Here is a 60,948-nt window from a genome sequence, read left to right on the forward strand (position 1 = left end):
ATTGGTGTTTCTCGAGTCTGAAAAAATATACAGAGTTTTGCTCTCCTTCTTCAAGCCACTTTTTGCGAGACCTAACAAATGCTCCTTCAGCTTTGCGCTTATAAATCTCATCCAACCTATGCTGCAAGTCAATTAGTTCTGCCTTATCATAGTCGTTGAGAGCCTCTTTTGGTTTGGATGTTAAAGATGTAATCTTATGTATTGTTTCATTCTCGTCAGCCCTTCTTTTCTTTGCCAAACAAATGCTATATTTACGAAAAAATTTGCCAAGTTCATATTTCAAAAGCTCCCAGTTGTTACAAAACATATTTTCAGCCCGAGCTTTGCTCCAGTGAAGCCTTATTAAACTATGAACTTCAGTAACTACTTCCTTATGCTCAAGGATAGTATTGTTAAGCTTCCAATATGACGCTTTAGCATCAGAAGCCATACCATGGACTCGCTGGCTACATAGTTTTGAAAATTACATCATCGCCTCAGGGCTCGACGACGTGAGCCAGGCTAGGAAGACGGCTCTGTTGCTACACTGCTTGGGAGCAGAGGGTCATCGTGTGCTCGGGACTCTGGGGAACGTCACAAACTTTGATGAAGCTGTGGGACTTATGAGCACCCATTTCGCTGCTCCACAGAGTGCCCTCCTTCGGCGAGTTATATTCCGTCAGCGACACCAACTGCCTGGTGAGTCTGTGCGGCAGTACGTAGCTAATTTGCAAGGGCTAGCTAGCTCATGCAAGTTTGGCGCGCTTCAGGACGAGATGGTTCGCGACCAGCTAATCGAACACACCAACAACGCAAAGGTGCGTGAGACTCTCCTGCTGGAAAAAGACGATCTGCTGCTGTCCAGAGCAATTACCATCGCACTACAGGTTGAGGGAGCAGCTGAGTGTGCTGCTATGCTAAATACACAGCAAGTGGCCACCTCCAGTCACGCTGCCAACGACTCCTCCCTCTACTCACGGCTGCCCCTCGGGACGCAACCCAGCCAGAGCGAGGCGGCGCCGACTCCACTGGGGACCTCTTGCAACTGCAACGACGGCGTTCTCGGCCCCGCCCTCAACAGTCCTGTGGTAACTGTGGGTCTCGGTCTCATGTTTCAAGCGCTCAGAACTGTCCTGCCCGTGGCCAGACATGCCGTAGCTGCGGTAAGCAAAATCACTTTGCCAACGTCTGTCGATCTTCCCCGGCTGGGTCAGAGGGCCACACCCCCCAGTCTTCAACCGCCGTCATTCACAAGGTGAGCTCTGGGCCAGTGTCATTCAAATCATGCACAGTCAACATTAATGATGTGTGCATCCCCCTGCTGTTGGACACCGGTGCAGGTGTGTCTCTCCTGAATGTTGATACCTACAGTCAATTTTTCGGTTTACTGCCACTGTCCGCACCCTCAGCTGTCCTCTGTGGGTATGGTGACTCCAAAATCGATCTGGTTGGCTCTCTCCAAGTGACTGTCCGCTATGGAACCAAGCTGGTGCCCAATGTAGTTTTTCATGTGGCACGCCGTGGGGCCAACCTGATGGGCCTGGACTCCGCTGGACTCCGCTCTGGGGTTCTCCCACTTAGACACAAGGGGGGCAGCAATCCTGATTGTTGCCACACCTTGGCAGCAGAAGTGGCCATCGCTGTTTATGGGGCTGGGCTGCCTCTCCGCCTTCGCCCATCAACCTCTCCTCAACCCTGCTGTGAAATCTGTCATCCAACCACTGCGGCGCATCCCGTTGGCTCTCCGTGATGGGGTCTCCGCCGAGCTGCAACAACTGCTGGAAGCTGGCATCATTGAACCGGTGGACGCGTCACCTTGGGTCTCAAACCTCGTGGTGGCTAAGAAGAAGTCGGGGGGCCTGCGTGTCTGCGTCGATCTACGTGCAGTAAATAAGGCAGTGGTCCCTGATAAGTATCCACTGCCCACCTCAGAAGAACTCACTGCTCAGTTCTATGGCTCTGAGGTGTTCTCCAAGCTCGACCTCAGACAGGGGTACTTACAGGTGCCCCTCCACCCCAGCAGCCGAAACCTCACAGCCTTTGTGACACATGCAGGAGTGTTTCGCTACACCAGGATGCCTTTCGGTCTCAGCTCCGCCCCTAGCTGCTTCCAGAAAATCATGGTCTCCGTGCTGGCTGGCATACTGGGCGTGGCCATTTATCTGGACGATATAGTGGTACACGGGCCCACCAGTGAAATCCACGATAAGCGCCTCAAAATGGTCTTCGCAGCCCTGTCCAAGCACAAGCTAACTCTCAATGCTGAGAAATGTGTCCTCTCTGTGCCAGCCATCGACTTCGTGGGGTTCCGGCTTTCAGCGAGTGGTGTAACTCCACTACAATCCAACGTGGACGCCATTCAGGCCATCCCTGAGCCCAGCTCGGCCGCCCAGGTCGCCTCCTTCCTGGGTATGACAAGTTACTACCTGAGGTTTCTTCCCCAGTACTCTGCGACCACAGCCCCCCTGCGCCAGCTGCTGCGTAAGGACGAGCCACGGGTGTGGTCAAAGGCATGCAGTGACGCTGTGCGTGATCTCAAGACTCAACTGACTTCACCACCAGTGTTGGCTCACTTCGACATCTCCAGCTCCACCTTTGTGACCTGTGACGCATCAGCCACAGCGATAGGGGCTGTGCTGTCTCAAACCCAGAACCGTGTGGAGAAGCCCATCGCCTTCGCCTCCCGTGCCCTCAACCTGACTGAGCAGCGGTACTCCGTGGGTGAGCGTGAGGCGTTAGCCTGTATCTGGGCTTGTGAAAGGTGGCACCTCTACCTCTATGGCCGCTCCTTCGACCTCAGGACAGATCACCAGGCCCTGACAGTGCTGCTGTCCACATCTGGGACAGGCCACAAACCCCTGAGGCTGCACCGCTGGTCTGACCGCCTCCGCCAGTACAACTTCAGCCTGCAGTTCACCCCAGGCAGAGACAATGTTGTCGCCGACCTGCTCTCTCGCTCTGTCTCCACCCCAGCTCCACAGACGGACACTGACTGTGTGGAAAAGGACATTGTCCAAATGCTACACACACCCCTCCAGGCCACTGTCTCTCTGCAGGAGCTGAGGGCAGCCTCCGAACAGGACCCTGTCCTCTCCCAGCTCCGCACCTACATCCAGAACGGCGGGCCTCACAAGGTCCCAGAGGAGCTGGCTGCGTTCGCCCGAGTCAGACAGGAGCTCTCCTGCTGGAACGACACCTGCGTGGCACGTGGGTTTTGCACAGTGGTCCCAGCTGCTCTCCGTGCATGTGTTTTGAATACGGCGCATGAAGGCCACCTGGGCATTGTGAAACTGAAACAGCGCTGCCGAGACCTGGTGTGGTGGCCGGGGATAGACAGAGATATTGAGGCTCTGGTGAAGGACTGTTCTGCCTGCCTTGTGAGTGGCAAGACTGGCCACCAGGCTCCCCCACCCCTGCAACCTCTCGCCTGGCCCTCTCAGCCCTGGGAACACCTGCAGTTGGACATTTGTGGTGAGATCCATGGAGTTCCCCACCACCAACGCTTCATGATGGTCGCCTACGATCTACACTCAAAATGGCCTGAACTCACCACTTCCGGCACTGTGACCTCACAGATCATCATCGACTTCCTGGACTCTCTTTTCTCTCGCTGGGGCCTCCCAAAGACAATCACCACTGACAACGGCCCTCAGCTGGTCTCTGCTGAGTTCACTGCTTATCTCGAAAGCAAGGGCATCCGTCATATATGCACTGCGTACTACCACCCCCAGGCCAATGGCGGCGTTGAACGTTTTCACCAGTCACTGAAGAACGGCCTCAGAGCACACATGGCCCAAGGGTGCTCTTTCACGCAGGCCATCCGTCACACTCTGCTGCACTATCGGGCCACACAGCACTCGACCACAGGCATCTCCCCAGCCTCTCTCATGCTAGGCCGGGAACTGTGCATGCCCCTTGACAGGCTCCGCCCCTCCACACCTCAGGCACCTCCCTCTGGGGTCAGAGCCTCAGTCACTCGTCAGCAGACGCAGATGAAGCAACGGTTTGACCAGTCAAAACGAACCAGGGTGCCAGACATCAATGTGTCAGATTGGGTCAGGGTCCGCAGGCCCGACAGGGACAATAAAATGGCTTCATACTGGTCCTCTCCTCTCCAAGTCACCCGTCAGCTGGGCCCAGCCACTTACCTCCTCAGCGATGGCACTCCAGTCGTCTACGGAAGGTGTCAGCTCCGCCACACACAGCTGGTGACACAACCTTAGCCATTCCCTCAGCATGGCGAGACGCCCCGGGGCTTCATGCAGCTCCTACACGGGCCCCAGACATTCCTGGGCCTCAGCTTCCCCTGCCTTCTCCCTCCCCACCTCGGCCTGCCCAGCCTCAGGCCGCCCCGCGACCTGTTTGCACACGTTTACGCCCTGGCCACCTAGAGGACTTTGTCTCAACCTTTCATGTTTGAAATCCTGCCGGGGGGGGGGGGATGTTATGTCTGCACACATCGACAGTGCTGCATTTGATTTGGTGCTGTTCTATTGTGCTGGGATCGATTGGTGATGCCTGCGGGCTCTGGGTTGTTTGATCGGGTCTGCCTTTGATGCTGTGTCAGTCTAAATAAAGAATGCCACGGAGAGGTTGTGTCGAGCGACAGCGCTGTGTCCTGACGTGATTTCTAAATACAATACGTATAGTTTCAAATTCCAACGGCGTGAATAGCGCCCCCTCCAGGTGAGAGATCCGCTTCTCCTGTGTTTCAGTGTATGCCTTGTATTTTTCAAGCTGTGATTCAACGTTGACAACTCTGTCCTTCATATCATTTATCTCAGCACATACAGCATCAAATGACTCTTTCACGGCTGTGATTTGTTTAGTGTTCTCTTGAACCGCCATTTTCACCTCGGAGATCACTGTGGCGTTGCCACTGACCATTTTTTCCAGCGTATCCGACCTGGAGTTAATCCGGCTAGTAAGAGACGTGAGCTGGGAGAGAACAGTAGTTGTCTCCGCGTCCCCAACTTTTCTTAGCTTACCGGCAGGAGAGCAACATGGCGTGAGAGGAAGCGAAGGAAAGTCTTCTTCCATCAGGGCAAGTTGTGGTGGTTCGGGTACCGCTTCGAGATAGTCATGAGTGGAGAAAAGTATGTTTACCGTCAGCAGGCTTATCAGGTGTCCAAGTTGGCTTCTTGGGTTGGCTAACGTTAGCAGGCTTGCTAGCGGGGCTGATGTTAGCTGTAGACTTCCTAGGTTCGTTCTTTCTTTTCTCAAGTTTGCTCATTTTGGTTTGTTGGCGTCAGCAAAAGTTGCGGGTGAGTAGTACTTGTCCAATAGGCGCAAATAAAGTCCTTGTTCACCGTATTTAGTTAAAAAAACAAAACAATTAGGTTGGCAGAGCTCACGAAAACGTCACCGCTCAGAGCGCCATCTTGGCCATCTTTTTCAAATCAGTGCGTCGACCCGGGTGTCGCGTGGCCGCGTTTACGTCAGGACCCGGGTGCACGCGCTAATTTGCGCGATGACGTAGCGCCACTGTCCGCCCATGCAGACTGGCAGTTCCGACAGCCATCCTGGCTGCTTCTCCTGGACAGTGACTTTTTTTATTATTATTTTTTCTAGTTTAGATATATGTGTTAGTTTGGATATATGTGTTAGTTTGGATATATGTGTTCTTGTAGTTTTTGGATATGTGTTTTTGTCTTTGTGTTGCACTGCTGTGGGCCGGGGGAAACCATGTTTCGTTTCATTTCATGTGCACAAGTGCACGAAATGAAAGGACAAAGTGTTTCCGATTCTGATTAGTGCCTTTATTTATTTATTTATTTATTTACTTATTTTATATTGAAGGCATGCTTAAAGAGACTTGAATGGTTCTTTTAGCACTGCAATATCTTTGGGGTGCAACGCCTTCCTTGTGAGAGCTCCAAAAAGACTAGTTAACTGAGAAGTTAATACCATTCTTAATAATGCAGGGACAGTTCAACCAGCTAAAACCATATATTTAGTCATCTAATTATCCAATTTTCAGATTTACAGATCCACTTGCCTGTTCTGATGATATGGATCTTGCATTTTGAGGTAAGGATAAAATGATTAATCTTCTTTGTTTTTACAAAAACACGGGTGCGCAACCCATTTTCTCAAAGCATAAACATCACTGGTCTCACCGCTACACAGGCCCGACACCATAAAACATGTTGCTAACCGTACATCCCCATTTAAACACACCGCTTCCTCTTAGCAGGTGGTAAAAATGGTATAGAAACACATCTCTAAGAGGGGGTGGGTGGGTTTACAAAACAAATCTTATTTTGCTTTCTTACTATTTTCCTAATTACTTTGATTTTAAGTCTCACTATCTCTGATTCCAGATGTGCTCATCACAGGAAAATGTCACCTCCACGGAGAACTACAGCGATTTTTTTGATTCTAGTATAGATTATGATCAATACACACAACCGTGTGTAAAAGAGCCCAATCGCCAGTTTCGCTCCTGGTTCATTCCTATGTTTTATTCCATCATCTGCTTCCTGGGACTGGCAGGGAACCTTCTGGTTATCATAACGTTTTTCAGCTTCAAGCGTCTGATGACCATGACCGATATCTACTTGCTCAACCTGTCATTTGCTGACCTGCTCTTTGCTCTGTCACTCCCCTTTTGGGCAGCCAACTCCATGAAAGAATGGTTGCTGGGGCTGTTTATGTGCAAGGCCATGCACACCATCTACAAGGTTAGCTTCTATAGCAGCATGCTCCTCCTCTCCTGCATCAGCGTGGACCGGTATTTCTCCATCACCAAGGCCATCTCAACTCATCGCTACCGCTCCAAAACAGTATGGTACAGCAAGGTCTCATCAGTCATGATTTGGCTCATAGCACTGCTGTTCTCTGTACCAGAGATGATATACTCCACCGTCAAAAACAACACTTGTACGCCGTACTCCAACAGCTCTGATCCGAGGCGGATCAGCATCCAGACAAGCCAGATCGTCTTGGGTTTCGCTGTGCCACTGGTGATCATGGGCTTCTGTTACAGTGCCATTGTGGAGACCCTGTGCCTGTCCCGCAGCTTTGAGCGGAACAAGGCTATTAGAGTCATCCTTGTTGTGGTGGCTGCCTTCTTATTATTCCAAGTGCCTTACAATGTTGTCCTGTTTTTGACCACGCTGGACACAGCCAGCGGTAACAGCACCAACTGCGCCTATGACAGAACCCTCATCTACGCCTCTGACATCACTCAGTGTTTGGCCTTCCTGAGGTGCTGCCTAAACCCATTTGTGTACGCTTTTATTGGGGTGAAGTTTCGCAATGACTTGCTCAAGCTACTTGATGACTTTGGCTGCATGAGCCAGGAGAGGTTCTTCTTGTACACTTTTGGCCGAAGGAGCTCTGCAGCCACTGATACCGACACCACCACCACGTTTTCTCCGTAAGAACTACCAGTGAGACCTCTCTACCTAGTGTTTCCCAGTGGATAATACCTTATTCCCGACTCTCAACCACAAAAAGGAGTGTGGAACATTATGGTAAGTCAACAACCCACAGAAAATGTCAGTCAGTGGCACAAACTTATATACTTAAATACAATAAATACAATTCTCCAGCATCTGACATGTACATACAGTAATGGAAATAATGATGTGGCGTGAATCCTCCCATTCAGAAATATCAACAATATTAAGCTGTCCTTGGGTGTTGGTGCTAGCTGAGGAAACACAATTCTGCTTAGCTGTTTTGTATTTCAAGCAGTTCACTCGCTATATTGCTATTTTCTTTATGGTGTAAAATGGTGAATGCTATAAAGTACATTTTTTAAGTCTCTACAGTCCAGTTGTGTTGTTTGATCTTGTCTTGCATTCATATTTAAGATTAAACTTTGTTCATCAGCCAATGAGTTGTCGCATTCATATCTCCGGCCTATAGAAATCCATCACTTGTATCCCTCTGTCATTTGTACTGTTTTGAACGTGATGTTTGCCATTCTGTCCCAGCTCCATGATTAATTCAGCCCAGATGAGGCAAATTATGAACACAGAAAACAACATTGATATTGATCCAAACATAAAATTGGGGTGGGCGGCGTGGTGGCGCAGTGGTTAGTGGGGTCGCCTCATAGCAAGATGGTCCTGGGTTCGAGCCCCGGGGTAGTCCAACCTTGGTGGATCGTCCCGGGTCGTGCTCTGTGTGGAGTTTGCATGTTCTCCCCGTGTCTGCGTGGGTTTCCTCCGGATTCTCCGGTTTCCTCCCACAGTCCAAAGACATGTAGGTCAGGTGAATCGGCCGTACTAAATTGTCCCTAGGTGTGAATGTGTGTGTGTGTGTGTGGGCCCTGTGATGGCCTGGCGGCCTGTCCAGGGCGTCTCCCCACCTGCCGCCTAATGACTGCTGGCATACGCTCCAGCATCTTCGCGACCCTGAAAGCAGGATAAGTGGTTTGGATAATGGATGGATGGATGGATAAAATTGGGGTTTGAAGGACAAAATAACTACAAAGGGATTGTCGAAAAGTCCCAGACAACTGTAATGCATGTATTCTGTCTAAACATTTGATGGGATCGCTATTGAAGGACCCTTAGATTAAAAAGGGAGGGTTTGCTTACACGGACCTAATGAAATCAGTGAGCAAACAGATAAAATTTTGAGTTTAAGCAACCAATGACAAAAACACAAACACATACTTCTGTGTTAGATACTATATAAGAAACTACAGTCGAGTATTGCGGTTATGTGTTTTATTCATGTCACAAATTATCCCATTCAAATGTTCAGAGCGTTTTAATCAGGTTTGAACAAGTGACTCATTCGATGCCTTCATGATGCCAATGTCATCCATTACTACTGCTGAAAAAAAAAGATGACACCATTCCAGCCACAAACGAGCAGAGATGACATCATCAGGGAAAGTCAGAATGATAGAAGCCTATAGGGATATGTGAGGCTTGCTGCTGATTGGCTGGACGTTGGACGGGCTGGGCTCTATAATAAAAGCATTCAGCACGTGAAATGTCAGACTAGAACAAGTGAACGCTGCAGGACTTACACGAAAACAGGACCAGGACCAGAACGAAACAAGGTAAGGACATCTTTCACACCTTATCTTAACCAGAGCTATTTTATCTACCATATGAGGCATTAAGAGCGATATAGTTCTGTCATGTTGGTATGAGTTGTATTTTATGTTTGAACGAGAGTCTGCAGGAGCCTAGAGTTAAAAAAATGTGAGATGATTACACTCTCTAGCTACGTGTGCCTTTTCACCACAAAACTACCTTCCCTAAAATATCAAAACATGCGCAAAATGTTGCTTACAATGGTAATGAATCGTTGTCGAGTCATAAGCAGGCTGCATGAAAGTAATGTGGATTCGGTCCGAGGCAGCAGTGCTTACTGTACTTCTTCACATACATTTATTCTTGAATACACGCACCGCTTTTCAAGCTTCCAAGTGTTCTAGAGCGAAAAACTGAATGTTGTCAGGAGCCCATCGACTCACACAAACGTTTCCCCTGCAAACGCCAGTGTACAGCGAGGGCCATGTTGTAGGAAAACACAGGCGTCGCCATGGTAACCACCGGGCTAGGTGTGACTCACGGAGAGGCACACCTATCCTGAGCGGAGGAGTTTGGGCCTGGGTGTGTTGGCTGGTCCTCCCACGGTCTGCCGCTCCTCTGGCATGACTGGGACGGACGGGGCCATGTGCACAGCCTGTGTCCTAATCCCTACACGTGGAAGAGCCTGATGTGCTCTGCTGGCGAGAATGACATCAGAGCAACAACCAGGCCCAGTAAGGCCACCAGCAGCCATATACTACAGCACCCTGTGACGTGGCTCCAGACTGAGTTTCTATTTCTAGTCTTTTTATTTAACTATATTCTTTTATTCTATGTATTTATTCTATTATTTATTTAATTTAATCTATTTCAGTCCATTATTTATTTTATTACGTTTTATTTAAACGACAGTCTATAGAGACAACCTCATCGAACAACTTACAACTGACTTCATAATTTCCAAAAATCTATGGTCAGTGCCAATTAAGATGTCCGAGCAACTGTGCTCCCCAAACTTGTCGCTTTGTGGCTGAAAGCCATGGGAGAAGTTTCAGTCTGCATTTTCAATTACATATATATATATATATATAAATTATTATACTGAAAAATACATCCAAACTAAAGATCTTACGTGTTTCATGAATACATGAGCATCTGAGAAAGCAAAACTAAAGTGGCGCCATTTTAGTTTTGCTTTCTCAGATGCTCATGCTTTAAATGACACTAAAATGGCACCATATGCCTCTTTATCCACAGGGAAAATGAGGCATATTTATCCAACTGATGTAAGGCTGCACTAAAAAACAAAACAAAAAAAACAAGCATATTTTATTTCATTTCATCTGGTTTCATAATATTGCTTGCATTTTTTTTTTACCCCGCTGACATTATGTATGCTTCAAGAAAGTGCACTTGTTTCATGATAATAGGGCTTGTTTCAAGGTGTTTACACTAAAAATTGATGATTAAATCAAGCTTCTTGTTTTAAATTTTTTCCCCTGTTGGATACAAATTCTTTATAGCAAGTCTTGTAATTATGAAACAAATACGCTTTCTTGAAACAAGCCAACACTATCTGCCAATCGGGTGAGTAAATTTTACTGGCAACCTCTTGAAATTAGCATCATGAGACTTCAAATGAAATACCTTGATGAGGTTGTCTTTTTTTGCAGTGTAAATGAAACCGATCTCTCTCCAGTTTATCACATGATTGCGTCCGTCTGTCTGGTCTTCCCAGCAGACTGCAACCTCTCCAAACATGATGCCTAGAGCTGAAACCATGTCTCGCATGATACCCAGTCATGTTCTGAGAGTAGGTCAAAGCATCCACCTGGATTCTACTCAGCGGACGGTGGAACAAAGCACCTGTCCCACCGAGCCCAGCGATGACCCCGACCTCGACATCTCCCTGGATAACTTAAATCAACTCATCCTGGAACTGGATCCGACATTTGAGCCCATTCAGGTCAACAAAAGTCCTCCAAGCCTCAGCCCACATACAGGTACAGTGAGGCGGGGAACACCCATTTAATCGTTGTACTGGTTTCATTGACCCCGTGTAGCTCAGTGGGACGAGCGAGGCCTTAAAAGTAGCAGGGCCAGGCGATTGTACCCCTTCTCTTGACCAAGCTAGACTTGCACTCATTGCACTTTGAGGTACTATGCCCTACAGCTGTCCCCATGTGGCATGGCTCTATTCAAACCTTTCATGGCTACATCATATGGGACAACAAAGTTTAAACGTGTATTTAATTCATAACCATTTTCTGGATAAAATTACATTCTAAATCACCTTTGCTTCTAAAATAGGCCAAAAGACCGAAACGGGGGCTGATCAACTTCAACATTTAAATCTCCACAGGTGTGGCTAATAGTAAAATAAAACCTCTATCGACCCAGTCAGAACGAACTGTGCTTGTAGCCCGAGGCTTTGGAAAATTCACCCATTATATCGCATTGGTTTACTTTTACAGCAAGGGATAATTACACCACTCTGGCTGCTCTGGGATTACTGCCCAGGCTAAGTACCACGCCCTGAGCCTCTAGAGCTCAGCCAGACAAGAGTTCACCACGAAGTTGGCCACCATGATTAGACAATCACTGCTGCTCTGAACAGCCAGTGTGCACAATGAGTCAATGGACTCCATTATGCCTATGCAGTATATTCTACAGCCTGTGCTGAGAAATCTCTAGGTTGAATTTTGGTTCAGGGTAAATCAACGTGGCAACATTTATCTGCAGTAAAACCACTTACACAATCAGACAATGCTCTGTGTACGTCACCATGTATCACACGTCATACAGCAGACAAGTGTTTAGATTAGCAGCAAAAAGAGAACAAATTTTGTGATGCAGGAGACATTTTGAGGCAATTAAACTGGTCATCATTTCTCAAACTGACGAGACGTGGATGTGCAATAGACCAAAATGTTATTTTCCACGGCACACAGTATTTACGTCAACCTCTGGACGATTACCTAATCTCGGCGTCAGTACTAGTCATGATTTTGTAACACATGTTGCAATTTTCCCAAGTCAAACCTCTGGCTAATGCACCTACGAGAGGCTACATTTTGTTGTCCTCAAGGCATAAATTCATTCAGTAATAGCTGTCGATACAAACACATGGCCACAAGAACAGCAACAGATCAGTTGGGCGAGTTGACACTTCTCCAGGTGAAGTTGTGCGATTGCAGAAATAGCAACATTGCATTTGAGGCACTTGGGTGGGAAGGAACAGCTCTGGCTGGGATTCAAAATAAGTAAGCACATGAAGAGATTTATCAGATGTTCTATAGTCGGTGTGTTTACATACTGAGGCCAAGCCCATGTTACTAACACAGAGCCAGGACATGGCGTGGGTCTTTATGATTCTATTTCCTGATGTCGAAATAAAAGTCAGCTCATTTCATTTTCTCACACAAATGGCCGGGTGGTTTCTTGCACATATACCAAACTTCCCAGCATGTGAAAGACCAATGTCGCTCATAAGATGTGGAGGTTTCACTTCCTCTCAAAGTGACTAGACAACAGCCCAGTCATTTCAATCACACATCGTTTCAATCTTCTGACATTTCCCCCTTCCTCCCTCGTCAGATGACTCCTCCCCAGACGACGACGTCACTAACTGCGTGCTGGTCCCCAGAGGGTGCTCTCCTTGCATCTCTATCAGCCCTTCCCCATCACACAGTATTCCCATTCCCACATATGCCGGGCCAAGCTGCAGCCCCCATGGCTCCGTCGTCTTCTCCAGCTCGCCTTCCTCCTCCCGGCCCCCGTTGCCGTGTGGTAGTGTACATCGGCAAAATCTCCCCCAGAAGAATGAGATATTCTCCTCCCAAGGATCTCTGCGTATGTCCTACTCCAACAGAAACAGTGGCACCTCACTCCTCTCCACGTCACCGGGCTCAGACACCAGCTATACCCTTGGCAGGTAGAACTCACCAACAAATAATTAAAGCTTTTTTAAGACTCTTTGAAGGGATATATCTTGGGTGTGCAGCATATAAGTAGCCAGCAAGTTTAGAGTTCAGCTGCCTGGGCCGGCACGGTGGCGCAGTGGTTAGCGCGGTTGCCTCACGGCAAGAAGGTCCTGGGTTCGAGCCCCGGGGTAGCCCAACCTTGGGGGTCGTCTGTGTGGAGATTGCATGTTCTCCTCGTGTCTGTGTGGGTTTCCTCCAGGGGCTCCGGTTTCCTCCCACAGTCCAAAGACATGTAGGTCAGGTGAATCAGCCATACTAAATTGTCCCTAGGTGTGTGTGTGTGTGGGCCCTGTGTGATGGTCTGGCGGCCTGTCCAGGGTGTCTCCCCGCCTGCTGCCCAGTGACTGCTGGGATAGGCTCCAGCATCCCCGTGACCCTGGGAGCAGGATAAGCGGTTCGAATAATGGATGGATGGATGGATGAGATGATGAGTGATGAAACGTTTGTCCCACTAAACGTTGTGTCCAGATGAACCGATTCAACTTTCTTGGATTCCACTTAATAGCCTGTCAAATACTTATTGTGTCCCTGTTGTTTTTCAGTAACAGTATGGCCCAAAATGAACAGATTGATAAATATGATGTTGCATAAGCCCAATTATTTTGCCGTGAGCTCATGATTTCACTGGGTGACTCTCACAGAACTGTACAAATGCTGACATATTCAAAGGCCAGTCATAATGGGACAAATTCAGCACAACTGAAAGTGATGATGGGGATGATAATGCCGATGACTAAAATCAACCCGAGAATAAACGATCACATCTGTGATTTAGTTGGTGATAGCAAAGATATTAACTGCATCCAGTGAACTCTTTGCTCTTGACCTTTAACATTTTAGTAGCGGGCTCACTGGCAGAAACACACATCTGGCAACAGCTCCTGTTTTCATGAGTTTCTTGCCATATACGTCACAAAGTCATTCTTTCCAGTGATCTTTTTCAATTGATTCATCAAATAGGTTGTGAAAGAGGCTGAGAAAAACAGTTTTTAGCTGACGATGACACAAATTAATGTTAATCCAATTTCAAGACAACATGAATCAGGGTTCCGAGCATATCCTGCTTCGGTAATGTGCCGTATTTCCAAGCTGTACATGACTGGGGAAATTACCTGACAAGGTAAAAATGTCAGGTTTGATTTCACATTCTCTTTAACGGTCCAAGTGATAGGAGAAAAACATGTATAAATGCCTTCTTTATTTATTATTGTAGTAGTAGTAGTACTTTATTATAAATGCATTTGGCCCGGAGCTGCGCCCGAGGAGGAAACGCCGAGGGCGGTCTGACAGGACGCGGAAGCGGGGCAGGCTAAGCTAACTGCTAGCCCATGCAGACCGGCGGTTCCAACATCCATCCTGGCTGGCTTTCATCCCTTGCACAGTGATGCGATATATGCGTTAGCTTGGATATGTGTGTTCTCGTAGTTTCTGGATGTGTTTTTGTCGTTGTGTTGTACTGCTGTGGGCTGGGGGAAACGGCATGTCGTTTCATTTCTTGTACGCAAGTGCACGAAGTGAAACGACAAAGGGTTCCCGATTCCTGATGAAGACAACAATGGGCAAATGGTATTTTAAACTGCTATTGATTACTATAACATATTCCCTTCTGCCTTGCACAGCTGCCTTTCTTTGGCCAGTGAGGACCACGACGGCTCAGAGTGCCTCATTACTCGCACTTCAGGCTCCTTCACAGAGGGCTTCAAAACAAGGCCTTCACTTGGCGGGGAAAGTCCAGAAAAGCCCTCATCAACAAAGCCCTTGCCCCTTGAGCATTTCCGGGATCTTCAGAACAAGGGAACAACACACAGTAGCCCTGCATCACTGTCCGGGTCCTTGACAGATATCCCCCTGGTGCTCATCAATGGGACACCAGGACCACAGCTTAGCCACCTGTCTCCGCAACCAGAGATGCCCTTAGTGCACACCGTACTCACGTCCAACTCCAAACCCCCTCACAGTGAGTCTCGATTCTCTGTTAATGACAGTTGACGGTTTCCAAAATGCTTATTTCATTCGTTCCTGCAACTAGTAAGGAGACATTGCACTTAACTGCCGTTTATGTGACTGACCTCTTTTCACACTGCTTGTTGGTTTAGGTTTACAAGCTCATTTCCATGGCAGTCAGCCGTCAATGAAGTTTGTCATGGACACCTCCAAGTTGTGGTTCCGCCCACATATCAACCGGGCAGAAGGTGTGGCCCTCATAACGTCACATTCCAAACATCTAATCTATGACAACACCATATCAGCAAACAGCTATACCAAAGCTGTAAATAAAACTGAAACTAGCATGTTAAAATTTAGCCCTTACATCAGAATAATAAAAAAACTTCCAATTTTCCACTGGCTAGTGTTATTTTGTGTAAAAGACTGAAAACACCAGGACTAGGTTGAAGAACAGGTTTACTCGCTGTGATTAATATGCAACTTTCTCTGAAATCTTATGCTTAATTCAACCCAGCTGAAGCCCTGGTGAGGGACAAAGAGCCAGGAACCTTTGTGGTGAGAGACAGCACATCCTTCCGGGGCAGCTTCGGACTGGCTATGAAGGTGGATCAGGTACCGACCCACTCTCCTACAAGCCAACCAGGTAAATAATACACAGCTCGGTACCAGTTTGGAGACATATTATGAACAGCTGCGTCAGAACAGATGTACACACTGGTTACCACAACTACCACGCAAATACCACATTTTCAGACATGAACTTGATGTGGCACAGTCCTGCTGTCTTAATCTCTGAAAGACTTGCTTTAACTTGAGAGCTACATACCCAGCTCTGCCGACTTGAACGGGCTTGTCTGTGGGCATCTAGGCATCTGTGGCATGGCAGTAGATCACGCTGAAAATTTTTTTAAACCACAAGTTGGCTGTGTAGTGTGAATGGCTGAAGAAGAAAAATAGTGTGCAATCAAAACAATGTTGATGCATATCTTCACATTCATTTTTTTCACCGTAGATAGCAAAATGCATACATATCGCAGACAACTGAGGCCCCGTCAGTGTGCAGGATCAGAATAGTGGTGAAAAGCATCTTCCGAACGACCACCGCTAAGGCTAAATGTTGATGTTTTGTGTGAGAGTTGCTACCAACCAACAACGTTTATTGTAATTTTTCAAGGCAAATCCTACATTTAAACTAACGTCACAGGCCAAACTCCATTTCCTGATTTGAGGCATTTTTTGTTTTGTTTTTTGTTACAGGGAATAGCAGTTCAGAGATAGTCAGGCACTTTCTTATTGAATCGTCAGCCAAGGGGGTCCGCATCAAAGGCTCCTCCATAGAGCCGTACTTTGGTAAGTATTTTTTTATGATTAATATTTTATTGGTTTGGGGCGTCCAGGTGGCGTGGCGGTCTATTCCGTTGCCTACCAACACGGGGATCGCCGGTTCGAATCCTTGTGTTACCTCCGGCTTGGTCGGGCGTCCCTACAGACACAATGCGGGTGGGAAGCCAGATGTGGGTATGTGTCCTGGTTGCTGCACTAGCGCCTCCTCTGGTCAGTTGGGGCACCTGTTCGGGGGGGGGGGGGACTGGGGGGAATAGTGTGATGGTCCCAGCCCTCCCCGGATTGGTAGAGGGGGTGTAGTGGCGACCGGGATGGCTCGGAAGAGTGGTGCAATTGGCCAGATACAATTGGGGAGAAAAAGGGGGGAACCCCCCCCCAAATAAACAGTATTGAATCAGCAAAATCATTTGTGAGAGTAGTACAGCTTCTCTATGTATTATAGATATAAAACATATTTTCTCTATTTTGACACATAATTTTGTTATCCAGTCTATACAATACCTACTCTTAAGCAGCTACTTCACCCAGTTCTGGGAACCATTCCTTAACAGAAAGAAGCTCCTGGTGCCTTCCACTCCTTAGTATTATCTGCCTCCAAAAAAATAGGACACCCCTTAGGATCTCCCAATATGCTTAGCCTAGTGCACAAAACAAAACCATTATCTGTAATTTTCCCAATACAATCACGTACCCTCTGGTTAAGTATACGATTACAGCAAGGGCTTAATCACACCTTTAGTTATACTTTATCAAACTCACAACTCATGTGAGCACACATCCTGGTCTTGGTGAAGTCTACAAAGCTGCCAGACATTTAGTCAGTCATGTCTGGCCTCCTGTGATGTGGGAGGACAACAATAGCATTTTATTGTTTCGTGTTTCTCTCAAAAGCATGATCTCACAGGGTGTGCTCCCACACACAGACAGCCATTATTCTTCTGACCTCATACCGGTTCACCCCTTTCTTATCAGAGCCTGTTGGAACATGTGAGATTCAAGACACACTGTGTACACCAAACAACAGATAAGCTCCAACTTCCAACTCACCTGGAGTGTTATTCCAAGAAAGTCTGGCATTTCCTTCACATTAATTTAGCTGTGGTGCCACCCCAAGACTCCAGGATGTAAATACACTTCAGAATAAAGCCCTTACCCAAATTATAATAGGCTAAATAATAAAATAAAAGCCCCTTCTAAACACCTACTGAAGCTGTTCCTCGAACTGGGCCAGGGTTAACCTCGGTTGTCAGAACTGGGTTTTCCTCCTCATTCTCGATCTACAGAAATTCTCTGGTGAAGCACTGTACTGCAGTCATGTGACATAAAGTCCAAGAATTGAATATGTGCCCCTTTCCGTACAGGCAGGTAACTTTAGACCAGCCACCAGACAGATTTTGGTAAATTTTGAAAGCATCTGTCTAGCAAGCATCAACTCCACCAGCCTCTACCACACAGAGATGAACCAGCGAAAGGATCTTATTCCAAACATGCTGTTGGCTTCTAAAACAGTGAAAAGCTGTAGTGGGATATACCAGTCATACCAGTCTGTGGTGGAAGAAAACTGTGCATAACTGACATTGTAAGAATACATGTGAAGTGTTCGAACAGGCAAAAAAGACTATGTTGGTTTCACATTTATATTCAGCTGTGTCAAAATGCAAAAAAAGATTCAAATCTGCCCAACAGCAATCGACAAGACATCTCCCTGCAATGAAATAACGTGCTTAACCCAACGGATTTTGTCAAATTCACAGGTAGTCTGTCCGCCCTGGTCTACCAACACACCATTTCTGCTTATGCTCTACCCTGCAAATTACTGCTCAAGTGTGACGGTAGGCCTTTTTTTTTTTTGCAAACAAGCTCTCCTTTCCTCTCTGTGAGAGAGCGTGTGAGAGAGTACATGTGTGTGTGTGTAGACCTGTGTCTTACTATGTTTATCACTGTGGTCTCTGTGACCTGACTAATGTAATTGCCCTCACAGATGTGAACACAGGAGAGGAAGGAACAAATGACAGGACAACTTCAGAGGACAAGAGTAAAACTGGTAAGAATAAAAGTTTACAACAGACCTATAAGCTGCGAGTACTGACGTATCATTATAGATGAACTAAACTTTGGTGCCAACACTGAGTCAGCTTGTAAAAAGGGCCATCAGAGACTGCACTTCCTGTGAACTTTGAATGCTTTTAATGTGGACAGGAAAATGATGGGAATGATTCACAGGTCTTTTAATGAATCGGTACTCACCCTCTCAACAGCTGCTTGGTTCGGAATTTTACCTGCACAGAACAAACAAAGGTTGCAAAATGTGAAACTGGCTAGCAAGATGTTTGGTGAACAGCGCCATCTTACCGTTACTTTTGAGCAGCAGGTGCTCTGAAAGGTCAGGTGAATGGCAAACAGTCTAAACCATACTCCAAATGAGCAATCTCAGTTGCTGCCTTTAGGATGAAGGTTTATACTTCCTAGGTTAAAGAGAAACAGATGTAAAACTTTTACACCTCATGCAATTACCTTGCTCAGTCTGCACCATACTCCATTCAGGTTCGTGCTAATAGTTGCTCAAGGCTACAAGTTGCACACTTGTTTGCACTTGCTGTCTGTTGCCATCAGTTTCCTTACATTATGCTGAATTATTACTGCATTTTTATGCATTTCGTTTGTTTTCTTTTAATGACTTTTAAATGTGGATGTATGCCGCAAACACGTTTCCCATGAAGGGATAATAAAAGCTGTGAGGTGAAGTGACATGGTTGAGATTCAGCTATACCATTTCCTTATTCTCTCTGAGCAGTTTTATCGAGAAAAAGCATGACTTCTGTGGCTTCCATAACTTGTAAGAACTGTAACCGGTAACTATCTTCTGTAACTTATATAACTGTAACTTGACAAACTGCAACTTATCTGCAAATCATAATAACTTCTGTTATCTAATGTTAATTCATTAGCCGAGTATGATGAACAAACTATCTTGCAGTTGGCTGTTGAGTGCAAGGTGTTTTCAGATGAGGGTGAATGGTAATAACAAACAATAAGACAAGTTAGCTCATGCAGGTTAAGTCCATGAGCACAGTTGTCTAATTGCAAAGCTAATACTACAAATTCTCTCAATTCATTCTTAGTTTTGCTTGGCTAAAACATAGGTCAGGTACGTCAGGCCAAGAGTATGTAAACCAAACCTGACAAATAGGCGTCATAGTTATGCTCTTGGGCTGACATACCTGGCCTATGTTAGCTTAGAAACTATTTGTAATTGTCATTCATGGTTTTACAGTTGCAAGTTGTGCACCACCCAACGTAATATACGCCCTTTTTTTTTATAGCTTGCAATTTCTTGTACCTGAATGCTGTCCCCACTGAGATGTTGACGGGACCATGTGCTGTTAAAAGGGCAGTCTCCTCCACCCTTGAGAAGGAAGTGGGTGCCATTACACCCACCGTAGTTAACCTCAAGGTTTCCGTGAAAGGGGTTACAATGACAGACATCAACAGGAAGTAAGACCTTTTTACCTTTGAGAGCTTCTCATTCTTGCTGCGCACTAAACAACTAGGAACTTGGCCTTTTATTTATTTGTAACGCAGACATTTCGAGTTGGAAATATCCGACTTCCCAAAGTCACGGGGAAAAGAAGCAAAATATATACTAGCTCAAAGAAGGTTGAATCATTTCATAAACTTGGGATCCATGTGAATTGATTCGACCTTCTTTCTTTATAGAAGTAGTATATCTCGTTATTTCCTCAGCAAACGTGCAAAAAAAAATTTTTTGCTCCGCTTTTTCTTGCTGTGACGTCACCAGTACTCAGGTCGGGAAAAACCGGAGCTCTGAGATGAGACCCGAGTCCCCGACGTGTGTTGACGACCCAACGAACGGCCATTCCGTCTTTTTCGTTTTTTGTCTAGCGGTTAGCGATGTCTCCTGCGGTGCGGGCGATACGGGTTCGCTTCCCGGCCGCGGCAGCTCCTGTGGTTGCGTTGTCCCCCGAATTCGCTACAGTATAAATACTAGGGGGTGTAAGAAAATATCGGTACACTCAAGTATCACGATATTATCGGTTGCGATACCGTATCGATTCTCAAACAGCTATACCGATTTTTAATTGTTTGCACGTAAAGGTTTGTGACAAACATTTTGTGCTGCGTGTAATGCCCACGACCGCTAGATAACAGTGCTGTAATCTATCTTCAGCCATTTAACTCTTCCACTCCAACCCAACAACGTGAACTGAGACAGGAAGTAGCACAAGCACAAAGAAGACGGGCCTGTGAAATCGCAATATATCGCCTTTCTTGCAGTATCGCGATATATCTCGATATATTTAATCGTAACCGCTGTATCGTATCAGCAGATTCTCGCCAATACACAGCCCTAATAAATACAGTATACTATACTGTAGATTGTACTGTAACCGGTTATTTTCTTGCCGGGTGCGGGATTCGATACGGGGTGTACTGCACCACAAGGCGACGTCACTAACCGCTCGGCTAAAGGGTCAGACCCGTTAGCTGGGGACTAACGTGTCTTATTAGTAGTTTACAGTCGTCACCCTCCCCGGAAGCGCGCCCTCGCGCTTTGTTATTCCCGCGCTCCAAAGAGACTTCTGAGGATCTGCACACTTCCGGATCCCACCGCTGCCACCAATGTAACCGGTTATTTTCTTGCCCGGTGCGAGATTCGATACGGGGTGTACTGCACCACAAGGCGACGTCACTAACCGCTCGGCTAAAGGGTCAGACCGTCAGGGGCTAACGTGTCTTATTAGTAGTTTACAGTACGTATACTGGTATGCTCTGTCATGTCCATCTACCTCGGGCATATATGAAAGTAACCTGCTAACACTTATCTCGGCACCTCTGGTGTGTTCTCTGCACCACTGCACTTTATCGCCTCTTATTTCGCCTGCATATAGTCAAACCTTAAGTATATATCTGAAGATTGTCGTGTTGTTATTCTGTGTTAAGTACACAGAATAACAACGCGAAACCGGATTCAAATTCCATGTATGTGCAAACCTACATGCAGTAGCGCCCCCAGAAATGTTTCATAGGGGTGGCCAAATGCGGCCACTGAAAATCTTGGGGTGGCACACCAAAACCAAAAGCCATGACTGAATTTTGAGAATTCTATGATGCTGTTGCAGTATACTGTATAGGCTAGTGGAAAACTGTCAATATGAGAGTTAAGAAAAATATACATTATTGATTTAAATGAACAGCACCTAACGTAAAATATCAGATAGAAGCATATTCTTTATATGCAACTCGTGGCTGGGGGGGCTAACGGGGGGGCAGGGATAGTATCAGGGTGGCCGTGGCCACCCCTGGCCACCCCTTGGGGGCGCCACTGCCTACATGGCCTATAAGCATTCTGATAATAAACCCAAGTTATTATAGCGACCCTGTACTATTGAGAGTGCTGATTAGCGCAGTCAGTCTATCACCCCCCTGCTTGCGCTAATGGCTCAACTCGGGCATGAAACGCCTCCTAGTCTGTTTTACCGAAGTACTTGGGCGTTTTCACTGCAGCGACAGCTACTCTGGGTAATGGGCGCTGCCATGTTTGTTTACATCCGGAGCCTCGACCCGTGTCCCACATCCGGCGGAAGAAGAAACGGCTTCGAAACGCCGACGGGGGCGTCGTGTCCGCGTCGCAGCCGTCCTTCATCGCCGACCCCCTCAAGCGACTCTACGCCTCACGCCAAGCTCTCCGGCCATGCCCTGCGACCACCCGCATGCTCCTTCCTCCTCTCCACCTCTGCTCTTTCTTCCCTCCCGTTCCGCCGTTCCGCCGTAGCAAGCCATTACAAGCTGCTAGCTAACCAGCCAACTCACTGATGCTGAGGGCCTGGATATACTCCAGAGTTTAGTACTTCCGTTTATACTATTTTTTTTTTAACAGGCAAAAGTTCACATTTATTAAGATTAAGGAAAAGTCCAGAGGCTTTCGAGAAGGACTGGATACTGTTGATAGCGACAAAAACTTGCGAGGCATCTCTGAGAAAGAGAGCCATGTCATCTGCCAGTTGACTTATAAGTATTTCTCTGTCAGCTACGACCATACCCTTTAATGAACTGAGTTTAATATGTAAATTAAGGAGTTGTACAGAAAGAAGAAACAGATACACTGAAAGGGGGCACCCCTGCCTCACTCCACGTTTCAAAGAAAATCTTGGGGAAGTACCACTAACACGTTTTATGGAACTATTACTATTGAAATATAAAGTATGAACTGCACTGCAAGAGGATTGACCAAAACCAAATTTCTTCAAAGCAGTAATAATAAAATCATGTTCTAAGGAGTCAAAGGCCTTATAAAAATCCAAAAGAAGAATAAAACTCTCATCCTGCACAAATTCTGGGTAGTCTATTATATCTAAGATTAGTCTTATGTTATTTGAAATATGACGATTCTGCATAAACCCGGACTGACACTCATCAATAACAGTATCTAAAACAGGTTTTACTCTATTTGCAAGAATCAGCGCTAGTATCTTGTAATCGTTGTTCAATAAGGAAATTGGTCGCCAATTATCTAAGAATAAGGGGTCCTTTCTAGGTTTGGGAATCAGGGTGATTAGGCCTTGAGATAAAGTGGGAGGGAGCGCACCCCTATCAGTACTTTCCTTAAAGACTTCCACAAGAAATGGGGCTAAGCTGTCAGACAACTGCTTATAAAGTTCAGCAGTAAGGCCATCTGTACCAGGAGACTTATTAACTTTTAGACACTTTATAGCATCTGCGACCTCATTCAGAGAAATTGACCTATCACAGAGTTCACTGTCAGCCTCACTCAGCTGAGTAATATTATCTATGGAGTTAAAAAAATCAGAAGCAGCTTGAGGGCAATAACTGGAAGAGTATAGTTTACTATAAAAATCAGCACAATACTTTGCTATGGTATTCTTATCATTAGAAATTGTCCCATTAATATTTAGTTGTAGAATAGAGTTAATGCTGGATTGGTGTTTCTCGAGTCTGAAAAAATATGCAGAGTTTTGCTCTCTCCTTCTTCAAGCCACTTTTTGCGAGACCTAACAAATGCTCCTTCAGCTTTGCGCTTATAAATCTCATCCAACCTATGCTGCAAGTCAATTTAGTTCTGCCTTATCATAGTCGTTGAGAGCCTCTTTTGGTTTGGATGTTAAAGATGTAATCTTATGTATTGTTTCATTCTCGTCAGCCCTTCTTTTCTTTGCCAAACAAATGCTATATTTACGAAAAAAATTTGCCAAGTTCATATTTCAAAAGCTCCCAGTTGTTACAAAACATATTTTCAGCCCGAGCTTTGCTCCAGTGAAGCCTTATTAAACTATGAACTTCAGTAACTACTTCCTTATGCTCAAGGATAGTATTGTTAAGCTTCCAATATGACGCTTTAGCATCAGAAGACGATGACAAAGAGATATTTAAGTGAATTGTTTTGTGATCTGAAAGCGGCGTAGGAAAAATGTCAGTTTTAACTTTTTTCAAGTCTTTTGAAATAAGCCAATAATCAATCCGTGAGTGACTGGTTTGTGTCTTATTGCACCATGTGTATGCTCTTTGAGCTGGATGAGAAACCCTCCATGAATCTAATAAATCAAATCTTTGTGCAAACAACTTTACATGTGAGTTAGAGAAGTCTAAACTCCTAGAAGGCCACCTATCCATGCAATTATCAAATACAACATTAAAGTCTCCACTAAAGATTATAAAAGAACCTGGATATTTGGACAGCCAGTGCAGTAAACGCTCTTCCAACCTGTCAAAATAAAGACTATTCTCTGTTTGACTGTTAAATCCATACACATTGACTAAAATATAGATAGAGTGTGCAACCTCAAGTATCAGAATAATATAATGACCGTCTTTATCACAGTCAGAGATTAAGATTTTTCCATTCAATCTGTTTTTCAGTATACAAACACCAGCAGAACGCTCTGTACCATGGGACAACCACAAATCATTTCCCCACTGCGACCTCCAGAAACACTTGTCTTGCTCAATTGAGTGGGACTCTTGTATAAAGCAAAAATCTGTGCCAAACTGCTTACAATATAAAAATATGGCTTTACGTTTCACATTGCTTCTTAAACCTCTCGCATTTAAAGAGATAATAGACAACGACATAAGGATAGAGCAAGGAAAGAAAAAAAGAAAAAAGGACAAATAAGTGAAAGCTTAGACCAAATAAGTGAGGAAGTGGTTAAATTGAGAACTTGTGGTCACTTAAGAGAGTACTGTTGAAGGTGAGAACTGTAAACCCTGGATGAAGGACCAGTGAACTTGAGCCATAACAAAACGTATTTATAATAAAATACAGCCAAAGTAACATATAGCTCACCTCATGTGAGTGTGTGAGTTTTGAAGGCAAAAAGTGAAATCTCTCACTCGTTTTAAATAGTCCAACAAAAATAGCTGCTGTTCAACTCACACAATACTCAATGTATGCATGAGTGCTTAAAATAAAGCGCATATTCAAATGATAAATAACTGAGAAATATATGGCAGCTTAAACCTGGTTAGCTTTTGAGTGCAATTACACCTAATATCAAGTAACAAGAAGAAAGAGCAGTCAATGTAAGAGATGAATAGAAGGCAGTTGAACCGTGTATTACTTCAGTTTGTACCTTGTGCTGCCTCAGAAAACGTCACTGAGGTGGAAATATTTCTTTCCCATTCACGAACGCGCGTCCCCCGACGAAAAACGCCAACTTATTTCCCCTGCGTGCTTTATCCACGGCGGGCCAGAGGCGGTTTCTCCGGTCGCGGTCATCAGCTGAGAGATCCTCTGCCAGCTTTAAGTTGTTGTCCTTCAGGAAGGCTGACTTCTTTGCGGCCCGCCAGACAGCATCACGGTGGACCCTGGATGTGAACTGCATGATGACGCCTCTGGGTTAGTTGTTGCTGGGTTTCTTAGGACCGAGGCGGTGCACCGTATCCACGACGTCTGGTAGTTTATCCTTCGCCTCCGGTAAAACAGACTGGCACACCTGGATAACCTCTTGCCGCAAGTCTTGCTTCTCCTTCTCGGCCAAGCCGTATAGTTTCAAATTCCAACGGCGTGAATAGCGCCCCCTCCAGGTGAGAGATCCGCTTCTCCTGTGTTTCAGCGTACGCCTTGTATTTTTCAAGCTGTGATTCAACGTTGACAACTCTGTCCTTCATATCATTTCTCTCAGCACATACAGCATCAAACGACTCTTTCACGGCTGTGATTTGTTTAGTGTTCTCTTGAACCGCCATTTCCACCTCGGAGATCACTGTGGCGTTGCCACTGACCATTTTTTCCAGCGTATCCGACCTGGAGTTAATCCGGCTAGTAAGAGACGTGAGCTGGGAGAGAACAGTAGTTGTCTCCGCGTCCCCAACTTTTCTTAGCTTACCGGCAGGAGAGCAACATGGCGTGAGAGGAAGCGAAGGAAAGTCTTCTTCCATCAGGGCAAATTGTGGTGGTTCGGGTACCGCTTCGAGATAGTCATGCATGGAGTCGAGAAAAGTACGTTTACCGTCAGCAGGCTTATCAGGTGTCGAAGTTGACTTCTTGGGTTGGCTAACGTTAGCAGGCTTGCTAGCGGGGCTGATGTTAGCTGTAGACTTCCTAGGTTCGTTTATTCTTTTCTCAAGTTTGCTCATTTTGTTTTGTTGGCGTCAGCAAAAGTTGCGGGTGAGTAGTAATTGTCCAATAGGCGCAAATAAAGTCCTTGTTCACCGTATTTAGTTAAAAAAACAAAACAATTAGGTTGGCAGAGCTCACGAAAACGTCACCGCTCAGAGCGCCATCTTAGCCGTCCGTCCACCAAGTCCTACTTCCGTTTATACTACTTGCTGGACTCCGCTCGGTGTACTCGTTTCGCACATGCGGTGCTACGTATTTCCGGTCAAAATGGCGACATACACGCAAGAAGAAGAGCTGCTTTGTTTGTTGTATTTAGCAACAATTGGAGAGGGGCGGGGGGGAAAGCTCCTCCTTGTTGTCTTTGTAGCGTTTTAATGACGCATTATATAGATGAGGGTAACGACGGACCTCTTCACACAGTCTCTCTTCAAAGTCGGCGTCCATTTTTGTTTAGCGGCGCATGCCCAGTTTGCGCCCTTGTCCGCTCGGACACAAAAAAATCGGAGGTACGCGCGGACCCTACGCGTACACCCTCTGGTGACGTCACGGGCGTCTCTACAGGCACAAATGGCCGTGTCTGCGGGTGAGAAGCCGGGCGTGGGGGTAGAAGTGGGGTAACCGGCGAAGTACAATTGGGGAGAAAAGGGGGGGGGGCATCGCGCTGCCCCATAAACTTGTAACAATTGTAACGAATTCGGGGGACGACGCAACCACAGGAAGTGCCGCGGCCGGGACGCGAACCCGTATCGTCCGTACCGCAGGAGGCATCGCTAACCGCTAGACTAAAGGGTCAGACTCGCTGGCCAGCGTGTCTCCTTATCCATGCACGTTACAATATTTAAATTTGATCAATAACTGACATCAATTAGAAAGGTTTGGTTAACGGCTTAATATTGTGAGTCGGCTTGTCGCATTCGACCAGACTTTTAATGGTAAGAACTGTACTTCGCAGACTCTTCTTCAGGCGCCATTACCCTGCTCACCTGCTGAGCTACAGCGGTGAAGATCCAGACGGACGACTGTGAGTATCATCATCATCATCATCGCCGCCGTCACGTTAGAGCGATAAAGAATCACCACAAAAATGACTAATTATAACTTTTTTTGGTGGGGGGGGGGCAGTATAACACGAGTCTCTGATTATTATACAATATTTCAGAGTCACTCCTGTGCACTTACCTTCTTAATCTCTCATAGGTGGCAGAATGGATCCCGTGCTGAAGCAAGGTAATTAACTGATTGCTCAATTGATTGCTGCAGAGAGAGAAATAGATATGGAGTTATCCCAGATAGCAAAACTGCTGTGGCCCGGACCCGTCCCACACCCGACACTTCATCCGGTCCACATACCGTGTGTAATGATGGCACGTGGGTGGTCCGCTCCTGTTTGCCAGATCTGGGCCAGAACCAAGCCATGGCAATGCTGCATGTGCCACATATTTGCCAAAGGTGGCTCATATTTGTTTTGTGATATTTGGGCCACAGTCACCATTTACCACACGGGCCACTTCAGGGTCACATCCAGATGACATGTTGCCGAGAGCACCGCATCTTTTGCCAAAAAAGGCCCACATTTGATTTGGTATATTTGGGCCATATTTGCTATTATACATGTGGGCCACTTCAGGCTCATCCATTTTGTCAGGGCCAGAAGAAGGCCGTCAGTGCCACATCATTGCCTGAAGTGGCCCACATCCGGATGCTATCTGGGATAAAGTTACATGTGTGCGAGTCAACGTTTTATGAGATGTTGTTATCAGTAACACAAAAACCTGCAGTATATTAAATCCTGCTGGTTTTCACTCTTATATATCCCTGCAGAAACTTTGCGTTGTCTGTTTATGATATCGTTGTAATTATCTCCTTTCCCTTCAACAGGCTGTTTGGGATAGTCGCAAAAGGGACAGAAGCCGGCGTGGGGAACGTGTGCCACGTTTTCGCAGAATATGACCCCCTTCAGCCCTGCAACCAGCCCATTGATTTTATTCAGGGCACCATATCCAAGTCCTAATGCTGGCTGGTCCTGAGAGCGGAGAAGCGTGGCATCCAACTGCACAGTCCTGTGTACTGTCCGTGATGTACATACCCATGTAAACAGCACACGTGATGTGTCTCATAAGCGATAAGTGGGAACACTGGCCTGAATCGCACCCGTGTCAGACGATAGCAGGTATGTGTGTAACCAGCAGGGCGACGTCTGGTCAAACACCACTGCTACAGGAGCTGCTGGGTGACATGGTAAACCTTGCTAACATAGCCAAGTGATTTCATAATGAATACAATGCAGCTGTATAAATGATAGAAAGCAGTAGCTTATGTGTAGGCTGGGAGGCCGTATTTAATTTATTTTTTGTCTCAACCCAGGATAGATTTGTCTTAACTGTTGAGAATACTCGGGGGAACAATCTTCTTTCAATGGACAATGTTGAGGCGGGGCTTTCTTAATCATTATTGTGAGTAAAGATAAAGGTGCAATGGTACGAGTACGCGCAGAAATGACCTGCCAACAGATTGTCACGACACTTCGATACGTGTCGTTTGAACGTCGTGAGCTTTTGTGTGAATATATTTATTTCTGGCTATGATGTGTAAAAATAAGTGTTTTTACACAAGTCTTGCTCTTGTATGTTTTCAAAATGTGATAAAAAAATGATCAATTTCCTCAAAGTGTGCTTTTCGTCCATCCATCCCATCCCATTATCCGAACCGCTTATCCGGCTCTCGGGGATGCTGGAGCCTATCCCGGCAGTCATTGGGCGGCAGGCGGGGAGACACCCTGGACAAGGCCGCCAGGCCATCACACAGGGCCGGTACAGTAGTGCAGTGGTTAGCGGGGTCGCCTCACAGCAAGAAGGTCCCGGGTTCGAGCCGCGGGGTAGTCCAACCTTGGTGGGTCAGTCCCGGGTCGTCCTCTGTGTGGAGTTTGCATGTTCTCTGCGTGGGTTTCCTCCCAAAGACATGTAGGCCAGGTGGATCGGCCGCACTAAACTGTCTCTAGGAATGAATTGGGGGGGTGAGACTGCATGTTACTCCCCTGTTGCCCCCACTTGCCCCCACTTGCCCCAAGTCTGTCCTGACAGGGGAAAGGTCAAAACAGGTGGTGAGTTGGAGAAATACGTCCAATACAAACGTACACACATTGGAGCAAGTGCTGTTCCGGCTGCGATGAAGACAAGACTAGATTGCGTATAGTTTTTATTTTAATGATAAATTGGCAGATAAAAGCAGAACCCTTCATTCTGAAGTGCTGGAGCTCCCCAAACGAACAAGCGAGCGCGGCTCGAGCGCGGCTCGAGCGCTCCGCGAAGCGAGCGCAAAACTCAAACCAAGGAAGAACTGCATAGATCATCGTTTATTCGTGTTTCTTCTTTAAACTTATCAAGAGGCACCCAACTGCACTGCTCTACGGCTCCGCTTCCCCCCCCCCCACAAATGTCTGTGTGCGGAGTCCAAAACCCAGCATAAAAACCGTCTCGTGTTAAAGTGTAACCAGCCTTAACAGGTAAGCGCTATAGATTATTTACACAACAACCCAGGAGGCAAGCGTCGAAGATGCGGCGGTTCACTATGTACAAACACTGCCCCCCTCTGGCCGGACAGGCTGCCTACAGTCACCGAGACGCGCGGGGTGAGAGCCGGGCGCCTCGCTTCTTATACAACCCCACGGGGGAGCAGCTTTTGGGGGGTAATGCATTGCGCAATTGACACGATCGGTTCGATTTGCAGGAAAATATTTTTTTGTATCTACATAAATACTGAAATATACACAAACCCCTTAGTGAACGAGCCTTAAGAGGATCTCTTAAGTGCCGGTGCTCGTGTGAGTCTGCGATGCAAAGCAGTTAAGGACAGAAATTTAAAAAAAAAAAAAGAAAGAAAGAAAATAAAGAAGAAAAAAAAATCTTTAAATAGTTCACAGCCAATTAAAATACAGACCTGTGACTCCTTGCTTAATTTACAGTGTCTGTCTCGTTATCTGTTTTCGGTCGGCTGTAGGAAGGGTTAGTTGATTAGAGTTAATTAAAACTACATATATTAATCTCTTATGAGGGACGTGATAACAACCCTATATTGCACTGATTAAAGTGTTTAGAGTTTTGCTCTCTGGTATAGAACATTGATTAGCAAAATGTGATCAAAACATGAATTCATAATGCACAGCTCCAGTATAGGTGATGTCGTTCGGTCTGAATGAATCAAGATGCTATAGAAATGGCCCCTTGCGAGGCTTTTGCCAAAGCCCGATGAGTACGCTTACGCGGCGGTGGGGTGATTTTTGTGTCTTGATTTCAACAAATGAGTGATGCAAAGTCTCTTAGTAGGCATTCACGAATCACTGGCTTGGTGTGATGGGAGATTTCATGATCATATCATACTTGAGCATGACAGGATGGTGAAATCCACAATCCCACAGTTGTTTCTTGACGTTTCCTCGTCACCTCGGCCAAGCGGGGCAGCCGATGCCGCGGCGTCAGTTCCTAGGTGATGGTGGGAATGCTGCGAGACCTCTTCATGACCAGGCGCACCTCCACGTCGGGCAGGCTGTCCTGCTTTGTCTGGGCACAACCCTCGTCGGCAGCAGCCATGTGCAGATCAAAGCGTAGCGACACCGACTTCTTCCTCAGCTTGGGGTTCCCCTTGAAGAAGGACCCCTCCCATTTTTTAATCACCTTGTCAATCTTCTCTGTCCTAGACGTGAGAGGTTGGAAGACACGGACACAAAGTAAATGGGGAGATCATGACATACATGCAAAGTAGTGATTTCACTATACGACTGTTGAAAATGACACCAGGCTGGAGGGCCGACCTTGGCCACAAGCGGGAAAACAAAAAAACTTGATGGAATGAAATATATTCAACTCAATGATGCATTTATCTGATGCCAAGGACAGAGATTTGGCCACTGGGGTCTTTGGAAATAATTACGTGCAGAATACACCATCTTCAGCCACAGCTACACTGTTCTCAGCACATCTCATAACACTGCTGACTTCGCAAACATGCACCAAAAACACTCATAGGGTTCAAATTATAAACTGGCAAACTGAAATGATTTTCCACACAAGGGAGAGAACACTGAACAGACGTTCAGAGGCTAATGCCTATCAAATAAATACATCAGAGTCTGACACATGTTGGTGAGGCAGGGCTGCTGAACATGAACTGAAAGCATTTACAATGCCAGGCCCAGCTGTGTGTGCCTGCGTGTGTGTTAGCTCTTTGGCGTGCCTTTATGAATGCGATCTTGTGGATTTTAACACACGACGATGTGTCTACCTATGTCTGTCTGAACAATGACAGGCACCACACCCTGAGATGTCTGCAGCAGGTAGGTGTCTCCACATCAAAGGACGGCTCCCGACGGAGGATAATTCCCATACAGCTCAGGGAGGAGCTGCTCATGGGAAATTGTGCAACCAAATAATGTCTCATAGCTTGCAAAACATAGAAGTGAAAAGGTAATTCCTTTGTGTGTACAACTCGTCTGCTGGGTGAGAGATTGCCCATATGACTGTGATGTCACGTAACTTACATAACTTATATATAACGTATACCAGCTTGCTTTGCCATGGCACATACTCCACAGTTGTTGTGGAATATGACATCCCATCTAATACTGGATAATGTGGTTCTTACATATTATTCTTTTACAGTGCTGAAACAATTAGTTGATTAACAGACTACTTATTGACTGAATTGTCAATTGTCAAGAAATGTTACAATGTTACAATTTCATTTAGCAGACGTTTTTATCCAACGCGGCGTGAGAGTTAATACAACACAAGCAAGGATCTAGTCAGGAGACAACGCAAGTAAGTGCCAAAAAACTAGGTTCAAGTCCGATAGGACACAGGTGTCAACAGGCAGTGCACAAAGGCAATGCATAGGGTGCATAGAAGCGTTTTTGTTTTTTGTATTTTTATTAATACCATCAGGTGTGGAGTTGTTCGTGAAAGAGCTGGGCCTTTAGCTTCTTCTTAAAGATGGAGAGGGACTCAGTGGATCGAATGGAGTTTGGTAACTCGTTCCAACACCAGGTAACTACAGAAGAGTCTGGCTCGTGACCTTAGGGCCCTGTTGTGGCGGTAGTGCCAGGCACCTTTCATTGGCAGGGCGTAGTGAGCGGGAATGAGTGTAGACCTGAATGAGGGAATTCAGGTGGGAGCCATTTTAGTTGCTGTTTTGTAAGCGAGCATCAAGGTTTTGAATTAGATGCGGGCAGCTACTGGGAGCCAGTGGAGAAATATGAACAGTGGAGTGACGTGCAGTTTTGGGTTGGTTGAAGACCAAACGCGCCGCCACGTTCTAGATCATTTGCAGAGATTTGAAAGTGCATTGAAGTGATTACTGCAACTCCTTACCTGACAGTAAGGAGTTGTAGTAATCAATGCATGATATTACAAGAGCCTGTATTAGGAGTTGTGCTAAGGACCCAGACACACCAAACCGACTAGCGGCGATGAAGGCCAACTGTTGCGTTGCCTCACATCGCCTGTCATCTGGGCCAAAACGTAGCACTTGAACACACTGCAAAGACTACAGCGACGGCAAACTAGCATGTATGTTCTGCATTGGTTCGCTAAGCTGAACAGCCAATTAGAGTGATCTCTCTCACCGACGGACTCTGCCGATTCAACATGCTGAATCGGCCGAAAAGCTGCCGACAGGGGTCCGACTAGTGCCGACAGTGCGGGACACACCACCAAAACTAGGGTCATAGATGCTCACCGACGGCGTGACGGCCAACCCTCAGCCTGGTGTGTCAGGGCCCTAACTTTCCTGATGTTGTATAGGGCAAATCGGCACGACCAAGCAATCGAGGCCACGTGAACCTTAAAGGTCAGTTGATCATGAATTATGACACCCAGGTTATGGGCAGACTTTGTGGGCATGAGTTGGGTTGATCCGAGCTGGATATTGATCTGTTGTTGTAAGGATGGACTGGCTGGGATGACAAGGGGCTCAGTCTTAGATAGGTTAAGCTGAAGGTGGCGTTCTTTTGTCCATGCAGATATATCAGCAAGGCATGACGATATCCGTGCTGAGACTGTGAGGTCATCTGACGGGAATGATAGGAAGAGCTGGGTATCGTCAGCATAGCAATGGTATGAGAAACCATGGGAGCGGATGATTGCACCAAGTGAGGTGATGTATATTGAGAAGAGAAGGGGACCAAGCACTGACCCTTGAGGCATCTCTGAGGATAAGCTGTATGGTTTGGACACTTCTCCTCTCCAAGATATTCTAAAAGATCTCCCTGAGAGGTAGGACATGAACAAATGGAGGGCAGATCCTGAGATACCAAGCTCAGTGAATGTGGAGAGAAGGATTTGGTGGTTAACCGTGTCAAAGGCGGCTGACAGATCTAGCAGCAATAAAGTTGAGGACTGACCACCAGCTCTAGCCAAATGCAGTGATTCTATTACCAACAGGAGTGCAGTCTCGGTAGAGTGACCCTGCTTAAAGCCAGACTGATTCGGATCATACAGATTGTTCTCAGAAAGGAATTCAGAGATTTGGTTAAAGACCGTGCACTCAAGTATTTTTTGATAGAAAGGGTAAGAGTGAAACCGGTCTGTAGTTTTCAACCTGGGCTGGGTTGAGTGTAGGTTTTTTTTTAGCAGCGGGATGACCCGAGCTTGCTTAAATGAAGTGGGGAACACACCCGTTGTAAGCGAGGAGTTGATGATGTGCGTGACTGCGGGGTTAAGTGCGTGGGAAATGGTCTGTAGGAGGTTGGATGGTATCGGGTCCAGTGGACAGGTAGTGGGATGAGAGTCCAGCAGAAGCTTGGAGACTTTCTCCCCAGTCAGGGGGGAGAATGAGGTGAGTGAGGCACTGTTAGCTGGCAGCGGCAGACGGAGTTGGTCAGGCTCAGAGAACAGGTTACTGATGGGAGAAACCTTATCAGTAACGTATGAGGCGAACATGTCTGGAGTGAGCAGAGTGAAGGTCGGAGGAGGAGGCAGATTGAGGAGTGAGTTAAAAGCAAAAAAAAAAAATTTTTTTGACCATCATTGGTGCTCTTGTTCTGATAGTAAGGGGTTTTAGCTGTTTTTAAGCTGGAGGAAAATGAGGCTAGGAGACACTGATAGCTATCAGTGTCTCTAGCATCAAGCATCTAGTGACTAGTCACTGAGGTCAGTGGGCTCTCTGGTTTTACACCATTTTCTCTCCACTGCTCAGAGCCCCGCCCTTTGCTCTCTGATAACCTCAGTGGGCCATGGACTAGTGGGGGCGTTACGAGCAGGTTTGGATGCTTAGAGGGCAGAGATTGTTAAGAGAGGAGGCTAGTGAGGAACAGAGTGTGTCTGTACCTTCTTTGACAGAGAGTGAAAAGAAATCATTATGAGGGGGCATGGAAGCCAAAACTTCATTGGAACGCTGGATCGGTGTAAGGGACCAGATGTTTCGGCAGAAGGAGAACATTTGTGGAGGAACATGAGGATGTTCCAGTAAGGAGCCATAAATTGAATAAAGAAGTGGTCTGACAGATGTAGCGGGATGACAAGTCAGATTTGCTGTGGAGCAGCTCAGAGTCAAAATCAGATCAAAAGTATTGCCCGCTTTGTGTGTGGGAGGGGTGGGGACCTGTCTGAGGTCAAAAAAGGACAGAAGAGACAGGAAGTCCATTGCTTGACAGAATATTGATCAATTTCTAATTTTGGCAATTGACTTGATATCTTGGCCATGTTTCAAGTTGAAATACCAAGTATCTGCTCACAGATTCACAAATTCTAAAATTTGCTCATCTTTCTGATTCATATGATTGTACAAAGACTATTTGAAATGGTATTTAGCTGTTGGTCAAGCCAAACACACAGCTGACATAAGATAGATTACATGATAAATAAATCGATCAAAAAACAAATTGATAGATTTATCAGTAATGAAAATAATTTTTATTTTCAGGTCTGCTCTTCTGAATTATAGCTTTGAAGGCCATAATAATGAATAGCAGCTGTTTTCTGTGAAGTACAGTTGACATTAAATGCTCCTGGCCCTTTCATTTGACATTTAACCAGCGGTGTTGACATCAGGTCAAAAGATGGTGCCAGGATCAATACTTACTCCACAGTACCGTGACCCTCTGCACTCTCCTGCACCACGTTGCCCTGAAGAATCTCCTGAGTCTTCACCGTGGAGATATGGAATTCGTCATCATGCTCTGGTTCTGCGTAGAGCAAAATCAATGCCACAGGATAATGGGGAATCACTATGATGGGATTTATGTATATGTTTTGTCTTACCTGTGAGAATAACCAGGCTTTGCTGTCTCTGGAGAAGAGAGTTCTTCTTCACCCCGTTGTCTGGCAGGTGGAGAGGAGGTATGTCTGGCAGGGGCTCAGACTTGGGCTCGTCCGGGGACACTGCTGGGTCACTGAAGCCATTCTCCAGCCCGTTCTCCTTTGGCTCCACCAGGGAACTCCCCCATGGCCGCAGAGTCACCAAATGCCTATTATGGCCCATGTACCTGGGGGCACATTGGAATAGAACACAAAAGTATGTATACTGTATGCTTGTGTGTGTGTTGTGTCATTCCATATTAACTATCACAAAACTCTGTTTGCAAGTCTGGTGTATGACAGTGTAGCAATACTACAATACATATACACTTGTTTGAAATCTGTGAACGTACTGTGAGCTTCTTGTTTTCCAGAAGATTTGTCATGTTTTTAATGGCTTAAACAACTGCCCCATTAGACTGTGTTGAAGCCCAGTGAGAGGATGAGCAAAGGCTTATGTTTCTAAATACTGAAGCGATCATTTGCAGTTCCGTCTATGATTTTAAATGATATCTGAGAATGTTTTAAAGTGGTAGAGGTTTAAAAAAGTGAACCTTTCCTTTAACATTCTGCCGTACGTTTCTATGGCAAAAATTAGAATGTATATGTAATAAAAACTATACAGAAAGGTTGAATACATCTGCACATCTCCTAAAATGGTTGAACACTTTAAAGATTCCTTCCAAAGTTTAGGAAGGAATAATAATGAAGAGCATTATAGCAGCAAGCTGTGCGTGCTACCTTTTCCCCTCGCTCATTAATAAGAATTACGGCAAATCAGTTCAAAGCAACTCTCCATTTCCTCCAAAAATTTGCTTACGCCAAAGTACTGCCAAGAAAATGCCAAACGCTGAGCAAATAATGCTTAATAAACCCAAATATTATGCAAAAAGGGTGAGTCAGACTTTGGCTCCTTCTCTCGCAGGAAGTGAACATGGGCAAACACTAGCCTGGGGGCCGGCAACCTGCAGCTCCTTTGGCCCTCCCCAGTGGCTCCCTGTGGCTTTGACAAAATTTATATGGAACTGAATAATGATTACCTTTTTTCTGGGGGGGGGGGGGTCCTCCTTTTTCTCCCCAACTGTATCCGGCCAATTACCCCACTCTTCCAAGCTGTTCCGGTCACAGCTCCACCTCCTCTGCTGATCCGGGAGGGCTGCAGACTACCACATGCCTCCTCCGATATATGTGGAGTCGCCAGCCGCTTCTTTTCACCTGACAGTGAGGAGTTTCACCAGGGGGGTGTAGCACGTGGGAGGATCACACTATTCCCCCCAGCTCCCCCTTCTGAACAGGCACCCTGGCCAACCAGAGGAGGTGCTAGTACAGCGACCAGGACACATACCCACACACGGGTTCCCACCCGCCGATACGGCCAATTGTGTCTGTGGAGACGCCCAACCAAGCCGGAGGTAACACAGGGATTCGAACCAGCGACCCCTGTGTTGGTAGGCCACAGAACAGAAGGCTACGCTACCCGGACGCCCACGATTACTTTTTAACATTTTAATATTCATTTATCATAGTTGTAGGCCTTATGTGATTCCGATGTTCTCCACACCGAATAATTTATTTTTAACATTTCACCATCTAAAATGTGCATCATAGCCTATGCTTACAGCCGGCACCTCGCCCTCTAAACTTAGCCGAACCTCAACAACGGTGGCTGGTCTGGAGTCTCCCCACCTCCTCCATGAACCACATACTCCAAATATGACTTCCGCCTCACAGACGGGAGGCTGCAGCACAGCCCCGATAGAGAAGATCTGCGGCGACGTGCAGAAACAGAAATCGTATTAAACAGGTGAGAACGTTGTCCTTTAATAGGCTGTAATTTAGCAACAACGTATCTGTTTTAGCAGGTCGGGATTTTGTTATGCAATGATTTGACCCTCAGCTGTTGTGTTCGATGCTCAGGCCCGAGGGCTGGAACGGGGCTGAGGAGAAATGGAGAGGATTCCCTCTGCTGAACTGGATTTCTGTTCAGTTTTGTGTTTTGTTGCCTTCCACAATAAAAATAACAAAAATGCAAACGGTTTTCTTTATTGTAGTTCTACAATTTCATAAATGCAACAAAGTGTGGTGTTATTGTAATGGAAATGCAAAGTTAAAGTATCAAATCATCATAAATAGCCCGCTGCAGAGTACCCACATGTGGTAAAACATGTTAATGAACACTCATTTAGACCTATTAGAAATGTTGATAGGCTAATTCAGACTTAATAAGCCCTGTTACCTTCATAATAAGGCTCAATTACGTTTCGCAGCTCCAGACAGATTTCTTTTTTTTTGGGCCAAAAAGGGCTCTTTTGATAGTGAAGGTTGCCAACCCCTGCACTAGACCAACATTAGGCCTACAGGTGGCGCTATAGCCTGATACTTGACTGCAATGGAGTCATTCACAAGAGTCATGACGCCACACCACTTTCCTAAAACTGTCAAATCACAGTCAAATGTTTGCTCTGTGGAGCGAGTTGCTGTGAGCGGCCTGTGGCCCAAACCCTTGTTGAGGATAAACGGTGATTAAGGTGAAGTGGAGCATAAGCTCCCTCAATAAAACACTATAGGGGAACGGCTTCCCAAACACCTGGATGTGGACCTCCTTCTTGTCAGATCCTACTAGGTTGTATAATCACACCCAGGTTGCAAATGGCCCTCTACTTGCACACAGTGGCGGCTGGTGCTAAAGCATTTTTTTTGGGGGGGGGGGCGCAATTTACCTTGGCACAGCCCACCTGACAGCTGCTTTAATGTCCACACAGTCCCAGAGTTATTAAGCAGGCCAACGTAGCCTATAGATTTTATCAGGGTTCGTAGACGGCGGATGATTGACAGTGGAGACGAGGCGTCACAGTGGGTGTGAACATGATTGACAGCCAGGAGAATTGGCCACAATCACACCAGATGAAGAAAACATTAAAACAATACCACTTCGCTGCCAATAAAAGCGGGAGTGTCTGGGGCGCACAGAACTGCGCCCCATGGAAACGCTGAAGAAACGAATTAGGCCTCAGGTCACCTGCTCGCCACAAGTTTGAGAGCTTACATAAGGTATCGTTCGGCCGGCGCCCCTCACCCAGGAAGTATTCACACAGAAATCAACCCAATAGCATTTGGGACCAATATTTAGATTTTCACCTCTTGATATTTGAAGGGGGCGGCGCCCCGGCGCCCTGTACTGGCCAGCCGCATCTGCTTGCACATCAAACCCCAAGAGTGGTTTAAAACGGAGGCAGCGGTCATGTCTCAGAGGACCAAAGTACCCTCGGAGTCTCGGGGGTGAACGTTCCTCTCGACTAAACCGACTCTACTGTTCACAGATGCAAGTCAGAATTGCCCGACTGTCAGATGTGCTGGAGGGTTTCCAATCTCGCCTCAGCGTAATTATTTTTGTTGGGTGTGCACCAAAACCAAAATCTGTCTCGACCTGCAATTATTTGGAATTTTCACCTTCTATTGAGACGTGATCCCTATAAGCCTTGACCTTTCAGCTGGAGCTGCTGGTAAAAGACAACACGCCGAGATGGGAAATTAGACGCTTTGACAGCTAAAGAAAGAAAACACAGTAGAGGATCAAGGTTTCTTGAAGGTAATTTTCGTCCTTACACATAATTTGTTTCTGTTGGTAGAAGAAACACATCCTGTTCATTTGTTATGTGTGCATGTGATGCCGACCCCCAGAAACTGTCTGCACAGTTCGAATAAAGGATTGTTTTGTGGGTTTCTGACGCGGGACCCGCATGGGAGTGTATCTCTGCTTACTAGCAAACGTGTTTTTTGGGGGGAAATGTTTGTTCAAGTGGGGATTTTTTTTTTTTTAGGATCATGTCACGCCATTAGCGACCCTACCACAGATCGCTTTTCGGCTGAAGCAAGAGTTGAAGCTTCTTTTTAGGATTATTACGACGTTGTACAAATTGTACAAAACGCCAACCGAGTAACTGCAAAGATCTGCCGCCACAAAAGCCATGTCTTATCTTTTTCTCTTCACATTGTCGTTACTGTGTAGACAGTCCGTGAAGGTAAGACTGCCCCGACACTTGTAGACCACCTGGGCCTGGAGCCATTCCAACTCCGATCATTTCTTTTCTGCTTTCCGGTTAACGTTCCTCACGTGTTTCCCCTGGCCCCGGTCCTCACCTGCCCTCTTCGCGCTCCAGCAAGCGCCGGTAGGTGGCGATCTCCCGCTCCAGCCTCATCTTGGTGTTGAGCAGCTGGCTGTGGCGCTGGCGCTGCGTGGCCAGCCCGCTCCTCACCTGCTCCAGCTCGCCCTCCAGCCCGGAGATGACCTGGGACAGGTCCTGCAGCTGGCTGGAGTACAGCTGCTGCGTGTGCTGCAGGGAGCTCTCCAGGCCCTTCTCCTGGACAAGGTGGTGGAGGAGAGCAGTGTGAGCGCCACTTGTACGCCATTGTCTATTTTCACTTCCCATTGTATTGTTAACACAGAGAGCATTTTGGGTAATGCTGTACAACGCTTATATACCAACTACTGAGTGAATCAGCTCATCTGGATACAACCTTTATTGACAGATACGTCTCATCACTCATCTAAGTGAGTCGGTCTCAAATGACTGCAGGTGTCTCCACCCTTATATACAATACAGTGGCATAACGACCCAAAACAATGATCAGTTTCATGACCGCTAACTAGAAAAACAATGGCCAGGTGTACTATTCACAGCAGATTGGGGGATTAATTGCAATCACAGCATTGTAAGATGGTGACATATGTACTCTTAGCCCCCCCTTGTTTCAGGGATGGTCATTCCCGCTCCACAGAGATGACCTCTTTGACTCCCCGTTCAAACCAGCGTTCCTCCCGATCAAAAATGTGCACATCCTCATCCTTGAAGGAGTGGCCACTGGCCTGTAGATGACTGTGGAGTCCTGGCCTGATGTGTTAGCTCTCCTGTGTTGTGCCATGTACAAGTCACGGCAATCCTCCTGGCACTTAAGAGTGTACACTATATTGCTCTGTTTGTGCCGGGGGACCTGATCGTTGGCGTGGACCAATTTCTGGCGCAACGTGTTTTGGGGTTTGAAAGAAACTGAGATGCGATGTTTGGAAAATACCTGTCTCAACTGTTCTGACACTCCCACCACATACAGAATCACCACTGGTTTACACTTAGACAGCTGTTGTCCTCCTCCTCTGTTCGATTGGTTGGTCCACTGTTTGGGCGTCTTCCTGGCTTTGACAAACACCCAGTTAGGATAACCACACTTAACCCGGGCCTGTCTAATATGGGATTTCTCTCCCCTTCCCCGGCTGCTGTGTAGGTGGGGATGTTGTCAGCTCGGTGGTGCAGCGTCCTGATGACTCCTAGTTTGTGCTCCAGTGGATGATGAGAGTCAAACCTTAAGTACTGATCAGTATGTGTTGGTTTACGGTAAACATCAACAATCAAATGTCCCCAATCACCAATTGCAATTTCACATTCTAAGAAGGCTAACCGGTCATTTTTCACATCCTCCTTGGTGAACTTGATGTGGTTGTCTACAGAGAATGGGAATGGTTGCAAAGCTGTGATAACCTCAATCCTCTGTGAATAGTACACATGGCCATTACAACTCTAGTTAATGGTCACCACAATTTGCATATGAAAGTGGTTTCGGTCGTTATGCCACTGTGTTGTTTATAAGGGTGAGGATACCTGCAGTGAGTTGAGACTGAAGGCTGGAGAATGAAGCGTTCCATCACTTAGATGAGTGATGAAACGCTTCTGTCAATAAACGTCGTGTCCAGATGAACTGATCCAACTTTCTACGGTTTCATTACCTGGATAACTGAGCGTGCGTAGGCATGTTCGTTAAGAAGTAGTTCCAGAATAGCTCCGAATCAAATCCTAGCATATAAGCTACTTAAGAACAGACTGCTAGATAAGAGTTTCTAATAATTAGCGCCTGGATTTGTGTGAATCTCTCATAATAAGCACTTAGTTCATGATAAACTCAGATTCAGGTGCTAGATGGCATGTAACCAATAACAAATCATTACCTCCTTGCTATCACCACGTTAGTTAGTACTTCTGTGTCTCGTTAAGTAAGATGGTGCATCATACTGAGTGGTTACTAAGTGGTGACTAAATGTAGGATAGTCATGAAGTCATGATGCATTTCTAATAACCATGCAGTGTGATGCACTACTTTACCTGGGAAGGCACAAACATGGTAACTAATATGGAGTTAGGGAAGAGAAGGTTCGTTACTGGTTACATGCCGTTTAGCATCTGATTCAGAGTTATCCAGGAACTACTGTTAACCGTTCCTTTACAAACAATTCACCATTTGCCCCCTGGATGAAGGTTTTACCTCCAGTACTGTAAAGGATTACTGCATTTTGAGCTTTCGCCTCGTCTTTGTCATACACGGACCTGAATAAACTCATAAATAATTCAATAAATAATTCATGAACAAGGTCTTGATTGTGGGGTATTTTGCAGTCGAGGTTTTGCTTAAAGCGATAAAGTTGTCAAAACTAAAACGAATGAGGATAACGCTGATGTATGCAGAGCCTGTAGAGGCTCGGGTATAAAATGGTAGTGTGATTGACAGGCGCTCGTAACGGGGGAAAAAACTGTAATTATAGCGCCGCTCGCGCTTTCATCTGCCTGTGACACATGCTCATCAACGCAAAAATAAATGTGAATGTGGGAAATAAAAAGAAAGACGTGAGAAGTAGAAAGGGGATGACAGCGACGGGGGGGCACGATTAAACGAGTGATGGTTTATGTTCTGCTGCAATGCATGGGGTTATGTTAGTCCTCCCTGTGAATAGAACCAATGGGTGGGTGGAAAGGTGGCGGCGTGAGCAGCAGAGAGCAGAGGAGGAAACAATGAGTCGGGAGAAATAAATGAACAAGGGTGGACAGTGAAAGGAGAAAAGGGCTGCATGATGGATGGAGCAGAGGAGAGGTGGCAGAGGTGAAGAAGCTAATAGCAGAGGGGGGTGAGTGCAAAAGAAGAAAGTGTGTCTGTTTATGTTTCGGGGTATGCATATATACATGGGTGACAAATGAAAGGAGAACCCAACATAAAGGGTCTTAGTGAGATGTCGGGCCACCACGAGCCTCCAGAACATCTTCAGCGCTCCTATCCCTCTGTATTGACCTGCAGCGACCCAAGTGGACCCAAACCATGCCGGGAAAATGCCCCCCCCACCACATAACAGAGCACTCAGACCCCATCACTGTAGGGGGTCAAATACTTTTCCTTTAATTTGCCACCTGTTTGTATATGAATGTCCGCGTGTGTTAAGCGGATCCGTGTGTGCTTGTAGCTGCCTATCCGTGTCAGTAGCTGTATCTGTATGTACGTGTGCGTTATGGCTGGGTGGGTTGTTCTTACCAGGGCGTGTAAGGTCTCGATCTCCACCTGCAGGGAGTGCCACTGTTTCCGGGCCTCGGCGAGCTCGGCTCGCGCCTCCCTCAGGGCGGCTCCGCCAAGGTTCACCTGCGCCCATGCTGCCTCCTCCTTTAGATGGGACAGGTTGTTATTGGATGTCTGAAGAGGTGAAATGTGCAACATACCCCGACAAGCCCCGCCCCCCGCCCCACCTCCAACTTTAAACCCGACCGATGGGCCCTCTCTTTCCTTGCCTCACCCAGTCTCTCTCTCTCTCATCTACTTATTTCTTCGGATGCCACAGTATAATTTCTCGCCCCGAAAATTCTCATTTCATTGGTGCCAGGTGTCTTACTGTAGTACAGTCATTACTGAAATACATCTAAACTAATACGCTGATGACTACGTGATTACCATGTGTTATACTTTTCATGCACCTAGCTGATGTTGTCTCGTCAAAACACACTCGTGGAGGGAACTATTGTGTAAGGGGGACAAGGTTAGGGACGGAAAAGGTGCCTGGGATACACACCCTAAAACGCACATAGATACAAGCCTTGCGAGTACGTTCCCACCTGCTGGAATGCCGTCAGAGGGCATCGAGGCCCCTGGGCGCTAGTGCATGTGTCAGTTTGGGCGAAGAGACACCTCCGCTGATGAGCTTGTTCACAAACGCTTGGCACAACACATCTAGACAATAAAGATGTAGTGTACACCACCCTGTCCCGACAGGCAGGTGTTATGAATTTCACGCCCTCAGCATTTTCCTCCGCGGATGCAACGGAGGGAAGGTATCTAAACACAGACATGTCAACATTTAGGCAGCATGACAAATGAAGCTATGCATGACATTCTGCCCGTTTGCTGCGCCGACTCAACCGTTCACTCATTTCCGTTGCCTTCGCTGCAAACGACGTTTTTCAAATAAGGGAACGGATGATAGGAATGAGCACAACTACGCCTTCTACGTCTTACATCAGGTTCAGCAAAAAGGCTCGTGAACGTCACATGCTTTTAGTGTGAAAAAGAGACGTTTAGTCTGCAGGACCGTGAAGCATCCTGTTGTGAAACAGAGATGTGACGAGCCTCAGTGTGGTGTGGTGGCCTCGAGTCGTTAGCTCAGGTATGTTAATCGCCGCTGTCGGATCAAATTCACAGCGCCATGAAACACAGACAACTTATAAGGAAATTCTTTCACCAGACAGCGTCTCCCTCTATATAAACAAAAGGGGTTATTTGTTTTGGCACAACATGTTCTCACTAAAGAAAAAACAAAAAACAGAAGAAAAAGCCCCCACACATGCAGCAGGTATTTGCAGCGCAGCGTGTTGGGATGCTTGTGGCTGTTCTTAGGAAAATTCGGAGTTGTGTTTCGATAATCAAGTGGAATTTTTATGTGTCTGTTGTTGTGATGAACAGGAACAGCCTGTCATAAACAGAGAGGAGACAGCCATGGACACACACACACACACACACACACACACACACAAGAATTGAAGAGAAAGGCATAGTGACATGCTAGCTTTGGGCCTTTCACTACATCAACAAACACTCTGCTATAGCAGCCCTGAGTCCAGCCAGCAAAACAACCATTTCTGCCCCTTCTGCTTCAACAGCCTGAAGTAGTCTTGAGGGTGACTGTCTGGCATAGGCCAAAACAGCACGAAAGTGGGATGAAAACAAAAAGGATGAGAGAGGACTGGCGGGGAGGGAGGGGGGGGGGGACAAGACACTGCGTACCTCTGAGAGAGCGCCTCCATTTGCTCGGACTGCTGATGCTGATGCTGATGCTGACGCTGCTCCGGTTCGACCAGGCCCTGCCGAGCCTGGGCCCGGATTAGGGATGGTGCCCGGGCTGTGATGTGCCTCCCCTGGGCCGGGGAGATTGGCTTGGCTGCACTGCGCTCGGATTTGGTCGAGGAGCTGGGAGAGCTCCATCCCTGTGCCATCCTCCTCCTCCTCCTCCTCCGCTGCTGTGGTCGTCACTAGCACAGCATCACAGGAGTCGGCCCGCTGCTGCTGCAGAGCCCGGGCTGCCTGCAGACGGTGCAGCCAACCACGATCCAGAGAGAGAGAGAGAGAGAGAGAGAGAGAGAGAGAGCGAGAGAGAGAGTGAGTGAGTGTGATAGATAGTGTGAGCGAGAAAAAACAGGATGTAGACAGAAGGAGAGAGAAAAACAGGAAAGACACCGAGACTTAAGCTCAAGAAAGAGAGCTTGTGAATAATAATTGAGAATTATAGAATAAAACAGATTCTGATTCTATACGCCAGAGAAGGACGGGATCACACTACTGCAATGAAGGACGGGAGAGAAAAAAAGGAGAAAAAACAAAGAGAGGGGCGGAGGGAGAGAGAGAGCGAGAGACAGGGGGAGAGAGGGAGAGTGAGAGAGACAGAGCGAGAGAGAGCGAGAGACAGAGGGGGGGAGGAGAGACAGAGAGACAGAGCGAGAGGGGGAAAGGGGGGCGAGAGAGAGAGAGAGAGAGAAGGGGAGAGAGACAGAGGGGGGGAGCGAGAGACAGAGAGAGGAGAGAGAGAGAGTGAGAGAGAGAGAAGGGGAGAGAGAGAGCGAGAGACAGGGGGGGGCAGAGAGAGAGAGAGGGGGAGAGAGAGAGAGAACACTGGCGGGGTGTGAGTGGAAGCACACGCAATGCAGGGTATGACTACAGTCAACTGTTAAGCCTGCATGTTATGCTGTGTGTTAGCTTGTGTGTTTGTACTGTGTGTGTGTGTGTGTGTGTGTGTGTGTGCATCCATGTGTGTAAAGAAAAAGAGCGGCTCACGTAGGGGTTGAGCAGAGAGCCATACGGGCAAAATATTAGTCAGCAGGAATGAATGAGAAAGGCATGTGTGGGGGAGGAGAGAAGGGAGGAGGGAAGAGATGGAGGGAGGTGGGAGGCGGGATGGTGGTGGGGAGGGGAGGGGTGGGTGGGTGGGTTGAGATGTGTTGAGGGATCAGAGTTAGCAGTGACATGTAACAAGGAGAGGTGGTGCAGGGCTCAGAGCTGGGCTGGGTGGTGGTGAGGAGACAGCAGAGACCACTGAGCACTAATGTGCTAATAAGAGCCTTACACTCTCTCTCATCCCTACACACACACACACACACACACACACACACACATGCAATAACACAACCCTCACGTCTCTTCATATCTTTTTGTCTTCTCAGAACTGACACACAAAGATGTGTCAGGAGTGTGTGTGTGTGTGGGTGTGGGTGTGGGTGTGTGTGTGGGTGTGTGTGTGTGTGTGTGGGTGGTCTGGATTAGAACTTATTGCTTTCACTCAAGCTGTGGCAGATAGGGATAAGACCATTCTTATCAATTATCAGGCTGTGACAGAGAGGAATCCAATATACAGTATGAAAGATACTGGGGTGAGGAAGAGGAGAATAAAGGAAGAGGGAGAGACAGGGAGAGAGAGACGAGAGAGAGAGAGCGAGAGAGTGAGAGATGAGAGAGTGAGTGAGAGAGAAGAGAGAGCGAGAGACGGACAGACAGACAGACAGAGCAAGATGAGAGAGAGACGAGAGAGAGACAGACAGACAGACAGACAGAGTGAGACGAGAGAGAGACGAGAGAGAGAGAGAGAGACGAGAGAGAGCGACAGACAGACAGAGAGAGAGAGGGAGCGTGAGATGAGAGAGAGCGAAAGAGCGACAGACGAGAGAGAGAGCGACAGACAGACAGATAGACAGAGAGAGGGCATGCAAGACGAGAGAGAGAGCGAGAGACGAGAGAGTGAGTGAGAGAGAGCGAGAGAGACGGACAGACAGACAGACAGAGCAAGATGAGAGAGAGACGAGAGAGAGAGGCAGACAGAGAGCGAGATGAGAGAGAGACGAGCAAGAGAGAGAGAGACAGACAGACAGATAGAGACAGAAAGCGAGATGAGAGAGAGAGCGATGAGAGAGAGCGACAGAGAGACAGACAGAGAGAGAGAGGGAGCGCGAGATGAGAGAGACAGAGAGAGAGAGAGAGAGAGAGAGAGAGAGAGAGAGAGAGAGAGAGAGAGAGAGAGAGAGAGAGAGCAACAGACGAGAGAGAGCGACAGACAGACAGACAGACAGACAGACAGAGAGAGATAGGGAGCGTGAGATGAGAGAGAGAGAGAGAGAGAGCGACAGACAAGAGAGAGAGAGAGAGAGAGCGACAGACAGAGAGAGAGATGAGAAGAAGAGAGAGAGACGAGAGAGAGAGAGAGAGAGAGAGAGAGAGAGAGAGAGACAGACAGACAGAGAGCGAGATGAGAGAGAGACGAGCAAGAGAGAGAGAGACAGACAGACAGTTAGAGACAGAAAGCGAGATGAGAGAGAGAGAGACGAGAGAGAGCAACAGACAGACAAGACAGAGAGAGAGAGAGAGGGAGAGGGAGAGCGAGACGAGAGAGAGAGAGCGAGAGCAACAGACGAGAGAGAGAGAGAGATGAGAATAAGAGAGAGAGAGAGAGAGAGGAGAGAGAGCGAGAGACGAGAGAGTGAGTACATATTGCTTGTGTACATATTGCAATATGTACACAAACGTATGTCATGCCAATAAAGCACATATTGAATTGAGAGAGGGCGAGAGAGACGGACAGACAGAGCAAGATGAGAGAGAGACGAGAGAGAGAGACAGACAGACAAAGAGAGACACTTTAGCTGTGGCAGATAGGGATAAGACCATTCTTATCAATTATCAGGCTGTGACAGAGAGGAATCCAATATACAGTATGAAAGATACTGGGGTGAGGAAGAGGAGAATAAAGGAAGAGGGAGAGATGGGGAGAGAGAGAGAGAGAGAGATGAGAGAGAGAGAGCGAGAGAGACAGACAGACAGACAGACAGACAGAGCGAGATGAGAGAGAGATGAAAGAGAGAGACAGACAGACAGACAGATAGAGACAGAAAGCGAGGAGAGAGAGAGAGAGAGAGAGAGAGAGAGAGAGAGAGAGAGAGAGAGAGAGAGAGAGAGAGAGAGAGAGAGAGAGAGAGAGAGAGAGAGAGAGAGAGAGAGAGAGAGAGAGAGAGAGAGAGAGAGAGAGAGAGACAGACAGATAGAGAGAGACAGACAGACAGATAGAGACAGAAAGCGAGATGAGAGAGAGAGAGAGACAGACAGACAGAGAGAGGGAGCGCGAGACGAGAGAGAGAGCGAGAGAGGGAGAGAGTGAGACGAGAGAGAGACAAGAGAGAGACGACAGACAGACAGACAGACAGACAGACAGACAGACAGACAGACAGACAGACAGACAGACAGAGGGAGCGCAAGACGAGAGAGAGAGACAAGAGAGAAACGAGAGACAGACAGACAGGCAGGCAGAGGGAGCACGAGACGAGAGAGAGTGAGACAAGCGAGAGACAAGAGAGGGACTAGAGACAGACAGACAGACACAGAGAGAGCTAGAGAAAAAAATGAGAGAAAAACTAAAGGTACCAGGAAGAGAGAGAGTGATAGATGGTGGAAGACAAAAACAAACGACACAGACACACACACACGCACACAGACACACACACACACAGACACACACACACACAGCGTGATGGATGTGTGTGTGACGTAGCCAGAGTTAAAGACCGAGCACAGTACATTTAACTTCTTAAGCGGCTGTGCAACTAAAGTGGTGGGGGGGCACGAGGTGCACATGGAGACTGGCAGGAAGGTAGACAACAACCAGACCAAGACAGCCACAGAGACGGAAAGACAACCAGAGGTAGACAGGCAGGCAGTGAGATTGAAAGAAGGGCGGACGGACGGAGCAGCAGAGTGACAGAAAGACAGACAAAATAAGTTGTGTGGTATAAAAGGGGGACCTCAAATTCCCGGTGCATCTCCTGCAGCTCCGTCGTGGAGCGCTGAAGGTCGGCTTCCAGCTGGACGTTGGAGTTCTCCGCGCTCATCTTCGACTCCCTCAGCAGCACGACTTGTTGTTCCAGCCGCTTGGTCTGCCTCTCCTCAACCTCACACCTACCCAACCAATAGGCATTTACAGGATTTATTTGATCGACTCCAATCAGTACTTTTTACCCAATTAGCGGTAACGTGAATATGAGATACACTGATATACACCAGCCAAAACATTAAAACCACCTACAGGTAGGTGAATAACATTGAGTATCTCGTTACAGTGGCACCAGTCAAGGGGTGGGATATATTAGGCAGCAAGGGAACGGTCAGTTCTTGGAAGTCGGTGTGTTAGAAGCAGGAAAATTGGGCGAGCGTAAGGCTCTGGGAGACTTTGACAAGGGCCAAATTGTGATGGCTCAACGACGGGGTCAAAGCGTCTCCAAAACGGCAGGTCTTGTGGGGTGTTCTGGTACGCAGTGGTCAGTACCTACCAAAAGCGGTCCAAGGAAGGTGAACCGGCAACAGGACCATGGGCGCCACAGGCTCATTGATGCTCATGCAGAGCGAAAGCTAGCCTGTCTGGTCCGATCCCACAGACGAGCGACTGTAGCTCACATTGCCGAAGAAGTTAATGCTGGCTATGATAGACAGGTGTCACAATACACAGTACATCACAGCTTGCTGTGTATGGGGCTGTGTAGCTGCAGATCGTTCAGAGTGCCCATGATGACCCCTGTCCACTGCAGAGCTTCTACAAGCGTCAGAACTGGACCATGGAGTAGTGGAAGAAGGTGGCCTGGTCTGATGAATCATGCTTTCTTTTAAATCACGTGGACGGCCGGGTGCGTGTGCATCGTTTACCTGGGGAAGAGATGCCGCCGGGACGCACTATGGGAAGAAGGCAAGCCGACGAAGGCAGTGTGATGCTCTGGGCAATGTTCTGCTGGGAAACCTTGGGTCCTGGTACTCGTGTTGATGTTACTTTGACACGTGCAACCTAGCTAAACATCGTTGCAGACCAGGTACACCCCTTCATGGCAACGGTATTCCCTGATGGCAGTGGCCTCTTTCAGCAGGATAATGTGCCCTGCCACACAGCACACATTGTTCAGGAATGGTTTGAGGAACATGACAGAGGTCAGGGTGCTGCCTTGGCCTCCAAGTTCGAGCGTCTGTGGGATGTGCCGGAAAAACAAGTCCAATCCAATGGAGGCCCCACCTCACAACTTACAGGACTTGAAGGATCTGCTGCTAACGTCTTGGTGCCAGACACCAGAGGACACCTTCAGAGGTCTTGTGGAGTCCATGACTCGATGTCTGGTGGCACGAGGGGGATCTACACCAGTGTTTCCCAACCCAGTCCTCAAGGACCCCCTATCCTGCAGATTTTCTTTGCAACCCTGAGTAGGTACATGTTTGTAGTTATTCCACCGATCAGCAATGAATTGTGTCAGATTTTGCACAACTTGCACAATTAAGTGCTATGAGATGACTGGTTGAGTAGGTACAAGCAGGGCTACCTATGCAGGTGGTCACCTGAACGATCAGCTGACCCTTCACACCGATATTTAAATAGAGAAGGTGTATTTATTTCAAGCTGGGGTGTTTTTAGCTGAGCCTTTCAGGAGTTAATTGGCCTGTCTGGCAACAGTAGGGGTGGAGGTGGGGATGTGGGGGTGGAGTGCTGGGTGTCACTACACATCAATACATAAGAGAAAGTGCCGATGCAGCACAGACCTCAGCCTGGATTTGTATGCAGGTTGGCCCGCAGAATCGGCAACTAGCCGGAGTTAGATAACAGAGAGCATTGACTGAGCACTGCTGCGGGTGAGAACACACCAAGTCTCCGGTGGTCAAAAAGCGACGTCTCTCACGAGCCGTGAATAAAGATCCGCAGTGTTATTGTGAGAGTTGACTTGGGGATGAAAACCTCAGGGGACTAACATTAATAGGTGATGGAAAAGGATCGACCCCCCGTGTTGTTTTCATAGTGCGTTATTGTGTTGCTATATTGCACATTGTTGACCTATATATACAGTATATACAGTAATACAGTCTATCTAGCTAGCTAGCTAGCTAGCTATCACCGTAGCAGGAGTGTTTGGACCTTGGTAGGTTTGTGGTAGTGCATCAGATCGTGTGGCTGTGCTGCCAGCGGACCTGACGGTGTCCTCGCCTCTCCTCCGAGGAGGAGGAGGCACACCTTCAAACACCCCTAAGGAAAATCAGTCCGGACCAGGGCAGATTTTGCTAGATTATTCTGCCGCTTCGCACCGACACGTCAGGCCGGTTTGCCACCAACCCGTGAACGAGGGGAACGGCACTGACCTGGCCTGGATGGCAGCCGCCTTGGACTTCATGGTGTCAGACTGCAGCGCCAGCTGGGCGTTCTCTATCAGCAGTTTACCAACCTGAGAAGAAAAAAGAAAAAAAGCAAACCACAAGACACGGCTAAATGACAACAACACACCGATTCCGTAGAAAAAAAAGACTTCTACTGTCAGCCCTTTTTTTGGGCCAAGAAATATTAATCATAGTTTGATGAGAGGCGTTATCGAATGTAATGGGATCGGCAATGGCTTCAGGCATGTAGGGGCCTTTTATAACAACTGAGTTCAATCCTTTTTCTTTTCCGGTAAACACCGGTCCTTGTTTTCAGGGTCTTTATTGAGATTCGCTTAGATTTAAGAGCCGCTTGAACGGATAACAGACGTAGGAATATACGATTTTGTGCATGACGCCTGTCCGCGCTTGTCGTACTGGTCTGTCAGTTTATCATGTCTAGATATACCGTCTTTTAATTTACTACCGTTAAAGCCGTACCTACAGCAATTAAGAAATTGATTAGAGGGTTTCACTTTTTGACTGTGACAGCTCTTTTTGGCACTGTGAAGCCAGAAGACACTGGCACCAGTTCACATACACCTGCCTGGCGTACATGTGTGTGTTCCTGGTGCAGCATGGGGTGTGTGTGTTCCTGGTGCAGCGTGGGGTATGTGTGTGTTCCTGGTGCAGCATGGGGTATGTGTGTGTTCCTGGTGCAGCATGGGGTGTGTGTGTTGCTGGCTCAGGGTGGTGTGTTTGTTCTTGGTGTAGCATGTTGTGTGTGTTCCTGGTGCGGTGTGGGTGTGTGTGTTCCTGGTGCAGTATGGGAGGTGTGTTCCTGGTCCGGTGGGGGGTATGTTTGTGTTCCTGGTGCGGTGTGGGGTATGTGTGTGTTCCTGGTGCAGCGTGGGGTATGTGTGTGCTCCTGGTGCGGTGTGGGGTATGTGTGTGTTCCTGGTGCGGCGTGGGGTATGTGTGTGTTCCTGGTGCAGCGTGGGGTATGTGTGTGTTCCTGGTGCAGCGTGGGGTATGTGTGTGTTCCTGGTGCAGCGTGGGGTATGTGTGTGTTCCTGGTGCAGCGTGGGGTATGTGTGTGTTCCTGGTGCAGCGTGGGGTATGTGTGTGTTCCTGGTGCAGCGTGGGGTATGTGTGTGTTCCTGGTGTAGCATGGGGTATGTGTGTGTTCCTGGTGCAGCATGGGGTATGTGTGTGTTCCTGGTGCAGCATGGGGTATGTGTGTGTTCCTGGTGCAGCGTGGGGTATGTGTGTGTTCCTGGTGCAGCGTGGGGTATGTGTGTGTTCCTGGTGCGGTGTGGGGTATGTGTGTGTTCCTGGTGCAGCGTGGGGTATGTGTGTGTTCCTGGTGCGGTGTGGGTGTGTGTGTTCCTGGTGCAGTATGGGAGGTGTGTTCCTGGTCCAGCATGGGGGGTATGTGTGTGTTCCTGGTGCAGCATGGGGTATGTGTGTGTTCCTGGTCCAGCGTGTTAAGTGTGTTCCTGGTCCAGCGTGGGGTGTGTGTGTTCCTGGTCCAGCGTGTTAAGTGTGTTCCTGGTCCAGCATGGGGTGTGTCTGTTCCTGGTGCAGCATGGGGTGTGTGTTTTCCTGGTCCAGCGTGTTAAGTGTGTTCCTGGTCCAGCATGGGGTGTGTCTGTTCCTGGTCCAGCGTGGGTGTGTGTGTGTGTTCCTGGTCCAGCGTGGGTGTGTGTGTGTGTTCCTGGTCCAGCGTGGGTATATGTGTTCCTGGTCCAGCATGTGTGTGTGTTCCTGGTCCAGCATGGGGTGTGTGTGTTCCTGGTCCAGAGTGGGGTGTGTGTGGTCCTGTTCCAGCATGGGGTGTGTGTGTTCCTGGTCCAGCATGGGTGTATGTGTTCCTGGTCCAGCATATGTGTGTGGTCCTGTTCCAGCATGGGGTGTGTGTGTTCCTGGTCCAGAGTGGGGTGTGTGTGGTCCTGTTCCAGCATGGGGTGTGTGTGGTCCTGTTCCAGCATGGGGTGTGTGTGTTCCTGGTCCAGAGTGGGGTGTGTGTGGTCCTGTTCCAGCATGGGGTGTGTGTGGTCCTGTTCCAGCATGGGGTGTGTGTGTTCCTGGTGCAGCGTGGTGTGTCTGTGGTCCTGGTCCAGCGTGTGTGTGTGGTCCTGGTGCAGCGTGTGTGTGTGGTCCTGGTGCAGCGTGTGTGTTTGGTCCTGGTGCAGCGTGGGGTGCGTGTGTGGTCCTGGTGCAGCGTGTGTGTGTGGTCCTGGTCCAGCGTGTGTGTGTGGTCCTGGTGCAGCGTGGGGTGCGTGTGTGGTCCTGGTCCAGCGTGTGTGTGTGGTCCTGGTGCAGCGTGGGGTGCGTGTGTGGTCCTGGTCCAGCGTGTGTGTGTGTTCCTGGTGCAGCGTGTGTGTGTGTTCCTGGTCCAGCGTGGGTGTGTGTTCCTGGTGCAGCGTGTGTGTGTGTTCCTGGTGCAGCATGGGGGGTGTGTGTGTGTTCCTGGTGCAGCATGGGGGGGGTGTGTGGTCCTGGTGCAGCATGGGGTGTTGTGTGGCCCTGGTCCAGCGTGTGTGTGTGGTCCTGGTCCAGCGTGTGTGTGTGGTCCTGGTGCAGCGTGGGTGTGTGGCCCTGGTCCAGCGTGTGTGTGTGTTCCTGGTGCAGCGTGTGTGTGTGTTCCTGGTGCAGCATGGGGGGTGTGTGTGTGTTCCTGGTGCAGCATGGGGTGTGTGTGTGGTCCTGGTGCAGCATGGGGTGTGTGTGTGTGTTCCTGGTGCAGCATGGGGGGGGGTGTGTGTGTTCCTGGTGCAGCATGGGGTGTGTGTGTGTGTTCCTGGTGCAGCATGGGGGGGGGTGTGTGGTCCTGGTGCAGCATGGGGGGGGGGGTGTGGTCCTGGTGCAGCATGGGGGGGGGGGGTGTGTTCCTGGTGCAGCATGGGGGGGGTGTGTGGTCCTGGTGCAGCATGGGGGGGGGTGTGTGGTCCTGGTGCAGCATGGGGGGGGGGTGTGGTCCTGGTGCAGCATGGGGGGGGGTGTGGTCCTGGTGCAGCATGGGGGGGGGGGTGTTCCTGGTGCAGCATGGGGGGGGTGTGTGGTCCTGGTGCAGCATGGGGGGGGGTGTGTGTGTTCCTGGTGCAGCATGGGGGGTGTTGTGTGTTCCTGGTGCAGCATTGGGGGGGGTGTGTGTGTTCCTGGTGCAGCATGGGGGGTGTTGTGTGGTCCTGGTGCAGCACATCCACTGCACCTGCTTCACGTGTTAACGTCCTTCTTTTATATCCTTTTAATCTCTTCATGTGGGTGATTACAGCTTAGTTTCCTGACACCGGCAGTAATATGACTAATAGTAATAGTCATTGGTAATAGTATATATTTTATACATTATATATTTGAGGGTGCGGCACGGCGGCGCAGTGGTTAGCGCGGTCGCCTCACAGCAAGAAGGTCCTGGGTTCGAGCCCCGGGGTAGTCCACCCTTGGTGGGTCGTCCTCTGTGTGGAGTTTGCATGTTCTCCCCGTGTCTGCGTGGGTTTCCTCCGGGCCCCCCCCTCCCCTCAATTGTATCCAGCCAATTACCCCACTCTTCCGAGCCGTCCACCCCCTGTGCCGATGCGGGGAGGTGCTGCAGACTACCACATGTCTCCTCTGATACACGTGGATTCCTTTTCACCTGACAGTGAGGAGTTTCACCAGGGGGGACGTAGCACGTGGGAGGATCACGCTATCCCCCCCCCCCCAAAAAAACAGGTGCCCTGACAACCAGAGGAGGCACCAGTGCAGCAACCAGGACACATACCCACATCCTGCTTTCCACCTGCAGACACGGCCAATTGTGTTTGCAGGGACGCCTGATCGAGCCGGAGGCGACACGGGGATTCGAACCACCGATCCGCGTGTTGGTAGGCAACGGAACAGACCGCCACGCCACCCGGACGCCCCTCTAGTACTGTATTTGACTTCTCCCAAACATGACAACACGTTTGCAAACATTCGGCTTCCATGATTTAAATCCCTGACCTCAAATGTTTACCCAGAATGCATCGGTGATTACTACTACGTCATAAATGCCCGCCGCCCCTCTTTGTTAGGCTTCATCCATATCGACTCAAATGAACCAGGCAGAAAGAGGGAAAACAAGTTCAACGCAAGATGCTCTGTTTAAAAAGCAGGCTTGTTATTCTGCCACTAATTTACGCAGTTTTAACGTCTGAAGATAAACAATAATCCCGGATACGAGTTCAGCGCGTCCCGTTCAAACCGCTGCACCTTACTCGCAGTGCTAGCTAGCATTAGCAGTAGCTGGCTTTACCGCGGCTGGCGTAAACACCGGGGGGAAGGTGGAGCGACGACTCCAGTATAACCTGATCCTTGCACTAACTTAGCGAGACAGAGATTTGCATACAGTCGGGTGCTCCTCCACGATGGCGGGGCCTGCTGGCTCCTCGCCTGACGCTCAAATAAAATACCTCCCCTCGTGTTGTGTTGGCCTAGTTGTCGTACACATCGTTTTGAAGTAAAGCCAGAACCCGGGAGTATTGCAGAACGCCGATCATAAATATTCTCGCAAATGTCTCGTTGTAATTACTTTGTGTGGCATCTCAGGTAGTGTTTCATTAACAGCTCCGTTGTGTGTGTCTGTGTGCACGCGGCAGTAAAGGGTTCGCGTCAGAGAACTATGTGTGTTGATTGGCACCTACTATTTGGTTTGTAAGCGATGCAGGAGGCGATGGGAGGCCAAAAGCATGGCGGCGTTGCGCATGCTTGGATGAATGAACGCGGCTGCGGTGTCAGACACGCGAGGCATTCGGCACGACGGGGTGATTAACATAGCTGTGCGTCGCCACTCCTTACACGTTGTGCCAGACGCAGCGGTGACGTCGGCTCATTCGCTTCATGCCATAACCGACAGTAAATCAGAGCAGTTTCAAGCTGTCGCTTCGGCTTGTGTGAGCTCTCACAATGGCCTTCTGTGCTGATGGGCGACTAAGCGGAACGGTGTCGCAAGCATTTCAAGTATTAAAAAAAGGCCCTCGCTGTGTTGGAGATACAATCTGGAGACTATTGGACCGGTTAAACGTGGTACATTTGGGCATACGGGTATGTATCATAACTTAAAATAAGAGTCTGTATCACTCCAGAGTTCATGTAAACGTTAAAGTGCAGGTCTGGGGGCGTCCGGGTGGCGTGGCGGGTCTATTCCGTTGCCTGCCAACACGGGGATCCCAGTTTGAATCCCCGTGTCGCCTCCGGCTTGGCCGGGCGCCCCTACAGACACAATTGACCGTGTCTGCTGGTAGGAAGCCAGATGGGAGTCTGTGTCCTGGTCGCTGCACTAGCGCCTCCTCTGGTCAGTCAGGGCGCCTGTTCGGGGGGGAGGAACTGGGGGGAATAGCGCGATCCTCTCACGTGCTACGTCCCCCTGGTGAAACTCCTCACTGTCAGGTGAAAAGAAGCGGCTGGCGACTCCACATGTATCGGAGGAGGCATGTGGTAGTCTGCAGCACCTCCCCGGATCGGAAGAGGGGGCGGAGCCGCGACCGGGATGGCTTGGAAGAGTGGGGTAATTGGACGGATATGATTGGGGAGAAAAAGGGAAGGGGAGGGGAGGGAAGGGAAGGGAAGGGAAGGGAAGGGAAGGAGCAGGGAGGGGAGGGAAGGGGAGGGAAGGGAAGGGAAGGGAAGGGAAGGGAAGGGGAAGGGAAGGGAAGGAGCAGGGAAGGGAAGGGAAGGGAAGGGAAGGGGAAGGAGCAGGGAAGGGAAGGGAAGGGAAGGGAAGGGAAGGAGCAGGGAGGGGAGGGAAGGGAAGGGAAGGGAAGGAGCAGGGAAGGGAAGGGAAGGGAAGGAGCAGGGAAGGGAAGGGAAGGGAAGGGGAGGGGATGGGATGCAAGTCTAGTGTTTATATTTCACATTCTGCCCATCCCTATATCCAAAAGTCAGACGGCAACTTTTCCAAGTGAGGAAAGTCCCCAATCCAGTTTATCAACCACGAAGAAGCGAACTGACACGGGCCCATGTTTCTCAGCTGGGGCGAACAGCCAAGTCCTTGTGTTCTTATGGCGTTTATACGCATGTCTCACCAGTAGGTCATCTGTTATATTTGTAGTTTAGTGACAGTTAGCCGTTGCTATCAGTGGCGGCTGCTGCTAAAACTTTGGGGGGGGGGGCGCCATTTACCTTGGTGCAGCACACCTGACAGCTGCTTTAATGTCCACACAGTCACAGAGTTATTAAGAAGGACAATGTCGCCTACAGAATTTCTCAGAGTTCGTAGACGGTGGGTGATGGGCAGTCGAGACGAGGCGTCGTGGTGGGTGGGAACACGATTGGCAGCCATGAGAATTGCCCAATTACATTAGATCAAAACACATTAAAACAATACCACTTCGCTGCCAATAAAAGTGGGAGTGGCTGCTGCGCCCCATGGAAAAACTGAAGAATCCAAATCAGACAGCAGACTCAGTTCACCTGCTCGCCAAAAGTTTGAGGGCTTGCATAAGGTGTCGTTTGGCCGGCACCCCTCACCCAGGAAGTATATGTACTCACGACAGAAATCAACCAAATACCATCTGGAACCAACATTTAATGGCTGCTGACAGGCGATCACAGACCGAACACACTTTTATTTCATAATTATTTGCATTATACAGCTAAATTGTATCTAACATGTCTCGATATTTGAAGGGGGCGGCGCCCCAGCGCCCTGTACTGGCCAGCCGCCACTAGTTGCTATTACAAACACATGTTTCCTGCTGTCCGTCAGCCGACGCGGCCTTGAGCTGATGAAATGAAACAGCCTGCATGAGCATAACAACAAAGACCGGGAGGGAAACAATGCATAATGACATGTCCACACAGTCGGTGTAGGTCCTTTCCTAACGGCCAAACCTCCTAGAGCACACGGTGTCGTGTTCCCACACTTGTTCTTATCACCCTGCTTCATGAGCCACGAATGAGGTCCACGTCGGCCCTAATGATGACGGCTTCCAGAAATAAGGACTAAGGAAAAGCTCCGTTTCCGATGATACCCGGCGGTCTAACAGTGTCCCCCCGGAGGGCTTTATGATCTGATCTCTTGAAAACCTCAGTAGATAGATAGGACTGACCTGGGCACGGAGGGCGTTGACGTTTCTTTCCTGCTGGGACCAGTCCTGGGTGCGGGAGGCATTCTTGATCCCCCAGTTAGCTATCTGTTTCTCCAATTGCTTGTTGGCCTCCTGCAGCCTGTTCACCTGGTCCAGGAAGCCCTTGAGATGCGCATTGAGGCCGTGCTTGCTCCAACGACCGTCCTTAAGTGAATCCATCGAGGCAATGAGCTGTATAAATACAGACAGTGACAAGTTAAGAGACAGTGGCGTTCTCTTGCAGTCCAACAACAGCAGCACAGGGTGGTGACAGAATCGCCGGGAATCTCCCTTAGCAACGCGTCTGTTGAAGAAAAACCAACAGTATCTCTCTCACGGCATGTTCACAGAACCACAATAGAAGTTACAGCTTTCACACCCGTCACGCTGCCACCCATATGTACCGCGGCGAGATACACCTCCAGAGGCGTTCCCTGGGTAAATGTTTACCCAGCAGTACTCACCTGAGGTTGTGTGGCCTTTCCACAAAGACCAGGACCCAGTGTGAGTTTATGGGAGCTTGTTAAGCAGACATGGGCGATTTCTGGTCACAGCAGCTAAAACCCCCACCCCCGACTGACGGAGCTCGGCCACATTCCCCTTCGCCGGAGTTGGTCGACGCTTTCTCCTTCCCCTTGTGCCCCGGATCACTGCCAGGAGCCTTGGGAGGATCAGATAAGGCAGACGGGCTGCAGTTGACCTGTTGCTCTACAAACAAGTGTCACTTAGTACCCTTGGGGGCCAGCCATGACACAGATATTGCTCCCTGCCCCACATCCCTGCAATAACAGCCTCTGGCAGTGGGTAAAGGACTGGGTAAGCACTGAACACGGCGCTTACATCACCAGCGCTCTGAGGGCCTTTGTACTCGCTCAGCCCGGATTACTGAGCTGCTTTCATAAAGACAGCAATATTAACTATGGAGGGAATGTTCAGGGACACACAGCGACAGGGGTTGTGTGTGTGTGCGCGTGTGTGTTTATGCGTCTGAATGGCGGCGTAGTCGGTGTTAAAATATACCAGAACCGATGTGAAATCAATCTCTCTACAAAACAGCCTAACGTCGCAGACGTCGCGCGTTGTGTTGAAAGTTGTCGAGTTTGCCCGATCACTCTCTTGACCTGTGTGAACAAAACAAACGATCGCCCAGTGTCTGACTAACTGTGACGCAGATAACGTCTTCCAAACATTCTCGACACCTTGCCGCGAGGCCTTATTATGTCCTGCTTCGGGTTGATTATAACGGGCGGGGGAAAACGACGGGCACGGAAAAGTAGAGCGAACGAGAGCTTGTAAAACATTTAATAAAGCCACGTTGAAATAAACGTGGACTGCTGCTGGAAAGTGTCCGTCTCCGAGTGTTAATGCACAACACAACATGGTTGTTGATTTAGACCATGAGATGAGTTAATACTACGGCTCTAGTACAGGATAGTCAGTTAATCGTCGGTGCTGGACTCGGTTAAGTCACAGAGAAAAGAAGGTCGATGAAGATCTGCAGTCTGCCCAGTGAAGATGCCGGAAAAGGAATTTAATGATGCCAAATTTGTATCTAATTCTGTTGCTATGCCAACTGCAATCACTTCCTTTGCTGTTTGATCCATCGTAAGCAGTACAACAGACGATATGGTATGAGTGCAAATATCATAAACATACTCACGTTATTTAAGGTGCTATGATAAGATGTACCGGTATGTTAGGCTATGACAGGGTGTAGTTTTCAAACAAGAAAAAAAAAAATGGAGATGCAATGGTTGCCATGTAACAAATAGAATTCTCCTCCTGACTGACTCCTGACTGCAGGACTATGGGGGCGCCTTTTGTAAAAAGTTGCAACTTCTGATTTCCCGCTCAGTTTTTGCACGTTTGACATTTGCCAAACGTAAAAAAAAAAAAAATGCAATACAATTTTCACCTGTCACCTTTTTTTTGTTAAACATTTAGAGAGAAATTCTCGTAAAATATTGTAATACCTTTTTCGAGAGCAATGCTCCGCATTAAAACAAAATTAAGTCAAGTCAACTTCATTTGTATAGCCCAATATCACAAATTACAAATTTGCCTCACAAATTATAAAATATTAAATATTAATTTATAAAATATCAAAAATGATAAAATAATGTAAATGAAAAATATAAGTGTAAAATCCAAATAAATGTACATGTTCTAACTGACCACGCCCCCTATGTGTGACGCTCAGTGCGTTTACATGATGTTAGAAAAAGTCGATTTATTGTGTTAGTCCCGACTAAAGCTGGACTTTTAAACTACATGTAAACGTGTTAGTCCGACTGAAATCGTAGTAAATCGAATTTCTCGAAGTCGGACTAACACACCTAGACTAACTCTGGCATGTATACGTAAACCTTTTTTATTTTGCTCGGTAAATTTCCCATTCACAAAGCCAGAATACTTAAATCAAGACCTTTATTCAAACTATTTTTGATAGATATTGAATGTTACTTTGAGTCTCTGAATTTTGTAACAAACAAAAAAAGGTATATGTCAGTGAACAAAATGTATTTAGAAATGTTCAGTTGAAGAACTCTGTCACTAAGTTGCTTTATTTATTCTTTCCTTATTTATTTATGTTATCTATATACTTTTTATATCCTTCCTCTCTGTTGGAATTATTATGTATATACTTTCATTTAATGGACTGGAATGACTGACTATTGTTTGTTCATATTTAAAAAAAATAGCAACCAGCTGAAAGGGGGCATATCGCCACCTACCGTACCGGGGTGGGATATACTTCCGTCAATAAATCGATTCTGCCCCGGTTCTTGTATACTGGGACCACGTCAGTAGTCCAATTGACCTTTCCCGAAACCCAGAACGCAAGAAGCGCAATGTGGGCAATAGATTTGGCAGTATAGCAGACCCCATGGCCAGCTTAACCCATCCAAAATCAACAACAATACCTGTCTGCTCCAAGCTAAGCTTGCTACTAGCTATTATTGATATCTAATACAGCTAACGTATTATTACTGTTACTTTTACCCACACGATGCGCTGATTTCTTCCTTCATGTTTTGGTGTTTTCCGGCTACTTCCTGGATAGTTCAGAAATGCTTGACGGGCATAGCAACAGTAACTAAGGGGGGCGGGACTTTGCGAAAGGTCAATTACACGGCCTAATCGAGCTATAACCGTAGCTCGATTTAGCTATGCATGTAAACGCGTGATTTTTTTTTCGTACCCGTTTTCCGGGAACTCTGCCTCTGG

At 47.7% G+C, this 60,948-nt stretch overlaps 3 protein-coding genes across 4 annotated transcripts; 2 read left to right on the top strand and 1 right to left on the bottom strand.

Annotated features, from left to right (window-relative positions):
• Nucleotides 1–6,302: 6,302 nt before the first annotated feature.
• Nucleotides 6,303–7,645, top strand: ccr7 (chemokine (C-C motif) receptor 7). Its single transcript, XM_056280567.1, has one exon. The coding sequence runs from the start codon at nt 6,303–6,305 to the stop codon at nt 7,362–7,364; it is 1,062 nt and encodes a 353-aa protein (XP_056136542.1). The 3' UTR covers nt 7,365–7,645.
• A 1,273-nt stretch (nt 7,646–8,918) lies between these two features.
• Nucleotides 8,919–27,977, top strand: LOC130113486 (tensin-4-like). Its single transcript, XM_056281103.1, has 13 exons — nt 8,919–9,004; nt 10,723–10,984; nt 12,579–12,915; nt 14,584–14,921; nt 15,061–15,156; nt 15,426–15,554; nt 16,169–16,261; nt 18,010–18,087; nt 18,237–18,299; nt 19,579–19,750; nt 26,806–26,874; nt 27,051–27,080; nt 27,732–27,977. The coding sequence occupies exons 2-13, from the start codon at nt 10,741–10,743 to the stop codon at nt 27,862–27,864; spliced, it is 1,782 nt and encodes a 593-aa protein (XP_056137078.1). The 5' UTR covers nt 8,919–9,004; nt 10,723–10,740; the 3' UTR covers nt 27,865–27,977.
• Nucleotides 27,978–29,028: 1,051 nt separating this feature from the next.
• Nucleotides 29,029–58,466, bottom strand: krt222 (keratin 222). 2 transcript variants are annotated; one of them, XM_056281098.1, is made up of 10 exons: nt 58,185–58,466; nt 57,703–57,912; nt 50,639–50,721; nt 48,277–48,430; nt 44,225–44,521; nt 42,488–42,613; nt 39,281–39,501; nt 35,105–35,328; nt 34,926–35,028; nt 29,029–30,542 (listed from the first exon to the last, which is right to left on the bottom strand). In XM_056281098.1, the coding sequence occupies exons 2-10, from the start codon at nt 57,898–57,900 to the stop codon at nt 30,332–30,334; spliced, it is 1,617 nt and encodes a 538-aa protein (XP_056137073.1). In that variant the 5' UTR covers nt 57,901–57,912; nt 58,185–58,466; the 3' UTR covers nt 29,029–30,331. The 2 variants fall into 2 exon arrangements, with proteins under 2 accessions (XP_056137073.1, XP_056137074.1); XM_056281099.1 differs by lacking the exon at nt 34,926–35,028 and having other exon boundaries at nt 30,370–30,542.
• Between the last annotated feature and the right edge of the window lie 2,482 nt (nt 58,467–60,948).

This window comes from Lampris incognitus, chromosome 5 (genome assembly GCF_029633865.1).
Source record: "Lampris incognitus isolate fLamInc1 chromosome 5, fLamInc1.hap2, whole genome shotgun sequence".
NCBI lineage: Eukaryota > Metazoa > Chordata > Actinopteri > Lampriformes > Lampridae > Lampris > Lampris incognitus.

Excerpts from the sequence above, each read along its gene's own strand:
- LOC130113486 (XM_056281103.1), top strand. The coding sequence starts at position 10,741 with ATGATGCCTAGAGCTGAAACCATGTCTCGCATGATACCCAGTCATGTT. Across the intron at positions 16,262-18,009 it reads CTCCATAGAGCCGTACTTTG|GTAGTCTGTCCGCCCTGGTC; the intron begins GTAAGTATTTTT and ends TCAAATTCACAG. Across the intron at positions 26,875-27,050 it reads GAAGATCCAGACGGACGACT|GTGGCAGAATGGATCCCGTG; the intron begins GTGAGTATCATC and ends AATCTCTCATAG.
- ccr7 (XM_056280567.1), top strand. The coding sequence starts at position 6,303 with ATGTGCTCATCACAGGAAAATGTCACCTCCACGGAGAACTACAGCGAT.
- krt222 (XM_056281098.1), bottom strand. The coding sequence starts at position 57,900 with ATGGATTCACTTAAGGACGGTCGTTGGAGCAAGCACGGCCTCAATGCG. Across the intron at positions 44,522-48,276 it reads AGATGCACCGGGAATTTGAG|GCAGCCCGGGCTCTGCAGCA; the intron begins GTCCCCCTTTTA and ends CACCGTCTGCAG. Across the intron at positions 39,502-42,487 it reads TCGAGACCTTACACGCCCTG|GAGAAGGGCCTGGAGAGCTC; the intron begins GTAAGAACAACC and ends CACCTTGTCCAG.